The 60,948-nt window shown below is 49.0% G+C and overlaps 2 protein-coding genes across 5 annotated transcripts; one reads left to right on the top strand and one right to left on the bottom strand.

Annotated features, from left to right (window-relative positions):
• The first annotated feature begins 2,650 nt into the window (after window positions 1–2,650).
• On the top strand, window positions 2,651–6,644 carry LITAFD (LITAF domain containing). Of its 2 annotated transcripts, none has more exons than XM_038540430.1 (4): window positions 2,651–2,827; window positions 4,928–5,014; window positions 6,170–6,311; window positions 6,547–6,644. In XM_038540430.1, exons 1-4 carry the CDS (start codon window positions 2,713–2,715, stop codon window positions 6,611–6,613), a joined length of 411 nt encoding a protein of 136 aa, XP_038396358.1. In that variant the 5' UTR covers window positions 2,651–2,712; the 3' UTR covers window positions 6,614–6,644. The 2 variants fall into 2 exon arrangements, with proteins under 2 accessions (XP_038396358.1, XP_038396357.1); XM_038540429.1 differs by having other exon boundaries at window positions 2,661–2,827; window positions 6,505–6,644.
• Window positions 6,645–10,442: 3,798 nt separating this feature from the next.
• Window positions 10,443–48,502, bottom strand: USP7 (ubiquitin specific peptidase 7). 3 transcript variants are annotated; one of them, XR_005360920.1, is made up of 31 exons: window positions 48,355–48,502; window positions 42,661–42,765; window positions 37,014–37,212; window positions 35,094–35,232; window positions 34,440–34,528; window positions 32,236–32,344; window positions 31,186–31,316; window positions 30,672–30,726; window positions 29,579–29,659; window positions 29,355–29,445; window positions 26,532–26,614; window positions 23,441–23,550; window positions 21,771–21,927; window positions 20,598–20,742; window positions 20,198–20,328; window positions 19,429–19,563; window positions 19,070–19,171; window positions 18,792–18,897; window positions 17,929–18,021; window positions 17,773–17,840; window positions 17,347–17,447; window positions 16,409–16,562; window positions 15,580–15,647; window positions 14,995–15,103; window positions 14,827–14,904; window positions 14,066–14,166; window positions 13,094–13,311; window positions 12,415–12,534; window positions 12,162–12,233; window positions 11,923–12,013; window positions 10,443–11,766 (listed from the first exon to the last, which is right to left on the bottom strand). XR_005360920.1 is itself a non-coding variant. In XM_038540407.1 (31 exons), the coding sequence occupies exons 1-31, from the start codon at window positions 48,383–48,385 to the stop codon at window positions 11,660–11,662; spliced, it is 3,261 nt and encodes a 1,086-aa protein (XP_038396335.1). In that variant the 5' UTR covers window positions 48,386–48,501; the 3' UTR covers window positions 10,443–11,659. The 3 variants fall into 3 exon arrangements, 2 of the variants coding, with proteins under 2 accessions (XP_038396335.1, XP_038396336.1); XM_038540407.1 differs by having other exon boundaries at window positions 13,212–13,311; window positions 48,355–48,501; XM_038540408.1 differs by lacking the exon at window positions 48,355–48,502 and adding an exon at window positions 41,763–41,938 and having other exon boundaries at window positions 13,212–13,311; window positions 42,661–42,742.
• Between the last annotated feature and the right edge of the window lie 12,446 nt (window positions 48,503–60,948).

The raw sequence follows: 60,948 nt of genomic DNA, 5'->3' as shown, positions 1-60,948 counted from the left end.
TGATCTCTCTCTCTCTCTCTCTTTACTCAAATAAATCAACATCTTTAGAAATAAAATTAAAAAAATAAGAATTTTACCAGTATGGCAGCCCTGGTGGCGCAGCGGTTTGACGCTGTCTGCAGCCTGGGGTGTGATCTTGGCCAACTGGGATCGGGTCCCACGTCGGGCTCCCTGCATGGAGCCTACTTCTCCCTCTGCCTGTGTCTCTGCCTCTCAATCTCTCTCTGTGTCTCTCATGAATAAATAAAATCTTTAAAAAAAAAAAAAAAGAATGTAACCAGTAGCACCTATGGTTTTTACATTTCCTAGGTGGCCTGTGATGCTGAACACCCTCTTGTGTGTGTGTGTGTGTGTGTGTGTGTGTGTGTGTGTGTGTGTATGTGCGTATCAGCCACAGCCACGTTCTCTTTTGTGAAGTGTCTGTTTGGGTCTTTTGTCCACTTGTAATATTGCATTTTTTAAATTGTTCAGTTGGGAGTTCTTTTATATTCTGGACGCCTGCGCCACAAGTATCGTCTTCCTGCGTGTGGCTAAGCTCTTTGTCTTCCCCCACCTCGTCTTTGGGAGAGCAGGTGCTTTGATGATCCCGTTTTTCAAGTTTTTCTTTTTATGGCCTGTGCTTTGTGTCCCGTGGAAAAAAATCTTGATATTCAGCCACGTTTGTTTGTTTTCCGTTACTTTCCGTTGTTCGGCGTTGCTTTTTTCTTCTGTGCGTGCTTCCTTTTAAATTAGTAAAAGCCGTGATATGGTTCCAAAGTCAAACCTATAAAGCGAGGCGTAGAGAGAACCTGCTTTCCGCCTCATCTCCCCCAACGTCAGCCTTTAGCTCTTAAAAAAAATCATTCCTTGATTTCGTCTTGATTATATATATCCCTCCCCATCTCCTTACACGCATATGCGCACACTTACACACTAACTATACATATATATGCGTGTGTGGTTATACAGGTATAGTTATACACAACTTCTTGGGTTTTTAGCAATATATTCTAGAGAAACTGCACCATAGTAATTCGTGAAATTTGTCCTCTTTTCAATCTTTTTCTCTTCTTTCCTTCTTTCCTTCCCTCCCTTCCTTTTTTTTTCTTTCTCTCTCTTTTTTTTTTTTTTTTTTAAGATTTTATTTATTCACAAGAGACACAAAGAGGCAGAGACACAGGCAGGGGGAGAAGCAGGCTCCCTGCGGAGAGGAGCCCGATGCGAGACTCGATCCCGGGACCCAGGGATCACGCCCTGAGCCAAAGGGAGACGCTCAACCGCTGAGCCCCCCAGGGGCCCCCTTCCTTTATTTTGGATAGCTGCAGAGGAGCCATACACGGACACTCGGGTTCCTTCGAGACTTTTCTGTTGCATCAAACAGCCTCGTGTCAACGTCCTTTGGTACTTTTGCTGGTCTGTCGTTGGGATGGGTCCCTGGAGCAGTATCGCTAGATCCAAGGTTCCCACATCTCTAAGCGAGCTGCACATCCCCGGATCCCCCTTCTGGGTCCTATGAGGAGGCCCATCTCCCCCTCCAGACTCGCCGGTAAGTTTCGGTCTGGGCCAATCTGAGAGCCGAGCAGGGTTGTTTGGGACACTCCCCCCAATATATATATATATTATATATATAGTATATATAATATATATATTTTTTCCCTATAGAATTCCAAGTAATTTAAGTATATATATATATATTTTAAGTATATACATATAATTTAAGTATATATATATTTAAGTATATATATATATATATATTTTAAGATTTTATTTATGCATGAGAGACAGAGAAAGAGAGAGGCAGAGACACAGGCAGAGGGAGAAGCAGGGTCCATGCAGGGAGCCCGACGCGGGACTCGATCCTGGGTCTCCAGAATCAGGACCTGGGCCGAAGGCAGGCGCCAAACTGCTGAGCCACCCAGGGATCCCCTCCCCCCAATATTTTATGGCAACACGAGAAGTCGCAGAGTTTACTGTCTGAGCACACAGCCTTCACTTTGTGCCCTTGTTGGCACCAATCCTGGCCTTGTCCTTACTGGCCGTGACCCTCGCCAAAGCCCCGGGCACAGAGGCCGCCCCCTACCAGGGACAGTGTCTCTTGGGGCTACACCAGCCAATCACCGCCTCGCAGGCACCACGGTAGCATCGACCATTCGCTGTACCTGGCTCGTGTCTCACAATCTCCCAACAATCCTCTAGCGCAGCAGCCGGGACCCCCACTTGACAGCTGAGGAGGCCGGGGGGTGCAGGGCTGGAGAGTTAGCACCTTGCCCAAACTCAGCTCAGCGGGCAAGAGGGGCCGTCAGACATGCGGAGAGACGTGCGTGAACCGGTGCACCTGCGTGTGCCGCACGGGCACATGCATACGGAGCGCGGGTCCCTTTCTCAGCCACAGGACGCGACCGGCCACACGGCTGGGTGTCCGCCTATGTCCCTGGAATCAGAAGCCCCGGCTATGGTCAGATTCCCTTATCCTGCAGGCCCCGAGTGGCACCCCGGCCCACCCCTGCCGTCGGGAACCGAGGGCTGGTTTCGGGGGGTCCGGGGAGGGCGGTGGGGCGGGGAGCAGAGCCACCTCCACAGGGTCTTCCGGCTCGACCTGCAGGGAGAGGAGACACAGAGCCCACCCCTCGCCCGGTGACGCCCCACATCACAATGGCTGTTTCACCCCAGCCAGGCCTGGGAAGAGGCGCCAGGGGGGCCCCCACTCTGGTGCGAGGGCAACCAGGCGGCGCCATGGGGTCCCCTCGGGACAAGCGCTCGGCTGCTCTGGGCTCGGAACCCGACGCCACCCGGATACCACTGCTGGAACAAAGGTCGCCCGGAGCACCCCGGTGGAACTATCCCCAGGGTGAGATGTCTCCCCATCCTGGGCACAAGGTGACCTGGGGGCCCCCGGGAAGCAGGAGAGGATGGGTCCCCTTGCCCGGTGGGGGCTGAATCCAGTCCTCCTGCTGTCACTTCGCATGGTCCTCTGCCAGCCTGGGGACCCTGTGACTCGAAGGAGACAAAATAGGGTTTCCAGCAGCCGGTGCCCTCTCTTAGGGTGTTAACAAGGAGTCAAAGAAGAAGACTAATGACTCCCTTGTTTTGGGTACAGGCTGCCCCTCGGGTCGCCTGCCCACCCCAGGGCCAGACACAACCTAGACTGGCTGGGGTGGGGGGGTGCGGGGGGCCTGGCCCTCCCGAGGAGATCTTGGCCAAGTCGCCCATTGGATCCAGCCATCTCTTTGGATCCAATTTCTTTTTTTATAAGATTCTATTTATTTATTCATGAGAGACACAGAGAAAGGCAGACACAGAGGCAGAGGGACAAGCAGGCTCCCTGCGGGGACCCCGATGTAGGACTTGATCCCAGGACCCCAGGATCACACCCTGGGCTGAAGGCAGATGCTCAACCGCTGAGCCCCCCAGGTGCAGCTGGATCCATTTTCTGTCTGGAGAATGGTTTGAGAGGATTAGGAACTGGTTGGTGCAGGGCTGGCTGCTAACTCAGCCACAAGGCCAGGTGACAGGTTACTTCCTCCCTGGCCTTCACTTTGCTCACCTGTGAAATGGGTACAAAAGTCAGCCTCAGACGGGACTGCTGGGGACACAGGCCTGCTATGACATCTCCTGTCCCCAGGAGTCTAGGCCGTGTGGGAGAAAGTGGGGAGGGGCTTCCTGTCCCCCGGCTGCCCCCAGTGTGGGAAGAGGCACTGGGTGGTGGGGGTCTGCAGCAGCCCCTTCAAGCCACGAGGCCCCTCCCCCGGGAGAGGCAGGTCCCCATGCAGAGGGTCCGCGTGGTTCCCCGTAGAGACCCCGTGAGCCCCACCCATGGACCAGAGGGTCATGTCGATGACGGGGTTCCCACCCTTCCTGCCCCAGACTGCACCCTGGGTGTCCGGATCCCGGAATCCCCTGTCCAGACAGCTTTGCACCTGAGGGCTCAGCCCCGGGAGCTGCAGCCGGCGGGCTGTCGACACGGTTGCGAGAGGCCCCTGTGGGGGCAGGAGGGACCCACGGCCGGGAGGGATGTGGGCAGGCCTGGGCCCGGACGGCCCCTCCCGGGAGGCGCGTGGACCCCGCCGTCTTGGAGCCGTCCTGACCAGGGGCAGAGGCCTCACACGCAGGGCCGCCCCGCATGTCCTCAACTTCCATACCTGCTGGCTGACCTCGGCTGGCCTCGGGCAGGGGCTTAACCTCGCTGAGCCGGGTCTGCACCTGTGCACCACTGGAACCCTGCCGCCGCCTTCCTCACGGGGCTTTTGGCGAGTCCGTGCGGCGAGGTCGTGTCAAATGTGCAGCAGAGTTTGGCACGGAACAAGTGCTCCGTATTCTCTTTTTAAATTTTTATTTATTCATGAGACACACACACACACAGAGGCAGAGACACAGGCAGAGGGAGAAGCAGGCTCCCTGAGGGGAGCCCGACTCGGGACTCGATCCCAGGACCCCGGGATCACGCCCTGGGCCAAAGGCAGGTGCTAAACCACTGAGCCCCCCCAAGGATCCCTACATCTGGTTTTGTTTGTTTGTTTGTTTTTGTTTTTATGATAGTCACAGAGAGAGAGAGAGAGAAGCAGAGACACAAGGCAGAGGGAGAAGCAGGCTCCATGCACCGGGAGCCCAATGTGGGATTCGATCCTGGGTCTCCAGGATCGCGCCCTGGGCCATAGGCAGGAGCCAAACCGCTGCGCCCCCCAGGGATCCCCCCGTATTTTTTTTTAAGAGAGATGATGGGCCCCGTGCGCTGGTTACATCCTCAACTTCTGGCAGCGCCTCCAGGGTCTTATATCCGAGTCCGTGAGGGCACATCTGGAGCCAGAAACGCCGGGTTCACACCTCAGCTCGGCGGCCACCGGCCCTCATTCCTCCAGGCCTCGCCTTGCTGTAAAGTTGGGGTCACCGCGAGGCCGCCGCCTTGCCAGCGCCCCCGGGTCTGAGTGAGTCTCCTTCTTCTCTCCCCAAGGGCCTCCTCCTCCTCCTGGTCCTCGGCCTCCAGGTGCTCCGAGTCCTCCCCCGTTGTACATCCAAAGCCCCCAGGCCTTTCACCCCGGTGAGTGCCCCACCCCCTGGCTGACTCTGCCCCCGCAGCACCTCCCCTGAGAGCCCTTCTCTGCTGACCCCCCCAAGCTGCATGACCCCCACCGCCGGCCGTGCCTCCTCCTCCCCGACGTGAAATTGGCGGCACAGGGGCCTGGTCCCGGGTGGGCACTCAGGCAAGGCTTCTGGGGCAAAGTCCTGGTGAAACCCCCTTCCCTACCCTGCCAGGTGCTCCCGCAGCCCCCGCCCAGGGTGGGCGAGCCAGGGAGCCCGGAGCGGGCGCAGGTGCCCGGGCAGGGCCACCCATGCTAGGTGCACAGGTGCCCAGAGGCCCGTCGGGGTTCCAAACCCCGGCCCCCCTCACCGCTGACCCCTGGGAAGGCTGGCTAGCTTCCTTCCTTGCTTTTCTTTTTTTTTTTAAGATTTTATGTATTTATTGGTGAGAGACCCAGAGAGAGAGGCAGAGACACAGGCAGAGGGAGAAGCAGGCTCCATGCAGGGAGCCCGATGCGGGACTCGATCCTGGGACTCGAGATCACACCCTGAGCCAAAGGCAGACACTTAACCTACTGAGCCACCCACTTTTTTTTTTTTAAGGTTTTATTTATGTACTTACTTACCTACCTGAGCGGGACGGCTTTCTTAACCAGCTCAGCCCCCACCAGAGCCCCCCTTCTTTGCACACCCCACAACTGCAGAAACGGCCGCAATGTTTAAATAGCTAAATGCCCATTTTTTTTGGCCTCTCTGTATGACTGGGAGAGGGGGACACAAGGATGCCGACAGGTAGGATCTAGGTTTTGTTGCTTCCCCCACCACGCTTCACCGAGGTTGTTCGGAGCTTTCCACCAGGGGCGGGGACTCGAGAACACGCTGGCTGACGTCACGGACACCCCGGCAAGGGGGTGGATTGAGCACGCTACCCCTGGGGGGGCTCACTGAATCATAGGAGCCCCCGGGGGAACCCAGAGAGGCCCCCACATCCCCCAGGTGACCCCTGGCCAGGGAGACGAGGTGGAGGGAGGTCCGAGGGCCGGTGGCTGCAGGGGGCGGGGGGGGGGGGGGCGGCGACAGGGCAGCGTGAAGGGAGGTGGAGCCGAGTGGGCAGGAGGGCCCACCGAGCAGGGCGGGCAGGGGGCTGGGGTCTGAGCTGCCCCCCCACCCCCAGGGCTCAGCAGCTTGCCTAGGATGGGGTCTGCTACCCCCATACAGTCCGTATGTCCCTACTGCGGGAACTACATCATCACAGTGACCAACCCGGTCCCGGGGACCCTCACCTGGCTGCTGTGTACAGGCTTCTTTGTGTTTGGGTGAGTGCACCCCCCCCCCCCCGCCCACCTTTATCCCCGAAGGGGCCCTGAGCATCCCCGGGGACAGATGGCCTGCTGGGTTGGGGGAGGGCTGCCTGTGGGGCGGACGGGCAGGGCAGGCGCAAGGGCAGGCGGGGGGCCCAGGTGAGGACGTCGAGGCTGCACCCCCACCCCACTGCTCCTGAGGCTGCAGGTGCTTCCTGGGCTGCTGCCTCCTCCCCTTCTGTGTGGACAGCCTGATGGACGTGAAGCACACATGCCCCGTGTGCCAGCACGAGCTCTTCCGCTACCGTCGCCTGTGAATGTCCGTGAAATAAATGTCCATTAAATGCCGCTTGTCTGCCCACGTCTATCCTGCTGGGTGCCTGCTGGTGCAGGGAGGGCCGGGCGAGGGCTGGCCAGGCGCCTGGCACACAGCGGGTGCTCAGGTAGCCACAGTGAACGAATTTTGGGGAGCCTGGTGTCCGGTGCCCCTTCTCGGGCTCCGTGGTGTCCCGACCCCGGGGAATCCACAGCGCAGTCAAGCCGTCCCTTCCCAGCAGCCACGGCCTCACGTGTCCAGGGGCTTTGGCAAGTGCTTGGGACAGTGAAGGCCCTGAGCTGGCAAACAGGATCCCCTGGGGTCATGCAGGGTCTGCAGGGCAGCAGGTGGGGGCAGGCACAGCCTATACGGAAACCTGGCACACAAGCAACGGAGGGAGGGCTGTGGGTCTTTTTTTTTGTTTTTTTATAATTTTATTTTTAACTAATCTCTACACCCAATGCAGGGGCTCGAGCTCACAAACCTTGAGATCAAGGTTGGCTCTTCCCACGGAGCCAGCCAGGCTCCCCCCCCAACAAAGGAATTTTATTTTGCAAAATAAGATGGTTATCCACCCACGTTTTCAATGGAAATGCATTTCCTAGAGAAGGGGGAAAGGAAGTGGGTTTATCAGGGGGCAGGAAAGACAGGGAACGGGGGGAGTGCCCTTCTTGGGATTTAAAATTTTTTTAAATTAAAAAAAAAAAAGGAACTTCACCTGCTGTGATGCTCATCACCCCCGGGGAGGGCAGGGTGCCCCGGTCCTACAGATGCAAAGGCCCAGGCAGAAGAGCCCTCGGCTCCAGTGACCCGCGGCTGCAGGTCCAGGGCCTGTCCCCCTGCAGCAGAGATGGGAGGGTGTGTGTGTGTGTGTGCGTGTGTGCGTGTGGAAGAAGTTCCCGGAAGCCTCACGAGGTCACACAGCCTGTGGGGACAGCCCTGGCCTGGTGTCACACTACCCAGGGGGCTGCACGAGCTCTGGGGCCGGATCTCTGCCTCTGGATGTCAGCCAGGCCTCCGGCCGAACCCCAGGGGCCCTGGAGGACAGGGGGAGCACTGGTTCCCGAGCCAGCTCCTCTTTCCCAGCAAGGTGTCCAGGACGAGGTGAAGCATCTGACCCATGGGGGGCACTCCGTAAGGAGGGACCAGCCCCTGTCTGTGATACAGCGGGCCGGCCAGGTGCACCCGGGGAGACAGAAGGGCCCCAGGCAGACAACACAGGTGGCCGCCCACCTAGGCTCAGCGCCTGAAGGAGACGGCGCGTCCCACACATGGCAGGACGCCGTTACTGGGGGAGGCGGGCGGCGGGGAGCGAGGCCAGGGCAGGCCCGCCAGCCCCCAGCACCCAGGGGAGTCTTCCTGGGACTGGGCCCGTCTCTGGTTTGGAGGAGCTGCATGCCTGTGCAGAGGCGGCCAGGCCACGTGGGGACAGTCACAGGCGTGCCTGGCTCCGCTGACGAGGCCAAGACTGTCTGGAACTGGAGCCGGAGCTGGATGCATCTGCAGAACTTGCCTCGAGGCTCTTGGACGGACTCCAGGCTCACTAAGCAACTCGCTGGTTCTGACTGGGATTCCCAGAGAGGTCCACGGGCGGTGGCAGCCGGTCCTAGGACAGGTGCCTCTCGACGTACATGCGGCACTGCTTGTGGGGCCTCAGGGTGCTGAGTTTGGGGGGCCTCCTTCACTGGCTTGGCTCGGCCATAGCCGTGCTCCTCTTCGGGGGCAAGTGGGTCCCTGGGATGCCCTCGACGTCCGGGGTGCGGGGGCTGAGGCGGCCAGGTCTGCACGGAGCAAGCGGGGAGCCCGGCCAGGTGGCACATGCTGGTCACCCTGGGCTGCCCGGAGGCTGCACGGCGTGCTCCACGGTGACGACTGTTACAGGGTGGCTGACGGAGCTTTCTCAGCTACTCTCTCCCCCGCGCTTGGCCAAAGCCCAGGGACGGGACTGGGGCCCACCCCGCGCGGCCTGCAGGTGCAGGCGAGCCCCCAGCCTGGAGCGCTCAGGAAGCTGAGCGGCGGTGGGGCGCGGGGGGGCACTCAAGCCAGGCTTGGAGGCGACCAGCCCCCACGCAGCAGCCAGATGCAGCCCTGGACCAGCTCCCCACGGCGAGGACGGGGCCCCTGAGGTACCCTCCCTGCCAGCACCTACCACATCTCTGAGCCTAAGGCAACTCCGGCCAGACGGCGTGTGCAGCCTGGATCCAGCTCAGGGCCCTTCGGGGCACCCCTGGTAGGGGCCCTCCCCGCCAGCCTTGCTCTAATGGCTCTCCACACCCCGGGGGCCTGGCCTCACGGCCTCCTCAAGGACCTCAAGGACGGCGGGGAGGGCGGCAAGGCAAAGGGCGCCGGGAAGGTCTCGATTGCACTTTGCTCCCACCGGAAAAGGAGCGCCGCAGGCTTCGCGGGGACGGCAGGTCAGGCTGAGCAACGCCGACACGGGCAAGAGCGGTCAGCGCGGCTTTCCTGACGCGGCACATGCCCGCCGCTTGTGGCACCTGGAGTTACACGGCGGGCGGATGCTCGAGGTGCCGGAGATGTTCCCTGTGTCGTCCGTGAGGGGGCTGTCCCGGGCACCGGCTCCCCACCGGCCCAGCTGCCACGCAGGCCTCCTTCCCTGCCACGTCGGGGCCGCGAGCTCGGACGGCCTCTGCCTGTCGGTACCAGGTGCCGCGGGACCCCGGGCTTGGCCGTGTGCTGCCTGCAGTGCGTGGCTGCTTCCAGGCTCCCGTGGCGTGGAGCCCCCCGCCCCGGGGCACCCATGGCCAGCGCCCCCCAGGTCTCCGTCCCCAGAGCCACGCAGCCCTCAACCACGTGCCTCAGAGCGGAGATGGCGGCAGGAAAGGCCTGAGGCCTGCTCGGAAGACACGGTCCCGAACCCACCGTCCGTAGGTTCCATCCCAGACGTGGGCTCCGTCTCGCACCAGAGCCGCACCTCCCAGGGGCAGGCCCGCGGACCCCGCTGTTGGGCGCTGGAGCAACACGCGCCCCCTCTCGCTGGAAGGGCTGGTCCCTGGGACCGCGGCCTGGGCGCTCCTAGAGAAAGGCCAGCGCCCCCGCCACCTCCGTCGCCTCGGGAAGGCGCTTCCTGCCTACGGGGACTGTTCTGGAAGGAGATGGCAAGGCTGGTATGCTGCTCACGGGTGGACTGAGGCCGCCTTTCTCTGCCCACTTGCACCCAGGTTGCAGGTCACAGGTCACATCACGCTTCCCAAGGGGCTCCTCCTCGTCAACTGACGGGAACGTCCTCGGGGTGTAGAGTGAGCGGAAGCTGTTCCCCCCTGTGCCCCCCACAAACACTGTGAGCTCAGACGCCCAACCCCAGAGCTGGGAGGGAACGGAGCAGTAAACGCACGTGGCCACACCGTCAAGTCTTTCGTAAAAAGTCCCTTGATAACCCGAGCACGCGCTGTGCCAGCTACCTGGCCAGGACCAGAACTGAAGTCCAGCTGAACGGAACGTCAACCCTTCACGCTCAACGTCAAACATGCAGAGAAAGATCCTCGCCGGCCTGGGCACACCTACCCTCCCTACGGCCCGAGGCCTACACCTGGACCTGGAAACAGACCAGCCCAGAGTCCAGAAACCCGCGCCGGGTGGGCCGCGCGGCCGGCTCCCCAGGGCTATGCCTCCCACGGTGCCGGCAGTATTTCCGAGTCGCCTCACTTGTGCCCAGGTTCCCCCTGGAAAACCTCCTCTTGCTTGAGCTCAGACCTAACTAGGAAGAGGCAGGATCAAACACCCGCAGGAAACCAGGGCTGTCGAGTGAGCAACATGACCGGCGGTGGGGGGGACATGGGCCTCCCTCAACCTCCACGTCACTCACCGAATTGTCGTTTTTATAGAAAATTTTATTCAACATACAACATTTTCCAGCAAAAAGGCAATATACAGGAAGAGTTGGTGTACATTGCTGCTACAGAAACAAACAAAAATCCTGGAAAAGGATGAAAAATAAGTGTGATCTGCTGATTCTATTTTACTGCACTCAAAACTAGACACGCAGCCGGCATTAGCTCCAAAATAAAAGGAAACAAGGCTGGGACTGAAATAAAACTACACACAATGAATATCGACATCGGTGAGTCACTTAGATGCACCCAACAAAGTCACCTCCTCCCAGTGGCGAATTGTACATGTTCATTCATTAAATATACAATTTCATTTCTCTTTTTTTTTTTTCCTTTTAACTTTTTTACAAAGTCAACAGCTTACTGACTAGTGAGCATGCCCTCTTTGCTAAAAGGCTCTCCTTCCTTTTCTCGTTCCGTCTGTTCCGTCTCGAGGAACCTCTACGGGCAACTGCTTCCCCCACACGAGTCAACTGTGGAGAAGGGGCAGCAGAGGACACCGTGATCGTACTCGGTGGGGCTCTCAATGTCAGAAAAGCCCCCGGACTGCCTGTCGGGACTGTACTGGTGTGTACTGGTGCTCGGGGCCTCCACGTGGCGAACGGGCTGCAGCACGGCGGCGGCTGGCGGAGTGAGGACACGGGGACGGAGACCAGGCAGCGGGCGGGGGACCGAGGAAGGGGAACAGTACACGCAGTGAAGGAAAGAGCACTATTTATTAGGTTGTGAGTTTCTCTGTTTTGCCTTTACAGATGCACAAAAGGTCATGGCAAGTAGAACTGAGGGAAATACGTCAGACGAGCCTATACGTACGAGCGGCCGCAGGGGCCGGTGACTGCGGCCCCAGGAAGGCAGCCAGGCAGCCTCGCTGGCTGCGAACACACCAGAGGCTCACAGCTGCGCGGCCCTCGCCTCTGCTCCCCCGCTACGCTGGCAGTCGCCTTGCACTGTGGTTACCAGAAAATAACTCTCATTGGCATCCAAGCTTTATAAAAACACCTTCATTTTGCTCAAAAAGGGCAGTCAATAGATACAGAGAAGCCAAACTGAACAGCCTCAACAAAATAAAATTAACATCAGCAGCAAATCCTCTTGCTGAAGACTTCGGATAGAGTGCACGTGTACCAAAGTTCTAGGCTGGTAAAAGGGGGCACACACCCACGCACGGCCCCTCGCCCTGCACACACTGAGTAAGGAAGTCAGTTATGGATTTTAATGGCCTTTTCCAGGTAAGTGTAGCGACTCCTCTTTGGGGCTTTGTTGAAGTGGTCGAGCCCTAGCCAAGGCCGAGGATGAGACATGTTACCTGGTGGAGAGAGAGACATGGCTGAGACCGGACGGACGGCCACCCCAGAGCCCAGGGCACCTCCACCCCGCCTGTGTCCTAGAGGAACCCCAGTCACACGCCGTTCCTCCCTGCCTCAGACGGAACTGGACCCCAGGGCCGCGGGAGGGCTCTTACCAGGTTGGGGCTCAAAGTCTTTCAAGTTCACTTCATACTCATCCTCATTTATGTACTGGTGTCGGCCCATCATCACAATGGCAAATTTAAACTGAAAGACAGAAGGGGCCCTCCTCCGTGAACTCTGGGCACGAGCAAACACACACCTCTGGCCAGTTGGTGTACATTGGCTGCCTCATGAGCCAAGATTTTGGGGTGCTGCCCCTACTTCCCTCGCAAGTGCCCAGGACGTGTGTTACCTTCTCAAACTCCTTTTCCTGGATGTCTAGCAGACTCTGAATCCGTTTCATGACTTCTCTGAAATGTTCGCCCTACAAACGGTAAAGGACACGTGTGCGCACACTCGCCTGTGCCCCTTTGTGGATGCCACCAAAGCCCATCATCAGCCCACGGGGCAGGAGGCCACATTCAGCAGCATGAATCTCAAGGCACCACGAGACGTCACGTTTTGGCGAGCAGATAGATACTCGACCAATTACCAAACACCCTCACCTGGTGTATCCTGAGCAAAAATGGAATCCCGAATGTCCCGAACACCTCTTTGTGGAAGTGAGCCACGGTGACCAGCATCTCATTCTCCTTGTCTATGTCCACCTGGTCCAAAGGGATTTCCTGGGGACATGGAAGGAGACACATGGAGCTGAGCGACTCCGTCTATGCAGGACAAACGCCGCATCTGCTTTTGACTCACTGCTCCAACAAGGCAGTCAGGTCCTATCTCTGCCCCAAGAATGACGAGAACTCAAGAGCTGGACGCTCTCTGCATTTTTAAAGGAAGCTCTGGATTTTCAGGGACCGGATAATGGACTATTCCAGTAACTATGGAAATTTCAGCTGCTCTAAAATCAATAGGGAGGCCCAGCTTCTGACCACATTTACTTGGGGCCCATATTTAAAATTTACACCCGAGCACAAATACAAATCCTCTGCGATCCTTCCTTATATGGGGACCCCGAGGAGTCAGACCCAGAGACGGGACAATGCTGGTGCCAGGGCAGGCAGGCAGCTGTGAGATGGACAGCAGGGGGCCGCTCAACACGGTCAGCGGGCTTCACGCCGCCGAACTGTACACCCTTTAAGTGCTTACAATGGAAAATTTTGCGTCTATTGTATCACAATAAAACATTAATTTCTCAAAATCTGGAAGAATAAAATTAACTGCAGGGATCACCTCTACTGGTACCATAAACACTTGGGCCACGTCTGCAAGTCGGTGATACGTGAGGAGGCGGGCAGGTGGCCGTCCCACCCGGCCAGGACGCCGACGAGGGCGAGGACGGGCCGGTTACCTCTATTCGAAACGTTCTACTCGTCGCCGGAGATAAGCATTCCAGCAGCTCATCTTCCTGGTGCACACCAATGATCTTGTAGCTTACGATTTCTAGCAGCCTGCACACAAGAGGGGGGGAACCATATCAATTCGTGCGAGAGGAAGGAAGGTTAAGTAGCTTCCTGAAACAATTCTTTAGTAAAAAGCTACTGACATTTGCTTATTTTCTCCCTTTTAGAGCTGAAATGTCCAAAACGCAGGCGTCCCTGGGGAGCACACAGAACCCTGCGTGGCGGCCCCATCTGGGCACAGGGATGGAGCTGAAAGCAAGTCTCCAGGAACCGCTCACATCGTTCCCACAACGGTTCCAACAGGGCGGGACTGGGGGTGTTTTTCTCCCGCACCCGTTAGAGAATAAGGATCTCATTCTTTTATTAATATCACGGGGCAAACATTCCCGGAACCAAATAGCCTCATGGCCTGTTGTGTCCTATGAGCAGACGGCAGGGCACCGGGAGAATGCCTGCCTCTGAAACAAGCCCAGCCCATCAAGCCTGGGCCTCTGTCTTTAGCCGGAGCATTAGCGACGTGGATCAGAAGCGCCCTGATTTCTCAAATGCAACCAAGAGCAGCTCTGTCCACTTCCAGCTGATATTCCATCTGGATCCTCTTCACCGCGTGTGGCTTTTCTACCTGCATCTCATGTGTACAACAGCTTAATAATAATCAAGAGACGGGAAGGAGGATATGGCTCAACTGTGAAATATTTATAAACTGCCACGAAAGCCAGGCCAAGAGCTGGTCTGACGCTCTGCGCCACGGGCCAGGCGCCCCCCTCCACCCCCGGCCACATTCGGCTTCAGAAATACTTGCCTAAGCTTCCCTGACGCCTTCTCCCCGAGCTCAACAGCCTTTTTACATTCTTCCAGCAGGTCCCGGACACACCCATGCTTATCGGGATATAGTGTTATTTCCTAGGAAACGACAAGATTTGAAAGAAAACCTGAGGGGTGTGCTTGAACCCATCCACTTTGCTGGAGAAGAAACTGTAGAGACGTTCAGTGGTCTCTGGCTACCCACCACTGTCGCCCTGTCGCCCCCACCCCCAGGGCTTCACCCTAGGCCCGGAGGAGAGTTTAAGAAATGCCACTTGGATGCAAAAAGGTTGCCATTTATAGGACAGCTTCTCAGGACGCTGCCCACGGAGGGCCATCTCCTAGCCTGCTTGTCCCAGCAAAGTGACAACGGGACACAGTGTCAGCCTAGGTGGTGACCACAGGTGGACCTGAGGATTTCAGGCTGTCGGTTCAGCCCCAAAGAGCATGTTTATGGCACAGGGTTGGCAGAGCTACAACAACGAAACACTTGAGTGCAAACAGGGACAGACTTTCTAAAACCACCACCTCAAGTGGGCGGGCATGCCCTCAGTTAACAGTGGGCGCCAGCACCCACCCGCCCTCAGGCTGGCTGCTCACGGCCAGGGGGCCAGCAGAGGCAGAAATGGTTCGAGAAGCGGCGGTGGTGGCAGGAGGGGGACAGAGGGCCTCTAACACCTTCCTGTTTTAGTTTTCAAGGGCTAGACAGACAGAAACACACGCCCATGAAAAAAAATCCTATCATTGGAAAGCACATACCTCTTCCCTAAACTGGCTGTTTAACCAAATACACTTAAAACTTCGTCTGTTTTCAAAGTCTGTGATTTTCATCTTAAGCTAGTAAGAAAAGAGAGACTGTTAGATACATTTCCACAAAACCCAAGCCTTCTCCTTATGACCCATGGTTACATGAAATGGGACTCTTACCTGCTGATAGTAAAGCTTCTTAGGTTGTCTAGGCTTGAAGAACTGTAGGAGATCTCTTAAAGTCCCTTCGTAATTATGTCTAAGAGGGTTACCTGGGCCGTCCCTATAGCTGCACAAGAAAACAGCATATACAACAAACGACTTGTTTATTTGCCTACAACAAATATCCACGAGTGAGCATAAAAGCAAACTCTGGCCTTATGCCTACATTCAAAATTTGGGCCTGGCTTCCCTCAAGACTCCTGTTTCCCAAGCCTCAAATCCCTCTGGCGGCCCACCTGCGTGCCCTCAGCAATGGTGACACAGTGCGGGGCCACCACGGCTGGGACGGGCCCCATCTCGATGCATGGGACACGTGTGGGTGCTGTCGCTACCGGAAGCCCGGCTTTAGAGGAGGCTGCCAATTACTAGGACATCTGCGAGCAGTGTGGTCAGGACGTGCGTGGTGACGGCTATCGGAAACTAAGCAATGGCATGCCAGCTGCCATGGCCAGCTACTTATTAGAAGTAGTTAAACCATAGGCGGGTCAACTGTGGACGGTTTGCAGTACAGACCAACAGCGAGTGACCGCGGGCGTGCCTTACCCTTGAGACTTGAAAAACTGGAGCAACATGGGGTCAGTGTTGAGTCTCTGTGCTACTGTCTTTGCGACCTGGGAGGAGGGAAGGGACACAAAGTCAGAAAAGAAGGCTCATCTTGGGGAATCAACGGAGATCTGCTTACAAACTTTATCATTAACCATTTACCCAATGTTCTTAAAAAAATGTGAAATGTACAGCCTGAATTTACATGGCCTCAACATCCACCATCTACCAGGGATAAACTCCCCAGTGTATCCCCATGGGGAGGGGAAATTAGCTGCTAAAGGATTTTTGTGCCACTGCCCCCCTTTTAAGTAGCCTGAACCCAGAACTCTGAGATTAAGACCTGAGCTGAGATCAAGAGGCAGACCCCTAACCGACTGAGCCACCCAGGTGCCACCTTTTCTTTTGAAGGTTACTTAAGTAAACTCTATAAACGTGGGGCTCCAGCTCATGACTCCGAGCTCCTCCAACTGAGCCAGCCGGGTGCCCCAAGGGTTTCTCACATTTAATGGTGAGGACTACAGGTTTAATTTCCAATGGCATGTTCTAACTGAGGCCAAGTGGCTGTAACAACAATCATCTCTGAAACCGAATTATGCCGAGGTAGATGGGGTGGGGGCCGGGAGGGTGACGAGCAGCTGCTAGCCTCGTGGCAGCGACAGCACTACCCACCCACCCCCCCCGGCCCCCGAACCATCTCAGACTATGGGGCTGTTACCCTTCTTCCAGAACCAAACCCATCAGCCTCTTCAGCAACCCTTTCTTTTTAAAAATAACAAGCTCTCAGGTATGGAATCTGAAGGGGAAAGGGCTTTTATTTATCAAATACCTGAAAATAATTCATTCGGTTTGATAATGTAACCACAAATCCAGGATCATTAGGGATTGTTTTATCACAGAAAATGACATCAACACGGTGGTAGAGGTCTCGGAAATATTCTTTTGCAGTGGGTAATTCACTGTTATCATTCTCAGGGTCATCCCTGGGGGGAGAAAGAAACAGTTTCCGGACTGAACCGAAGTCCAGGCCAGGGGTATTGGTAAAAAGCAAACTGGCATCACCTCTCAAACCACAGGACAGGTGTGCACAGAAGTTCTGACTAACATTCGAGGATGCTGGGAGTCTGTCCCAGGCGAGGGTGCTGTGTGTGTGCTCTGAGCCTCGCGCAGCGCCAGTGCAGACGGCCTGCTCCCTGACTCGATACAAACACGTTTCACGCACAGGGAAGGACTCTGGACCATGCTCCTTAACCAGGGGCTGGCAGGCGACCACTGTCACACTAGGGCAGCCAGGCTGAGTCGTCGCTAAGCCTAAAATATTCACTACCTGGCCAAGCCCCGCTCTCAGCCACTGCACTCGGGGGCCCCCCACAACCAGTGCTGCAGGATGCCGCAGCCAGATGGCTCCTTCAAGAGCACGGGAAAGGCTGCTTTCAGACAAGGCGTCTAAGACCGCAGGGCTGCTGCTTTGACACGCACACGGATTTAACGCGTGCAAGTGCACACCGGGGAACCTCACGTGAAAGGCCAGGGAAACCATCCTCCTAAGAGCTGCCATGCTCATCACTGATTCTTAGGACCTGAGACCATTCGTCAAATGAGGGAAAGGTTCACTGCCTGTGACCCCCACAAACCAAGAGAAGGCCGACTTCTGTCAACATTCTCAGCTACTTCAAACAAAATGTAACTCAGGGTTTCAATCCAGTTCTGTTTCTTGGTTCTGGGGCTCCTAGTACAAAGCGATAGAGTCCTTCAAACACTACTCACTTCTGGAAGACGATAATGTCACCGTCCATTAGTTCATCAAGGGCTTTATCGAGAGACACGTCGTAGTCCTGAATTCTCTCTGTTAAATTCGGTTTAACTTCCTACAGTAAACGAGATGAGTGGTTGCAGGTGAGCGTCTGTCTAATGTCCTCCCCGAGCATCCTCTTCTCTCTGCCCTACGTTTCTAGTGAGTGAAGACGCTAATGGGAACGTTACAATCCACAAAGACATAACGATCAGTGAGCCTTACTGAGGAAAAATCTGAGACTTTCAGATGTGACCCTCAGCTCGACCCCGCCCGAGGCCCCCACCACTTTGTGGCAGACTTCCCATGACAACCAAGTCAGGGCTAGCAGAACAAACAAGAGCCCTCCCCAAACCACCCAGGATAGATACACTGATTATGGAAAAATGAGCCATCCAAACCTCATAGAGGATAAGGCTAGTATCCTGGATAAATCCTGCTCTGTCACACATAACCGGAAGCAGGTCACCTGGGTTCAAGGAAAACAGAGTTCAAAGCTGTAATGGACCAAGACTTCAGCATGACCAGCTCCAGGGGTGAGCGCAGTGAGGACTTACGTATTTTACAGGATATTGGTGTGTAGATGTGCCCACAGTAATTTAAGCTCCGTGTTTTGGGGTCATACATCTTCAAAAATAGCATGACATCATCTATAAGGTTAATAAACAGGTTTTGTTAGAATCTTAACACTTGGGATGACGTTTTAAAAATATTAATGTTAAGCTTAGTGGCAATCAAAATGACAGCCTACGGCACCCGAAACCTACAGTGTCAGGCGAGGTTAATCAAAAAGGCTGAGCTGAGGACTACGGCACCACTCCGACCATCGAGCCCCTGGGAAACACTAATCCGAGGCAGTGAACTAATGAGGCGTCTTATTTTCCAGGCCAGGTACCAACTAGCTAGCTGAGCGTCGCCATGAGAAAATGGCAGCATGTGTGTCTGTCAGCACAAACAACTGAGCACTTTACGGTGAGCGTCAGCAGACCCATCTGCCGTGGGTCAGACAGCGCTGTGCCAGAACAGAGCCAACCCGCTCGCCGACGCATTCTCTGCGGCCGCCTTTGGACAGTGGTCCACAGTGGCTCCCAGGCGTGAATATTCACTCCCTGGCCCTCGGCAGGAAGAGGCTGCCAGCCCTGCTCTGTCGCAGCCCCCGTGAGGCACGCGGCAAGGGCGGACACGAGGACCCAGCCCTCGGATGGCACCTCCACCTCGGACGGCACCAGGCGAGGTGCCACCACTTTCCCGCCACCAGTAGTCTGGGAGGCCCACCGGGCTTCGCCAGGAAGCCTGAGCATGAGGAGGGGTTGGGGGACATTTCTGGAACCAGACTTCTTGGCAAGGGAGGAATGCCTAACCCCGTGTGTGTCTAGACGCTGGTATGGGAAGCCAGCTCTGCTGCGTGGAGAGCACTTACGATCTTTGTCAAATTTGGGTAACGTGGCTCCACTGGCAGCCAGCTCTGGATCAACGGTTTCCAGGAATATCGTCCACGGGTTTTCATTATCACTCAGCTCAATCATCTATTTCCAGAAGAGATGCCGGTTTTAGAATATTTCAGTAGCTAAGTGAGAGCGAAGACCACACCTGCCTGCACGTAGGTGGGCCAGAGGCGGACCAATAGGCTGCAGCAGCGCACAGTCCCCAGCACCTCCCGGGACTCCAACCAAGACACACAGCGCCCGTGACCCTCACCGTCTTGTTGCCGTCTGCCTCGTTATCCAACATCGCCGGCCGTTTGGTTCCGTTGCTCCTTGCCTGCATGGGCCATAATCGAATTTGATCTTGGGGAAATCCCTGAAAAAAAAAGTTAAAACTAAATTAATTAAAAACAAAATAAGCTCATATTTTAATTCCGTAGGAATGTAATGGTTCTAGGATTAGAAGGGAAAAGACCGTTACAGCTCTCCCTGCTGACGTGGACAACGGAGACCTGGCCTTCAGGGTTCCCAGTGCCAGGGCTTCGATGCCCGGTGCCACGCCGTCCACTTAGGAAGGAGGGCAGGCGGCCCCCGGAGGCCAAAACAACCCTCCCCAGCATGACCGGCACTCACCATGGTCTGCGAGAGGTTCTGCACAAATTCAGCCAGGGAAGAATTTTTCAATACTTTGAACACAGTGTATTTCACTTTTTCTTCATCGTACATATCATTTCCCTGGTGGCCACAAAACTGGTCCTCTGCGACTATCTGAAAATACACAAGAAAACACACAACAGAGTTCCCAACGGACGCACAAATGCCAGGAGACCACCCCAAGGAGAACAAAGTTTCCACAGTAAAATGCAAGGAAGAGCTGGTTTTTTGCTTCCATGAACCTTCCTCGAGAGGCCCGAGGAGAAAAGCATCAGGATGACGAAGGACAGAATCCGGTGTTCAGTTACAAAGTGCCAAGAGCTCCACGTCCACACGGCCACTCCTCCCTCCCCTGAGCACTAGCCGGAGGCCCGCTGTGTGCCAGCGTCTGGAGACCACGCGGTCAGAACGCGTGCACGAGCACCTCTTCCCCGGCAACCAACCTGCTGAAAGCAACAGCTGCTTCCCAATATTGCAACCGAACCAGGAAGCCAAACCGTCTGGAAACTCACCTCCCCGTCTAGCTCTCCTTCCCTGCCCATCACCGGTCACGCCTCTCCTTGGCCCACCGGGAGCTCGCCCTCCCGTGCACCCCTCCTGAGGTGCTCCCCTCTCTGCCCCCCTGCGCTCCTCATCCACACCCTGACACAGCGCTGCTGGCCGGGGGCCCTGAGCGGCCCCTCAGGTGCAGATGCTCAGGTGGCAGCCCCGCCCCGATGAGGCAAGAGTGCGTGGAAGCCTGGCTGACCTGAACCTGCATGTAGAGGTGGGCTTCCTGCCGCTCCTTCCGCTTTTGGGCCTCGATCCTCTTCTCTTCTTGGAGTCGCTCTACCAACTGCTGGGGGATGTCGTGGTCGGTGACAGCTTGTAAAACCTCACCTGCACGACAAATGTGGCCCTGCTCACCTGTGTACAGGCTCTCCTCTCTGTCTCCCACCTCCTCCCCCCACCACCCTTATGAGGCTCCAGGGTCCTGTCGTGGTTAACACACAATCTTATCCGAGTGAGGTTACTAGGGACCTCGAGGCCACATCAGAACCCGCATGCGCCATCCAGTTGGCCCGGAGACGCCGTGACCGAGGCCACACGAGGACAAGCAGCAGAGGTCAGGGCCACGGGGACGCAGGGCACGCCCCAGCTCTACTCACTCAGCTTTGATTCCCTGATGTACACCAGCATGTATGCGTTCGTGCAGTGCCGCACAGACAGGTCGTCATCGTGCCCCCCGTAGTTGTGCTCGATGGCCTCCTCCTTCGTACACCTGGACACCACGTCGTCGTCAAATTTACACCACTGGCGAGGGAAGCAACGAGACGCGGCAGAGATAAAGCGCTCTGAGAAGCACACGGAGCAAAAGGCAGTGTATTCCTCCAACCTGTGAGGTGATGGTGTGCAGGCCCAGGCACGGCTGCAGGCAACTGGCCCCGTCACGAAGCTCACCGGCACCTCGGCCGGAACCGTGAAGGTGCCTCTGATGGCGACCCTGTCATATACTCCAACGGCCCATTTCAATTTAGATTCAATCTACTGCCAGTACAACTCTTTACAGATTTGAGAAAATCATTCAGGGCACACCCAACTCTGCTAGTAAAATGGAAATTTTACGGTATAGCTATAAAATTAAATGAGACATTTGATCCTATCTCATGACATACCACAGCCAAGTGAGGGCCAGACTTAAAAAAAAAAAAATCAGCAGAGTTCTATGTAATACTTATTTTCAATCTCTTCACTGTGGGCTGAGTCATTTTACATGCTGCTACATCCTGCAGTGAAAGGTTCATCGTGGTCTGGTGCTGTGTGGGTCCCTCTACCAAATCTCAGCTGGAGTGAGGCAGGCTCGGCCTCTGTTCTGTTCTTCACTGGCCCTATGGTCCTGGACACAGACCCCAAGGAGACCCTCATCCTCTCAGGAAGACTCTGAGAGCAGATCCATGCAAACCAGGGGAAGATGAAGCATCACAACTGCGGACAACCAGGCACGTAAATCATCACTGCCTCGCCTGCCCGGCCCCAGGCCGTGGGTGATTATTCTGCTGGTATTCATAAGTGCAAAATTTGTGCCTCACTTTACATGAGGGGATAAAGGTCCAACATTGGATACTAATAAGGAGAGGCATACACAAAGCACAAACACTAATTCACTATCCACCTTTAAGTATCAGCAACTAATGCAGGAGAGCACACAGATAAATCAGAGCCCAGGGTGAAATCTTTTGCTACCCAGGCAATCGGGCAGGAAGAGGAAAAGGCGAAGCTGAGCGTCAGGGTGAATGCCTACATGCCATCACATCCAACTCTGCCCCCTGCCCAGCACTTACTTTGCCATCCCCTTTGGGGTTTAGATAAACCACATAATGTCCACCATGATTATCTCCACTGTGAACCAGGACTGCATGAAGAATATAATTTGCAGGGTCCTTAGGATCTGTTTTTTGCAAAAATTCATCGAGTGGTAACTGTTCTGGGAATTCAAACCTATTGAAAAACATTTTAAAAGAAATCCAGGTTTATTAACATGTGAAATAGTTTACCTTTTAGGCTTTACTTATTGCTAGGCGTTCTAATTTACTGACTCATCTTTATTTGGACAAGGAAGTATCAATGTGACTCAGGAGGCCCCTGAACAATTTCTAAGGTAGCTTCTATTCATCTGAACAAGTTAATTCTCCATACAGCAGTACAAAATTTGAAGTTAGGTAGATGGAAATGCTTCTACATGCACTGAGATGCCTAACAGAATTTTAAGCTGAGGGTATTACACAACAGCCAGCCTTGGGATGGATACACACCATGACTTTTCTAGGATGTGCGTAATTCCAAATGTTATTAACGGATAATTCCAGCTGTCCAGGAATCAGACCACAGAGGATATACTGTAGGTTTGGGAAACATGGGAAATTGAATCTGAACGGGGAAGATATGTAAGAAAGGATCCCCTATAACCTTCTGATTTCTAAACACATCCTGAACTCGATTCATTTTTAGATTACTGGGTCCATAAATATTTTAACACAGTCAAAATTGGTCACGAGGAGTGCCTTGAGAGGGGGCCGGCAAGGACTCAGAGGAGAGCGTGTGCACAGAGTCCGAAGGGGCAACTGCCCCGGCACTAGCCCAATGCTGCACTCAGCAAATCTGGCTGGGCTGCCAAATGTTCAAAATTCCTAAAGGATGCCAGGAATCTGGGCTTTTACGTGAAATCTCATGATTTTTTTTTAAACGCTGGCAACTAATGCCAATAAAAACAGAAACAAAAGCAAGGTAAGGACCCAATGAAACACCTGAGCAGGGTGGACTTAGTCTACAAGACGCCAGTATGTGAGGTCTGGTGGAGACAGTTCCTTATAAATTCCACAGTGATGGGCAAGAATGAAAGAGCAAAGACCTGGCTGGTGGCAAATAATTTGGATCCCGTCCTCCTTCAAGTTTGATTGGTGAATAACCAACCTCTATCCTGTGCCCAAACTAACCAGGACAAAACTTCTATATTCTAAACCAGGGAAGGTAGTATGTACTATCACTTTTTTTAACCTGGCATTTTAGGAATCTGGAAAACACCTGGAATAAAGCACACACGTACATCTACATCATCTTCCTGAAAATTCCAGCATATTCTAGAAGTCAATGCCAACTGAGAGGTTACAAAGTATTGGAGAATCCTATTTAAACAAATATAGCAACATCAAATTCCACTCCTGAGGTAACAGTGATATTCTGGTGAATGCACCCTTCCCTCAGGGACCTCCTCCTGCCACAGTGTGGAGGAGGCTGGTGTTCCCTAAGAGGGAGCTATGGAAGGAGCAGCCTCTGAAATCTCATAAGGGAAATTATCCTTTAAAACCATAGTTCTTGGGATACTGAGGCAGGAGAGAGACCGAAATACATCAGAGTTGAACTGAAAACATAAACAGACGAAATAAAGCACTGGGACTGACCCCCAAGGGCAGGCGATGTTCAATCTTAACTTTCACATCCCACTATAGATTACCTATCATTGATCTTGATATTTTGGTCCGTCTGAGGGTCATACATAAATCTCATCAGCTGTAGATGTAACACTGGTGGCAAAGTTAGGAATTTCACACCTTTCTCTGCTTCCTGAACATTGAAAAAGAAATGCAAGTTTAGTTCAGCCCTACTTAGTCCTTGAAGCAAGGACAGCAATAGTGGTCGGTGAAATCTGGTGGGAGAGGAAGGGGTTTATTAGGTATCCAGCAGGGGTGCTTTTAAATTGTTTAAGAAAAGCCTGGATGGCTCAGTTGGTTAAGCGTCTAACTCTTGATTTGGGTTCCAATCGAGATCTTAAGGTCGGGAGATCCAAACCTGTGTTGGCCGCCATGCTCAGTGGGGAGTCTGCTTGAGATTCTATTTCCCCCTCCCTCTCCCCAGTTCACACATGCGCACACTCTCCCCCCCAGATAAATAAGTAAGATGTTAAAGAAAACCAAAACCCCAAAGACAAAAAGAGAACCAGGCTTATCAACAGTGAACAAACTGGTGGTTGTCAGAGGGCAGGGGTGGGGGAGGGGTGAAACAAGTGAGGGAGGATCAAGAGATACAAAATTCCAGTTAAAAAATAGGTCACAGATACAAAGTACATTATAGGGACAGTCTGGCAACACTGTGCTGTGGTGAGCACTTCCTAATGTATGTAAAACATCAAATCACTATGTGGCACACCTGACACTAATATTAATACTGCACATCGATGAGACTGCAATTAAAAAATAAAGGGATGGCCTGGGTGGCTCAGTGGTTGAGTGTCTGCCTTCGGCTCAGGTCATGATCCCGGGTCCTGGGATCGAGGTCCACAGAATAAATAAATAAGATCTTTATTTTTTTTTATTTTTATTTTTATTTTTTATTTATTTACTTATGATAGTCACAGAGAGAGAGAGAGGCAGAGACACAGGCAGAGGGAGAAGCAGGCTCCACGCACCGGGAGCCCGATATGGGATTCGATCCCGGGTCTCCAGGATCGCGCCCTGGGCCAAAGGCAGGCGCCAAACCGCTGCGCCACCCAGGGATCCCAGATAAGATCTTTAAAATAAAAAACATACAATGTTCTGCTTAGATCATTCTCTCAGGTTTGCTACAGTAGCTTGCATGGGAGAGATTTACTTTGCATTATATTCTGATGCCCAACAGGGGAACGGCTAAGCAAATTGGGGCTTAATCACTTGGGGCTGTTTTACACAATCATTAAACACTATGGGAAAGAAATATGAAAAGAACACCAAAAATCATTAATGGGAAAAGCAGAAGCTCAGGACTACAATGATGTGATCACCTGTGCTTACAGACACCTGGCTGGGGCAGCCCCGGTGGCCCAGCGGTTTAGCGCCACCTTCGGCCCAGGGTGTGATCCTGTAGACCCAGGTTCGAGTCCCACATTGGGCTCCCTGCATGGAGCCTGCTTCTCTCTCCCTCCCTTCCTCTCTCTCTCTCTCTCTCTCTGTCATGGATAAATAAATAAAATCTTTAAAACAAAACAAAAAACCAGACACCTGGCTGGAATAAGCACAGGTGCTCAGAGGTAGGGGTCAGGAGGACGCTACTAACCGGCTTCCTGCCCCTGGGCTCTCAGCACCTTCAATTCAGAGCACATGTTGCAGAGTGCGCACTGGATGCTTACAGTCCAACCCACTTCCGAAGACTGTCCTCACTCAAGAGCAGCAAGACCCTCACACTAGCAACGTGGCCTCTGTGGAGTGGGATGTGCCCTGCTTCTGAACAAGGCCTCCCCTGGAGGGGACCAACCGACTCCGTAGCTCCCACAGCCCTGCCCTCACCTCAGCCAACTCTGGTTTCCTCCTGTAAATAACCCTCTGATAACCCAACCACTACCAGACCACGGGGGCTCTCATCATAGCTCAGCTTCCAATTCAGGCCTTCCCTCTGGGGCTGGCTAGGTCCAGTCGGAAGAACCATCACAGACAAGGTTCTTTGACATCACATTAGTGTAATTAAGAGGACAAATTATCTTTGGAAAAATGAAAACCCAGGAGCTTCCTGCCACACAAAGGAGTGGCATGGTTTTGATAAACTTTAAAGGACAATAAAAGAATTGTTTCTCTACCATGGTCCCTTGAGGCTACGATTCCAAAATATGTATTGCTCACTCAGACCCCAAACTATCCAGTGTGGACCAAGGCAATTCTTGTGAGTTGACCAGAGTGTTCCCTAAGCGAATCTAGTTGCAGGTTTGCAAAGTGACTTTCTGATCCACAACACAGCATCCTGAGCGGCCTAAGCAGAAGAGCAGATCTGTGGCCAACTGCAAAATAGGCACATCAGCGCCACAAACTGTAAATTAGCAAGCTTGGTATGGTAAACACAGGATGGTCTGGGAAATTATAAACTGGCTGAGCCCACGTGTCCAGGTTATGCACCTGCAACACAGACTCTGGATGGCTGCATCTTGGAGGATGCTGCTGATCCACTCATTCGCCTGACTGGCAGGCAGGAACATATAGTCCATGTCTCTCCACCCAACTGTGGACTGACCAGTCACCTGTCCATAATGCTCACTGCACTGCCAGAAGCTTAGAGTCCCTGCAAGGCCTTGTGGAAGACAAGCAGGGACACCCTGTGTTCACAGAACAAGCAAGAGAAAACACGCTGCTCATTCTACAAGTAAGGATCCTTTAGAAAACTCTCTCATGAATAAATAAATCTTTAAAAGTAAACAAGAAAACTAACTACATCACACATATATGTGCCAAAGTACACCACAAGCAAAAGCAGAGCCCAAGCAAATAAGAAAGTCTACAACAACAGGAAGCTGAGGGAAAGTTCCCAGGGACACCAGTGAGGTGAGGAGCGGGGTCTTGGATGCAACAGAGACAACACCACAGAGCACCAGGACAGGGCCTCTCGTGCGCCAGGCCCGCCTGAGCAGCTGCACAATCGGAGGCCCCAAATACAGTGTGTGCACTAAGAAATAAAATCCTTTGAGCTCTAAAGTTGAGCAGCACATGAAAAGGTACAAGTAACTGTTTCATCCACAAGTGACACAGAGGATGTGGAAACACAGTGAGTGCCGTGGCAGGTAAGGTGGCACACAGTTCCCACGTTACCTGCAAGCCGTGTTCCCCGGCGTCGTATTTATTGTCACCATCTAGTTGCTCTACGGCCACGTAATCCACGAATGATTCAAATACTTGAAAGAGAGAAAGAGAAGAAAGTCAGCTAATGATTTCACTAAAGTCTTGATGGTGACACCACCGTCCCGATTACTTGGGCCTGCTGGAGGAAAGCAGAGAACCGCAGCTCCTGGCCTCTGCCCGAGACCCACCAACACCCACTGTGACCCTGCCACTGCTCCACAGGAGTCCCGAACCTCTAAGAACACAGACACGGTTTCTTCAGGGTGTTGCAAGTGATAATGTGGAGTCAAATGTTTTACTAACTTTAACATGACCAAGTAACATTAAAGTGCACAGTTTGACCCAAACACTTACCAAAGCTATAATCAAGACAGTACAGGTAGAGAAGGGGAAGGTGGGGACGAGAGGGACAGGCTGGGACAGTAAGTAATAAGATGAATTGGGGCTAAGGACCACATGGGGAGCACGGGGACTAGAGCCGCTAGCCTCCTATTGAGTAAATGAAATTCGCTACGAGATCAGAACTCAAATGCTCTGACACGCACACAAAGAGGACGATGTACAGGCATAGATGTGCTCACTAGGATGGAGTGCTCCTTTCATAGTACGTCCAGAAAAATCACAACGCATGCTGTGAACATCTTACAATTTGGTCAACTAAACCACAGTAATGCCGGAGGGTGTGGGGGAGGGTGTAGAATTCGTGCAAGGATGACCCATGTCCCAGAAGAAAGAGTCTAAAAACAAATCCACACAGATATGAACACCTGACTGCTGACAAAGTTGCAGAGCAAGGGGAGAAGGTGATGGGTTCACCAGAGACCCACATGCGGAGGATCAGTCTTGACATCCTACCACATGCATACAACCCATTCTGGGGGCAGCCCGGGTGGCTCAGCGGTTTAGTGCCACCTTCAGCCCAGGGCCTGATCCTGGAGACCCGGATCGAGTCCCACGTCGGGCTCCCTGCATGGAGCCTGCTTCTCCCTCTGCCTCTCTCTCTCATAAATAAATAAAATCTTAAAAAAAAAAAAAAAAAAAAAAAAAAAAAAAAAAAAAAAAAAAACCATTCTGGGTGGATTATGTATACATAGAAAAGATAAAACAACAACAACTAAGGGAATATCTTATGACTTCAGGGCAGGTGTTCTTAACATAAAAAGCAAAGAACGAAAGGCTTGATTTCACTAAAATTCTGAAATGCCCTTAAAGGAGCAGCACCCCTCAAAGAGTGAACAGAGGTGAGCCCCACATAGGGGAGCGGCTCTACCTGCAGCCAGGCCAGCATCCAGAGTGGGGTGTGGAACCCCCCTCCTCCCTGTTCCTGCCCCGCCTGGCACCCGCTCAACTCTCTCTCCTGCGCTGAACAAGTTCACACCCTGGACCATGGGCGGTACAGGACTGTGAGCCTCAGAAAGCCCTTCAACTGTCCAGCTCACTGTGTGGAAAGAAACCCAAATGGGGCCCTATCTCCTGAGAGCCTGAGGGCCCAAGGCAGCTGGACTCTGTAGTGCACAGAGTGCACAGGAAGACGGCGGCAGCAGTTTGTAGAAGGCTCTCCTGGAGCCTTGTGGGGTGGTCATCAGCAAGCAGAAGGATGACATGATTTGAGGCCAGGGGAGGAACCGCCCAGGACAGGATGACAGTCCCCAGAGCTTACACCTGCCTGACAATGGGGGCTCTGCTCCCTCCACCCACAGTGAAAAGCCTCCTTGTACGTGAAGCTCCAGGCAGAAGGCCCAGAATGGCGCTGCCCAGCCGTAGGCACCAGTAGCCCTAACTAAACACTGTGGAGCTCCCATCTGACGGCATGAAAACCAGCCTCCAAAGAACTACACCATGTCCAAGTCATCTCAACGTGCTCCAGAACAAAGGTCAAGAACATCCAATACCCAATGAGAGAAGAATTACCATAGCAGGCATCCAAGAAGATGCCCAGACATGCTAGGAAGCCGGAAAACAGCCCCCAATAGAGAGAAAAGTAAATCCACAGAAACAGATCCATAAATCACAGGTGACAGAACTGGTCAACTAGGACATTAAGTTACTAGGAACTATTCCTGACATTCAAGAAGATATCCCAAAGACCAGCAACCACTTGGAGAGGTGACAAGGTGACTGCCCTTCAGGGGAACATATATTAAAGCGGAGACAGCCCCATACGCCCACTATGATGTTCAGTGTGATGAACATGTTCTGAATGGACACCCCCCCTTAGAGCCAACAATTACGCTCACCGTGAACGCACAAACACATATGGGAGCCGGGCCCAAGAGCAGTGGGGGAGCCTCAAGCCCAACAGCCACACCCTGAAAACCCAAATGTATATCAAGGAAGGTGTGGTCTGGAAACACCCATGAATACTCCTCATGTGGAATACTGGAAAGCAGCAAAAACATCACACTATTGCTTCTCTCGTCCATAGGATGTGGAGCACAGGAAATGTAAAACAGAGGCTATATCCAACACGATCTGATCTTTATATTTTAAACATGCAAAAATAACCTGGGGGGGGTGTTTTTTTTTTGGGGGGGGGGTGTTAAAAGCCCAAACAGTGGTTTCCTTTGAGAAGAGGTGGTCATGGCCAGGAAGGGCCAACATCTGTGCTGCAAATGCTGAGGTGCTTGACCTGTGTGCGGGCACGAGCCTGTGTGCACGTGGGTAGCTGCACGCCTATCACCTGGGCAATGTTCTCTAGCTGTGCCATATTTCAACAAAAACCACTTGGGGAAATGAAGTATTAAACCAAAACAGAAATTAGCAAAAGGTTGTGCCATGACGTTCAAAACTTACTATTTTTCTTTCCTTTTATACTTAGCTGGATATCGTAATAATCTTCTCTTCTATCAGATCGATAGTCTACTTCTTTGCACTGGATATAGGACTACAAATAAGGAAAATAAGATGGCTTAAGTACTGATTGTCAAAATAGTAGCATTCTTAAATCGTTTAAAATCATTGGTGAAAAAAAAAATAAAATAAAATAAAATCATTGGTGAAAACTGGTAACCACATACCACCATTTTGCCTCTGAATAATTTAGGTATGGTGCCCTCCACACACGTGCCTTTCATCTTATTCTCCACATTATCAAGCAACTGGAAGAGAAAGTTTTGACTTTAAGAAAATGTTATGCTCAATTAACATACCATAATTTGAAACTTGACTAAGAAATTTCAATGGTCAAAGAAGATCTAGACTATAAATATTATGACCTTTAGCATGCAATTATGAAAACATACAAAGTCTTCTTTCTTGGTTGGATATTTACAAAAATATCTACATGCAACAGTTGAGATTAACCTCTATACAGCCTTTGGAATGAATTAGTAATCTGTAGTGCCTTTAGAAGCATTTTTTATATTCATTTTACCTCTGTGGAAAAGCATGTAAATTGAGCACTAAACTTAACTCGTATTGGTCCACACCAAGAGATTAATGAGGTTGAGCCTGTCAACAGGATTGACTGGTTTGTCCATGGATATTTAATGAACTGGATTCAATCCAGCTAGTGCTGCAAAAAAGAAAACACACCTTGCCCAGCCAATCACCTTGAATAACCATTTCATGTTGTGTATGTGTGTCTGTGTGTGTGTCTGTGTGTCTCTGGTTACAACTGGAAGGACGGGATTTTGCTAGTGCCTAAAGATGGCTCTGGGGAGAATCACCTGTACAGATGGCTGCTCAGTTAGAACTTCTGTGCCCAGGAGTCTGGACGCTACAGAGTAACAATGGAAGCACTATTCTACAGCGAAGCAGAGAGCTCAAGAGCTCGGGACAGCTACCTAAGCTGATCTGTGGTTCCTCCGATTAGTAACTCAGGCAGATGTACCAACTCAACAAATTCAAACGATGCTACTACCTATTGCTACTGAAATCCAAGTTTCCCCTCATACTGCCCTCTCCAACAATTTTCTTTTCAAGCTTTCTGGCTTGAAAATGAGACAGATGCTGCCTCTTCTTCCTGGCCTGGTTGTGTCCCGAGAAAGGATGGGCACATCTGAGTTGCACTGGCGTGAAGCAGGCCTGAGCTTTGACTCGGTTACCACTTCTGAAAGTGCTTCACAACAGCCAATGTTAAGGAGTGCAGGATTACAGCGCAGAACTTACCACTCGACACAGCTCTTGAACGTCGTGCTGCATGAAGCTATCTAAAGTTTCCCACCTTGGAAAGAGAAAAGGAACGTTTATATTTAAATTTCCAAATTTCAAGCAAGAACAAATTAGGCAACTCAGACTTAAAAAGGTAAACTGGGGGGGGGGGGTAAACTGCATACTCGGCCATTATTCTTCAATTCATTTTTTGAGATTATTTATTTTGGGGGGCCCAGATTAAAAGATATATTGGATTTTATCAGGCCACCAACACCTTCACAGCTTTGTCCTGTTCTGAACACCTTGCTGTGTGTGAGAGGATGCTGTCAGGTGGAGAATCAGGTCTCAAGCAAAACTCTGAAAAGAGCCTTTATGTCCCAAGAGGACAAAGCAAAAATATGGTGATAAAAACACTCAGATGGACTTAAAACTTAAATGCATACACTACACTCTGGATTCTCCTACTATGCGCTCTTTATTCTTCCTTGCAGAAGGAAGCAGAACAGAAAGGCAGATATCCGATACATACCCGAAGGACTTCGTTAGCTTTTTTGTTCCTACAGGCTTATCGCTGTGCTGTAATTCGTAGAACACTCTTTGTAATGCTAAGGGGACGCTTTTGGATGAATCATCACCCTCTGTTGGCATCATGTACACAGCCTAAAATAATTGATTAAGAAATAAAAGTGGAATTTTATGTGAAAGTAACATTTCTAGTATCACAATGGCTACGGTAGTTGGTTGGGCTTCTAACTATCCCCCAAAATAGGGCAGAAAGTTTTTTTTTTTTTTTTTTAAATCATGAAAGTCTTGAGAGGCAATATAAAAAAAAATACAAGAAAGTAAAAAGGAATTTAAAAATTACCCACGGCTCACCATCCAAAGAGAACCACTTTGAGTTCATACCTCTTGGAGCAACACTTTTTAGCTTAACATTACTCGTGAACAGATGTGATAAGACCTAAGTGCCACTGTAATGATCCACATCCAGCTGTCCCCACACCATCCTGTCGGGGCAGCTACGGTGCTGTGCCGACGGAACAGGAGAAGCCAGCAGACCAGCCAGCGGCCCCCCCATGACCAGGAGTACATGTTGTCTGTACTGCTCCATGCTGTTCACACGGCATTCCTAAAGGACAGACGACTAGCTAGGACAGACGACTAGCTACACTGGATGCAAGGGACATCTGTGGTTTCTACTAGAATTCTCATGAACGTTAAGTTTTACCTGTAAGTGAAAACTACACTTCATAGCCAGGGGCTTTTCAATTCAGATTGGATATAAAACTTCCCAAATGTCCCTACCAATGGCTTTCATATTTAAAAAAAAAAAAAAGAACAACTTTATCATGGGGCTACAGAGCCCGCCAAAGCTAGGTCTGTTAGCTGGCAAACGTCTGATCACCCAAGTTAGCTTTACGAGCTTCCACACGCTGGAAGTGGGGCCCCTCTCTGGAGACAGCACTGTGGTACTGGGAGAGACACGGCAAAGCTGGGGGGCAGGACTCTCTGCCTGACCCTCAGTACTTGAGCAAAAGGGTGGGTGGAAAGTTGAGGGAGAGAAATACCATCCATTTACCTTTCGTAGTTGATTTGTGAAAAATAAAGTCTGCAGCAGGCTGTTCATGTAACAAGTCGCTCCCTGATTCTTTAAACCGACATAGCCCGTGTGCTTCTTTGAATCCCACCTACAAGATCAGTTCGAGGTTGAGGGAAAACCGCACAGGACACCTCCTCGCTTCTGCAGTGTGTGTGGAGTGTTCTGGCGAGACGCCGGCGTGTGGCCGACACCGCACTGCTGTGCACCATCACCTCTCTCCCACCATCCTGACACAGGAACGACGGCCACGCACCCCGCCATGGCAGAAACTCACCGCCAGGCCCCCAGGGCGCCAGGGGCACCAGGGCCAGGAGTTCTTAGCACGGTCATGGGCCCTGTCCACCCAAGTGCATGAACCCGGTGCTGGAGGAAGCGGCTTAATGCTGCCTTTTCCCAAGATCACCGCTCACAGGAGTCATTGAATCCTATCAGACTGGCTCCCAGTGTGGTCCCACTGCGTGTGTACTGGCTCCCAGTGTGGAGTCAGCATGAAATGCCAACAGACGAAACCCGTCTTTTCTGCAGTCATACACATAAAGCTGAGACAGGCACGTACACTGGGCCAAGTGTTAGTTTGGGCTTCTCAACTCCTAGTGCTTTTTCCCTAGTCTACGGTGGGGGTTGCTGAGGAGAAGAGGTACATATTCTCAGAGTTAGCAGCCCTCACTGCTTGCTGCCCCCATCGTAACAATAAGCCAGAGAGAATGCCAGTTGAAACCACCCCCTTCCCCATCTCCCTCTGTACATAATACAAAGACACAAACACATTTGCCATCAAGTGTGAGCAACATTAGAGATGTTTATTGTTGGTTGCGGTCAGGGTCAATAGTACTTCCAGGGGTTACTCCATGACCTTGCTGACACGCTCACACGTGCCAAAGTGCCCTGGTTAAAGTGTGTGGGTGGGTGTGTGCACCTATCCGTGGATAATTTTAAGAATTGGCAGGAAAATCTAAGAATCCTACATTATAGAGGTTATTTTAAAAACCATAATCAAAAAAAAAAAAAAAACATAATCAAAGATTTAGGTGATAATGGTTGAATAGGTTTTGGTAAGACTAAAGTAAAAATCTGTTTTGATTGGGAAGGCTGAAAAACCCAATCCACTTTTTTAGTCAAGAGAAGTATATCATAAACAGAGGAAAGGTTTTCAAAATGGGGGTGGGGAGCGCCCTCACAAAAAATTTAGTTTCTTGCTTTTGCCCCCACTCCTGACATCTGAATACAGTTTGAACTCTGAAAAGGCTAGTCAAGAAAAGCTCGATTCCTCCCGAACACACTCCGGGACCACACCAGCCAGGACCCGGACCAAGTAACAGTTGCTTCTCGGCAGCCCCACGGCTCTCTGTCCCAGTCTATCCAGGTCATCCCACACACACACTCGTGCCAGAGCCACGTGAAGACAAAGTGACGTGGGCAAGAAACTGGCACCTGCCGCTCAACTTCTTCCCAGATTGCACTTGACGGCCTCACTCCTGGGCCTTGAAGTCAGTAGGGCCCCACAGCCCGATTCCAGCTTTCGGCTCAGCCTCCACACCTTCTGGATGTGCTGCCCAACCCCACACTTTCCTGCCGGTGTCTCTGCTCCTGTTGCTCTCTCTGGTCCCAATCCCTTACCCTCCCCGTGACAAGTAACCCAAGCCCACGCTTCCTGTAGGGCCGGACACTGCTCGGGCACATAGACCGGCCACCACAGAGGCATAATCGCTTCTCTTGCAGGTCCTCCGACCTCGGCTCCACCTCGCTCACCACCTCCAACCCATCATTCCTCCTCTGCTTCCTCATCATACCCGCCACTCCCAGACCTTCACATCCCTGCCTTCCTCAAAATAAAACCAGGGTGTTTCCTCTGTAGTTATTTATGAACTGGCATGAACTTCCTCCGTCCCACCAGTCTGAACATTCTTTGAGGACAGAAACCTGTGGCTGTCTTGCCAACCACAATCACCTTCCTAGTGCACAGCAATGTCTGGCAGACAGAACCCACTCCATAAACTATGCCAGGCGAAGGGGCGAAGGTGAAGTTGGCAGACACAGCTGGGTATCCCCCATATGTGTGCCAAGGGGCAAGCGCAGAGAGGGTGCGTATCTGTTAAGTATATGCATCTGTTAACATGCTAGTGCGTCTTTCACCACAGCAGAGAAGGCATTTCTTAATAGCACCCAATTAAAGAAAAACTTACGCAACTCCATGGGGAGCATCCGCCTGTACAAAGACTTCAAAAGTAACTTTGTCATCATCTATAAATCCTTTCTCAGGATCAGTCACTTCCTATAAAAAATAAGAATATCCAACTTGCATGAGAACACACGAATGCCCACTTCATTCCAGAGAAAATAACCCTGGTGCCCTCTACTTAGAGGAAAACATTACTTTTTCTAACCCTCAAATTGTGCTAATTTTGCAGTGTTTGGTTTGTGTTAACTAGCGTCCTCTGAACAAAATCAGTAAGAGCCTGGTTCCCGTAGGAGGCATGCGGGAGGCAATGGGGGCTCATCGCCAGGGCACGGCCTTGAGGCATGGCTCCCGAGGCATCAGTCCCACTTTCCAGAGCAAGGGCTTGCAGAGGTTCTGAAGAACCCACGCTGGAGAACCAAGAACTGAGGAGGTTCCCCGAAACTATGCCTCACTTGGGGGCCCCACCAATGCTGCCTTGTTGGCTGCTTAAAAATAAAAATCTCAGCTAGCAAACTGGAGAAAACACGTTTTCGGACACCTGTCCCACTTAGGAAGCACACGTTTTGATTCTAGAATGAAGAGAAGGCTCTGAAGAGTGAAGGACTTGGGAAGACGGAGTAATGCTCAGATCATTCTGCATAAATACTTGGTTACTTACGCTCCAGGCCATGAAATTGGAAAACCCCCAATCATTCTCCTTGTGGAAGAACAAGTGGCTAATGCGTCGGCTGAACGACTTCTCATCGTCTCTGTAATTTATTATCTTCAGCACAGCTTGCGCATGGCAAGACCACGACCTGTTCAAAGAAAATCTAAGCCTCAGTTGACCTATTTAACTAATGTTTGTACTTTTAAAATCACAGCACACAAAAATGCCCACGTTTTTCTTTTATCTCTTTTTTTTTTTTTTTGGGAGGGGCACATTTACCTTTAATGGAGAAAGCATCTAAAAGGGTTTGGGGTGCCCCTATGCCATCTGTAGTGTCGTGACCTATGGTCTTATTTCCTTAAAAAGTTTTAAATCAGGTGCTATTTTTTTAAATTGGTCTCAATAAAAAAGAAATTTTTGCATTTTAGATACTGGTCTTTAGATTCTGTGAGTGACTAGTTTCCTGATCACATGGTAGTTTTAGGATCTGATCAGGGTGTTAGGTGAAAAGAAGAGAATGAAAAGATGAAGGCCATGCCGTCCAAGAGCCCCCTCTCACACACAGGTTCTGGGGCAGGGCTGTGCTGGGCACCAAATCCCAGCCACAGAAGTGTCCCCACTACTGTCAAGTTGGGCACAGATCACTAAAGGGCCTCTAGAGCAGTATTTGAAAACCAAAAAGATCCGGCCCTCTAAAGGTCCGCTAAGGACCTGGTGCTAAAGGAGAACTGCCCAGAAGCAACATGGCAAGACAGTTCCGAATCCATGTCAGCGCAGACGCGCGCGGCTCAGCGGAAAGAGCCGATGTTGGCATTTTTGCTGCTGCGGGCGCAGGCCGCCTGTACTGCACACAGACAGCTCACTGTTCTCCCAAACTACTGTCAGGCTAAAGTTGTCTGTCAGACTACAGTGTAGCCCAAATACTCACCAGAAATCAGATCATAATGTGAACATGGGAAGAAAAAATTTAACCTACATACAGGCCCTGGCAGCAGCACATAATCACGTGTGCATTTCTTATATAGTCACGTAAAAAAAACCAAGGAAATGCACTATGTTCCCTGGAACCTGGACAGAGCAGCGAGGGCCAGAGCCCTTGGGCAATAGCCTTCATGAGTGCTCTAAAGGGCCTCAGTCTGGGGGTGACTGGACAGACGTGGGCCAAGAAAGCAGCCTTCTCATGGGCTCCTCGACATGGAACGAGAAGGACAATGGGGGACAAGTGACCCTCTCAAACCATATCAACTAAGCTTCTGATAGATGCTGAACAGTGACAGTTTTTAATTAAGGGAAGAATCAAACTTTTGAGAATGAATCAATAGGTAGAAAATGTGAAGCCTCTTATCTTTGGTTTCATCTGAATAAAGGGACCATGGAGACTTTTCTCAATTTGAAGACATTTTATTGCACACTTCTTTTTTAAAAATTATAGGAACAAAACAATTTTCTTAAAATAAGCTGGAGAGGCTCCTGTTATAAAGCCCTCAAAGGTTTTGATTCCAACTTTCTGATTTAACACAGAGGAACTGGTTGACACACCGAAGGGGAAGCTGCAGGACCTGAGGGATCTTCCTTAACTACAGTTGTCCTCTCAGGCAGTTTCTGGGAGGACGGGAAAGCCCGCAGTCCAGCGGTGAGCCAGGCCACATGGGCCCCAATTCCATGTTCCATGGGCTGGTAGATTCTAACATGTGAACTTTTGTGTTTTTAGTTGCAACACACACCTTTTCTAGTTTGGATAGAATACCTACCAGTGAATTTTAAAGAGGGAAATGTATGTCACCGAATGTAATGTCAAAAGGGCTATGCAGAGGCAGCAAGGAAATTCAAAACTGTTAAGTTCAGAGAGGCCGATCAGATCGGGCCTCTGATCGATCACGTAGCGTAACTATTTGTGGGTTTGTAATCGCATCATTTAAACTGTCTTACGTGGAATCAGATTCAGCATTGCACTGGAGAAAGAATCCTACGCTTTTTTGGTGTGGTCTGTCTGGATAAAAGCGTGGCATCACCATAATCTTCCATGGCAGATTTCGCACAAAACACGGAGGGCTAAGGACCGACTCACTCAGTCTGCTGAAGCGCTCCACAGTGAACTGAAACGTGGCCTCGGAGCGCCAACTCGTGTCTGCAAGAAAAGGCCACATCAGTCACAGGGCTTGGACATTGGGAGACAGCACCGACGGCCATGGGACACCGCGTGGGACCACCACCAACTGCGGGCGACCCGAATGCGAGAGCCTGACTCTGAGGGAAGTGCCGATGAGCTAGAACAGTGAGGTGACACACAGCTTCTGGGTGAGTGAAATCCCAAACCCAGAGGGCTAACACACACCTGCCGGCTCTCCTCAATCCCACAGTTGGGTAAGAACTCATCTACTCTACTCTGGCAATTCCCGAGTCCTCCTTGGTGAGCAGACGGGCTTGGCAGAGAAGGCCTGGAGCAGCTCGGGTGACATCTGCTCCCCTGTGCCGGGCTGGGGTGGGCCGGAGTGGGCCTGGGTGTTAGGCCACCGGGTGGGCCCCGAGAGGAGCAGTGAAGGGGCCATGCACTCGTGGGTGCAGAGGGAGCAGTGCCCCGGCCACTCCTGCTGCAGGGGAGCACTGTTTGAGACATAAGTCTGGCTAAGAAGTGAGCCCCCAAATAAATGTTAACTTCATCAGTCCACAATTTTTGTGAAATACCAGCCTGGACTCCCTAAGGAGGATTAACTTAAAGAGAAAGAAATTGGTATTCTTATCCACATGAATCGTCAAAATTGTTAAATTTACTCAACAAGACGTGAAGGCCAATTTAAGGAATTAAGGTTTCCTCCAGTAGAAAGTGATGTATTGATATGGTGCCTCTCTTAGCAGACTTTCAATTAAAAGTCACACTTTCGTATTTCACCTCTGACTGACGGTGACTATTCATTTACAAGTGACACTGGCTGCTGATTAGCCCTGACAACCTCAGCAGTGTCCAGATGGATGCTTCTCAAAGTCATGTGAAGGAGCAGCCCTCCCCAGGTCACCGCGCCAATCTTACCGGCTGGCACTTTTATAAAACATCAGGAAGCTGCTACAACGAGGTCAAACTTCTATACAAGTCTCTAAATGCTTGCTCTCCGTTTCAGTACCTATCTGATTGCAGAAGGGCTACAGTTCACAGGGTGGCAGGTCAGGAGCCATATCTCAGAGAGACACAGTAGGTCTCCAGAATACTCTAAGGTACATGGAAGGCATTTTGTGGCTTGGCATCTCTCATCCCCAGGCTACTGAAGCACCTAGGGGGACTCTCAGGCTTGAGGTAAGAGCACGTTAAGCAAAACATACTGCCCTCCTTCATTCTTCGGTCTCCAAATTTCCCCAAGACAACCAGGTGCTCAGGATAAGGACTTCTCGGGGGTATGGAAATTGCTTATGTTTGTGACTATCTGAATTTGCTTTTAAGAAAAACATGTCCATCAATCCTCATGAGAGGGTAGTATTCTTTACCAAAGAAATAAGAACCAAAAGTAAGCTTGAGAGTTTGGCACTGACCCCTTCTTTCAACATTCTTTATCCCCAATTTTTCTGCTACATGTAGCCCTGCTCATGTAGAGCTACAGCCCTTCAGAAACAAGGGCTGCTCAGGAGGTGTGAGTCCTACCTAAGAGATGCAGCATGTACTCAAGCATCATTAAGTGGTAGGTATGACCTCAACCCCTTTGAGGGGCAAAAAGATAGAAAAGGCAAGAGATAGGTTCAAGGTCATGTCTTAGACTGGCTTAGCCACTATTTCACAGACTCAAATCACATGTGAGCAGCATTTCAATTCTGCAAGGTAGGCAAGTGCAGATGTACTCCCACTTTACAGATGAGGAAACTGAGGCTTGCTGAAGCTAAGTGGTTTATCTTATCTGAGGTGTTTCACAAAATGAGCACAGCAGGTTTCGGGACCTGAGATCTGTGGCACCTTAACAGTGACCTTGCCTCTGGTAAGTAAAATGTCATATCCCAGAGTTTAATATCCCCCAAAAGCAGATCTCAATAAAACTGGTCCTCTTTTTTGGGGACCAAAGAACTGCAATTAACCAAATAAAAATCACCTCAGGGCATGTACTCATGAGATCCTAAAGTGTTCAGTGTTCCCAAGTTCTGCCTCTCTTCTAACTCACCCATTTGTTTTCAGATACAATTCCACTCTCTGTACGATTACATTTTTACAGACAAAAGTCAAAGCCCATCAGAAATGCTTTTTGTTTTACCCCACTTCAGTCAAATTCCAAAATTAATCTTAAATATCAAATAGGCCCAAACAAAACTCAGCATGGTACCGAATCCACAAGATGGCAGGCCCTTCCTTCAGAGGCAGAGAGAGGTTCAGGAGCCCATGCCTGGCACCATCCTGCCTCACAGAGCTCAGCTCACACAAATGGATGTGAGCTAGATGTGAGATTCCACCTCACATTCAAGGCACACCCTTAGGACAGACTTACTTCTGAAAAATGCCAACCAGGACATTTAACATGAGATTTCATGCGAATAAAAATGTCACCTTATGGCTCTCAACTCTTTTTAAACTAATTACATAAATGAAAAATAACATTATATACCAAAAGGTCAAGACAGGAGGGCCTACAAAAAAGCAGAGCAGACTTGAAACCTATCTTTGGCAGAAAGACCTGGCCTGATCACACTCCCATGAGGAATTACGGGAGCCATAAACATCTTTGCCCAAGAAAAGAGATAAAAGGTACTCCAAGATCCTATTTTTGCAACTTCCCTGTGTCTATATATAATTACTTCAAAATTAAAAAAAAACTTAAAGCAGTACACTTGAGATTCTGAAGGATGCCCCACATCCTGCAGAATTAGTGTTTCATCCAAACAGAGACTCTATACCCTGCCTGAATGCTGAATTTAGTGCATTACTCCATGCCTCTTTTTATTGACAAGGACAGGATGAGGAGTTTCTGCTACCTGCGGTCACCATACATTCTCAACATAAAAACTTGGTTACCCTCCACCTCCACTCTTGCCCTTACAGAGCAGCGTCCACCATGCCCTTTGTACTCCAACCTTATCTTCCCAGGGCAAAGGCCAATGTAACAGACTAGGATCCAGTTGCATGAAAAAGGTAGAGGAAGATACAATCTTTTGTTTTAAATCAGAAGATTAGCCTAAAGAGTCCCCAAATGGCGCTCTTGCAGTTAATTTTATCAAACCTCAATTTTTTATTCTTTGCAAGTCCTAGTTGGCCCTCAGAAATTACTTTTGTTTCATGGGTACTGATAATCTACATTTGCAGAGGCTGCATTTACTCTAAAACTTCTCATCATTATCTAAGGAAAAACTGAGTAAGAAACCAAAATCAAAGTAGCATAGTAAGTGCAACCAGAAAACGACTCTGACTCTTGCTCATAATTCCATTAATAGGACTTTTATATTTTTTTTTAATAGGACTTTTAAATACGGCTCTATCTCAACCAAATTCCTGCCTGTGCTGTCAGCTACTTAACTTTTGTAGAGAAACTGCCCTCCCAAAAAAGGCCCTTCTGCCCAGTAGATATAAGCCTAATCCAATATTTCCCAGATTGCATGCCCTATTTTACAATGTCAAAAGCAGATTCAGCAAAGGGGGTTCTAAAGTTCAGTGTTGGGGAATCACTAACAAAACGAGTCTTTTGGAAAAAGATTTTAAGGTGTGGACAGTCCAGAGAAGCTCCATGATATGGACATTTGCTTGACCCAACACCGCTCCAACTTCCTAGACCACTGAATATTTCTCATCACATGCTAACATCCCACAGAAGAGAGTTTCAAAATACCTATTGGGATTGGGAAAATGCTGCCCTAAACTAAGGCTTCTACTCCTAGAAGCAGAACAATCTCCTTTCCATCCCCTTATCATCATAGAGAGACAATCTTTTCACTCTCCTAGCCTGGGCCTTTCAAAAGACAGCTAAAATCCCAAATCAGGAAGGAATACAGTGCCACTGAAGACCACTCTGCTTTGTCCTATAATGCCTTTTACCTGTCTGGTAACTCACTATGGGAGTATTTTCACTTTTAGGTTCTATGGTTTGGCACTATTACTTATTACTACTGATTTAGTAAAAATTGCCTCAAAAGGAAAGAGGTTTTATGTATACTATAATCTCCTAACAGTGGTTCTCAAGTGAGGCAATCTGGACCCCCAGAGACACCTGGCTGTGTCTAGAGACATTTCTGGTTGTCGGGACTGCAGGGAGTGGGCATGACTGCAGGGATGACACTGACATCTGATCACACTAGAACAGACCCCTAAAACCAAGAATGATGCGCCCAAAAAGGCAACAGTGCCAAGGTAGAGAAACCCTGCCCTTTATCTACATCTGTGCCTCATCCCAAGCCTTCCCCCCCCCCAAAAAAAACACGTGCAGAAATATTCGTTTAGAATTGCTCTGTGGAACTAGACAGGGAGCTCTCTGCCTGGGGTAAGCCAGTTACTGCTCAAGTGACTGGAAGCCCTCTCTGATTCACACCGGGCCCACCGGGCCTGGCTGCACCTTCCCAACTGCACGCTCTGAATCACTTTTGGCATCTCCGGTGTCTGAAATGAAACCAAGAGCCCAGCAACCAAAGAGACCACACCCACACCGTTGCCCTTGATCTACGGTGGGAAGCGCACTCCACAGGTAACAAAGCAGCGGGGTTTAGACCACGCCTCTTTACCTTCCTCAGATATTGCCTCAGCCAGCTGCCAGGGGGTAAACCGCACTGTGAGAGAACTCTCAACTACGGCTGCAGTTTCTCATGGAGGCTGAACTTTTGGCAGGAGGTCTGAACAGCAGTCCTTCTGGTGGCGCAGCCCGGGACTGATGGTTCCTTTCAATTGCCCCGTTACTCCCCTGGGAAGGACACAACCCTCATGAGGATTGATGGACAGGCTTTTGACAGAACATGGTTTTATATTACACTGCAAGATTCCAGGGACTGCATAAAGTGATTACTGGCTGCTATCGACTCACGATTTTGACCTTGCAAATAAATGTACAGGTCACCTATCTGATAAATTATATAGAAGAAATGGCCTCAAAAGAAAGTGATTTCCTGGGCACAAAATGTCCATGCATATACCTCTGCATACACGTTTGGCACAGAAGATATAGACCAAAAGTTAGTGTGGGAGAATGAAACCCAAAGCTCGATTCTAATTTCACACCTAATGGGAGCGGGGAGGAATTACCAGCTACAGACAACTACAGTAAGAATGCAATGGAAACCCAAGTTCCAATGTCTAGAAGTATCTTGCTGCAGATAAAAAGGAAAGGAGAGTAAGATACACTTGTTCTGAACACTAACAGTGGCTGGGAAATTGCAAGCCTGAGTAAATCCCCATCTGCTACAAACTTCTGTATTTAAACCTTCTTGCCTAGGCTGGGGAGAACCACCTTACCCTGAAATAAGCAGGTAATCTTGAAATTCAAATCCAAAACGGGCTCCTAAATTTTCTTCGGATATAGACCTCCTGAAAACTAGCTATGCCTAAGAAACTCAGAAGTACTCAAGGAAGAAATGTGTTTCTGATTGTTTTCTGCCCAATGCAAGTAAACAAACCACAAGTACTCACCATCCTCCATATCTTCCTCTGTGTTGTTGTGCCCATCACTCATGGCTACATTCCCGTTGATAACAGGGTTTTGAGTAATTCTTGGTGGGTCATCTGTGTCTCCAGCTTTAAAAAAAAAAAAAAAAGAAAAAGAAAAAGAAATTCCATGGTTTTTACCTTTAGGTCTTGAATTAAATAAATAAAAACATATTTGTACTTCTGACGATTTCTAGTCACTAATATGATCCAAATGTGCCATAATAAACATGCCCTATCCCAAAAGGTATTTACTAATATGTTTACTACGAATTTTCATTGCTTTCAAAATGCTAAATGGGACACGAACAACCAGTATACCACATTTGCTCCATTTGCAATGATATTTTGAAATAGGCTTCCTACTCATTAAAACTCAACCCCAAGAGGCACCTGGGTTAGTCAGTGAAGTGTCTGCCTTCAGCTCAGGTCAAGCTCCCTGCTCAGCTGGGATCCCACTTCTCCCCTTCCCACTGTTCCTCTCCCCGCTCATGCGTGCTCTCTCTCTCTCTCTCAAATAAATAAAATACTTTTAAAAATAAAAATAAAACTCAATCCTAGAAAAAACATGGTTAACTAAATACATACATAGCAACGTGCAATGGAACTTTCTACCACATGTTAATGCTTTAAAACAGCAAAAAACTGTGAGTCCTAAAGTGCCATTGGACAATTATTGTAGTAACTGAAGTATAAATCCATGCAAAAACCAGAATGGGGGAGGTGGGGCAGAAGGTATGTGAAAGGGGGTCCCTAGGAGGATTGAGAAGCACATAAAAAGATGTGCTACAGATTTCTAAATGCTTGCTGAAATATGGCTTGACAAACATTTATATATAATCAAAGGCATGGATTCAAAACTCTGAAGCAATGAATGGCAAATATCATTCTCATCTCTATTTAAAAGCAATCTTCTTACACTGATGTAGGTCGTTGGCTTAAAAGGAAAAAAACAAAACAAAATGCTAGGTCAAGTGTTGGGATTTAAATAGCCTTCGGTGGCAAACAGGGTCCATCTTTCATATGTAAACCCTCTCCTTCTTCCACATGTCAGAACAGCTCACTGCAACTAATGTGGCCCCCTTATGTTTCCTGTATGCATTCTGACTGAAATCAACAGTCTCAGCTACAAATAGGAGATGCGGTTTTTAAAACAGCTACCTAAGTGTGTCCTAGGCCTTCAACTTTTCAAAACATTTCCCCCATCAGATCGTCAGCGGGTCTGATTCAGCACCACGGACAGCACCCTCCCCGTTCCCCTCTAGACACTCTCCCAAACCCCCAATTATCAGATTACATCTCTCAAGTAATTCCTGAATATAAACCATGTCTTTCCCCCTTAAGCATCTCAAAACACAACTCAGAAATCCTTGGAGGCCAAGAAACCAGTATTACCAAATTTGTGTCACTTCTAATCCTGATACTCTTGTTTTATTAACTATTATCAATATATACAATTAACACTTGTATTAAAGTTATTTTTAAAAACAGACGTCTGGGTGGCTCAGTGGTTGAATAGTCTACCTTTGGCTCAGGGCATGATCCTGGCATCTGGGATCAAGTCCCACATCCGGCTCCCTGCGAGGAGCCTGCTTCTCACTTTGCCTATGTCTCTGCCTCTCTCTCTCTGCGTCTCTCATGAATAAATTAAAAAAAAAAAAAAAAAACCTTAAAAAAATAAAAATAGAAACAAACATATACATTTTTTTTTTAAATATTTTATTTATTTATTCATGAGAGACACACAGGGAGAGAGAGGGGCAGAGACACAGGCAGAGGGAGAAGCAGGCTCCATGCAGGGAGCCTGATGCGGGACTCGATCCTGGGACTCCAGGATCATGCTCTGGGCTGAAGGCAGGCACTAAACCGCTGAGCCACCCAGGGATCCCCAAACATATACATTTTTGAAATGGTTCCTCCACCATCATACCCTCACGCAAACACACAAAAAAAAACCTGGGGTGGGGGGTGAGGAAGAGAAATCCTTTTTGAAGTTGCTTAATTAGCTAAAACTCTAAACTCTTAAAACATATGTGTTTAAAAAGCAACATGAAAGATACGGTACTTTGAAATGTCTTTTATACACATTTATCATCCTAAATTAACATCAAACCATCATTAAAAATATTTTAGGGCAGCTCCCGTAGCCCAGTGGTTTAGCACTGCCTTCAGCCCAAGGTGTGATCCTGGACACCCGGGATTGAGTCCCACGTCAGGCTCCCTGCATGGAGCCTGCTTCTCCCTCTGCCTGTGTCTCTGCCTCTCTCTGTGTGTGTCTGTCATGAATAAATAAATAAAATCTTTTAAAAAATATTTTATGAGGAAAAACCCCTATGAAGCCCTATGAAATAGATTATGGCACATTCCACCAATAGAAATATTATGCAGCAGTGTTTTATAAAAGTTCTCAATGTACCCATATGCAAAGTTCTCTAAGCTATGCTAAGTTACAAAAAAGAAAAAGATACTAAGCAACCTTTGGTTATAAAAGACAGTTTGTTGGAATAAGAACAAATTCTCATTTCCCTTTACATGATAAACATTGGAAGGGCACATAAAGTATTAAAAGGCTCTCCAGAAGCACTGGTAGTAGGAGTCTGCACTATACACAGACTCACATCACATGAATATACCATAAATCTTAAAATACTTTGCTTGATGTATGCCTGGTATTTTAATTTAGTTCCTCGGTTGAAATCTCTCCTACTACAATTGCCTTAAAATACAGTTTTTAGTGCATGACTGCAAAAACAAAAATCTCTATACAAAATAGAGCATCACACCTGTAACAAGGATGCTATGTAAATGTAAGCAGTCTATAAACCACAGCAGGTCATAGAATTCTCCAAATGACCTGTAATCCTGAAGATTCTGAGATCCAAGTGAATTCAGATTATAACTGAAACAAGGTATCTTCTTTAAAAGATACTTGAAATAAGAGTCCTTTTTTTTTTTTTAAACCAGGAGTTATGGTAATTAAAAAAAAAAAAGAAAAATCAAGATCAGACTGGAGCATCTGGGTGGCTCAGTTGGTTAAGTGCCTGACTCTTGATTTTGGCCAGGTTGTGATCTCAGGGTGGTGAGATGAAGCCCTGCATGGGGCTCCACGCTCAATGTGGAGTATGCTTTGCCCTCTCCCTCTCCCTGCACTCTCATGTGCTCTTTCTCTCAAATAAATAGATCTTTTTTTTTAGATTTCATTTATTTATTCATGAAAGACACAGAGAGAGAGAGAGAGAGAGAGAGTGCGAGAGGCAGAGACACAGGCAAAGGGAGAAGCAGGCTCCATGCAGGGAGCCTGACGTGGGACTCGATCCCGGGTCTCCAGGATCACACCCTGGGCTGAAGGTGGCGCTAAACCACTGAGCAACCTGGGCTGCCCTCAAATAAATAAATCTTAAAAAAAAAAAAAAAAAAATCAAATCAAGACCAAGTCAAAAGATCTATGGATCACAGCACTTGACTGTGTAGGGTAGGAAAAAAAGTGAGCCACAGTTTTTTGGAAGTAGGATTAACTACAGTGCACTGACAAAAATCTAATATTTTACAAATGAGGGATCCTATTCTAGTGTTAATTAAGACAGGATCATGGGGATCCCTGGGTGGCGCAGCGGTTTGGCGCCTGCCTTTGGCCCAGGGCGCGATCCTGGAGACCCGGGATCGAATCCCACATCAGGCTCCCGGTGCATGGAGCCTGCTTCTCCCTCTGCCTGTGTCTCTGCCTCTCTCTCTCTGTGACTATCATAAATAAATAAAAATTTAAAAAAAAAATTATAAGACAGGATCAGTTGGCCCCTAAAGGCAAAGTAAGAGAGTTCTACATTTGAACTGAGGTTCTCCTGAGCAATATCCCACCTTTTTACACATCTGTACTGGTCTGTTCAATTTGCTCTTTTCTACCCTCCTTAAGCATGAAGATGGTGGTCCAAGCCAGTAGCTGTGAAATGACAAAAAGTCCCTGGTAGGTCCACCACGTACATGAGAATCTGGCCAATAACAGGCCCCACTGATGCTCCCAACCAACTGCCACAAGGCCTTGGTAGAAAAAGTTGGCAACTCAAGTCTAGCTCCTAAGGGACTGAATATCCAGTTAAAAAAAGCTCCTCATAAATGAGTTAATTCAGCAGGAGGATTAAATTTTTAATTAAGACACAGTAAATCCCTGGACCTGAATTCAATGATGAAAGCACCCAAAGCCCACAAAAACTCTGTATTAGACTTCCAGAAATATCTCAAATGGCTTCCTTCATTATCATCAAAGAAGTGCAAGATTGGCGTGTATATGCATTTATTGCTATACATACGGTGATCCTATTCCTGAATTTTAAGTCTCATCTAGTTGGAATTTCCCCAAATGTGTTAACTCTCATTTGGTCAAATCTGAACCACAGCACTACTTTTTTGACACACAATGGTCTCAAATAAGATTGGGAAAATGCTTGGTGAGCACTTCCAAGAACAATATGGCATGCTTCAAATAAAAAGACAAAAGGTCCCAAATGTGCCAAATATCTGAGGGGGAGAAGCAGTGATTATTTCAAAATATATTTATGACACTCAAATACAATCAAAGATCATTTCCATTACTTGAGACTGGTAAAGCTTAAGTACCAGAGGCACAATTTTAATATATATACAATAGGACACAAAATGCCTTTTCTGAAGACTAGAAATACACAGGAGGCTAGGGTGGTTGGTTACAGACCCAATACACTTCCTCCTCTTTCTACTGAGGAGCCCATGCTTATATTCAGCTTCCCTTCCCACTAACTTCCATTTGTGAGGTCATAACACAGTACCTACTCAACAAAGAACACTTGCCAATTGCTATGGAAATGAGGTGGTGCTAATTCAGCGTCTGAATCTCACTCCTGGATGAAATAAGAGCGAGCAGAATTTCAATTTGCTGGCTTTAACATTTTCTGTCACTTTACAAAAATTACTGAAACCTCTCCCCAAACAGCCCGAGATGAGGGGACAAACCAACACAGTTAAGACCTCGCAGCAGCCTTCCAAGTAAGAAATTCGTGTACCGCCACCAGGTGGTGCCTAGACCACAAAGATCCAGCCACACCTCAGATTCAGTCTCTGCTCAGGCCCCAGATTCCTCCTCAAACTTTCCAACTAGTGTGATACAAGCCAGTGAACAAAACACTAGCTCAGTTAAAAGGCTAGACTATATGGGTGCCAACACAGAGTACACAGTCTAACTCCAGTTCATCTGGAATTCCAAGTCAAAAGCCCTCTGACTTCTGTGAGTCCTCCTTACCTGGTCTCCTCTCCTGGCACCGAACTCAGTTTAAGGAACCTTACAGGGGATCGATCCCTGGGTGGCTCAGCGGTTTAGCGCCTGCCTTTGGCCCAGGGCACGATCCTGGAGACCTGGGATCAAGTCCCGCGTCGGGCTCCCTGCATGGAGCCTCCTTCTCCCTCTACCTGTGTCTCTGCCTCTCTATGTCTATCATGAATAAATAAATAAAATCTTAAAAAAAAAAAAAGAACCTTACATAAAGTAGAGGTTATCATGGTAAATGAGAACACTGGTATCTCCCTGCATATTGATCTCTTAATTAACAATCCCAAATATGTTTAGTAGGGGCAGTTCAGAAATAACAGTACTGGTTCTGGAAATCCATTAGCACCTAATAAGAAGCCCCATCTGAGCCTCCCCCCAGTCACCTTCTTGTCCAAGCTTGTGATTCCCCGCCATGTCTGCATGGCTTGATAGTAGTGTCTGCAGGGGCTAGGGAGGGGAGGGTTCTCTCATCTCCACATCAGAGTGACTGCATAGAATCTCTAGGAGCTCCACCTCAGCATTCTTTTTGTTAAAGCCCCCTCCCCCCCCACACACACTCAATTCTTGGGTTCAGGACAAGGAATATATTCAAGCAATCTCATCAATTTAGATAATCACTTCCAAAAGGCAAAGTGGTCCAGAAACAGAAAGAGGATGTTAATGGGGAAAAAAGTCGACAGTGGGGTTACTATTACTAGGTTCCTCAGCTGCTGCTGTGGGTCCCTAACAGCGTGGGAACCTGGCTGAGGGGAACACAGACCTAGAGCTCATGTAGTACCTTTCTCCTGTAAACCCAGAATTCATCCAAAAGTGAAAGTTTACTTGAAAGAAGACAAAACAGAAAACCCTTAAGCATAAGAAGCAAGGAATGTAACTGATATTAAATTTTTATGTGGAAAATCTAGACATGAAGCATCCACCTCAGCAGCCTGCAATTCTCACACAATTCAAGGGAGAAAAGAGCCGCCTGAGAGCGAGCGTGGTCTGTGCTGGAGCAGGGCAGCAGAGGAAACAGGATGTCAAGTCTGCTGGAGTGTTTCATGAATCTGTAAAACTCCATTTACTTACTGAGCCCCCACTGAGTGCCAGGCCCAGTGCAGACATTCTCAGGTAACAACCACAAGCTCCCTTTACCAGTGGACTCACTGGCTTCAGGCTACAGCTGGACATGAGGGGCACTGTCCCCAGGGGAGCCCCGTCCACATTCTTGGCTCTTCCTCCAGAAGACCAGCTCTGCCCACGTGGTCTGTCCTCCAGAAGGAGTGCTCACTTCTTAGATACAGTACATGTTAGATGGAGCCCCCAAATGAACCCAGAGGCACCAGGCAGGAAGAAATAAAGTAAAAAGTCCTGAGGAAAGAGGCATGGTGCTGTTTTCTTTTTGCCGTTGTTGTTTATTTAAAAGAAAGGGGGGGGGGGGGATCCCTCGGTGACTCAGCGGTTTAGCGCCTGCCTTTGGCCCAGGGCCTGATCCTGGAGACCTGGGATCAAGTCCCACGTTGGGCTCCCCGCATGGAGCCTGCTTCTCCCTCAGCCTGTGTCTCTGCCTCTCTCTCTGTGTCTCTCATGAATAAATAAATAAAAAATCTTAAAATAAAATAAAAGAGAGAGAGAGAGAGAGAGCTGGGGAGGGGGGGCCAGCGGGAGAGAGAGAGAGAGAGATCAAGCCAACTCCCTGCTAAGTGCAGAGCCCAGTGCAGGACTCCATCTCATGACCCTGAGATCATAACCTGAGCTGAAACCAAGAGGCAGATGCTGACCTGACTGAACCACCCAGGCACCAGGGCCTGATGCTGTTTTGAAGGCTGAATTTCTTGATATGCTTTTTTAAGTGTCTACTCCCAACATAACCTATACTCCTACAAATTTCTACTAGATCACCCTGACTTAATTCTGTATTAAACATACTGTTGAGGGATTCCTGGGTGGCTCTGCCTTCAGCTTACGGCGCGATCCTGGGGTCCTGGGATTGAGTCCTACATTAGGCTCCCCGCATGGAGCCTGCTTCTTCGGCTACCTATGTCTCTGCCCGTCTCTCTCGTGAATAAATGTTTAGAAAAAAAAAAAAAAAACCAACATACTGTTGAGATAACTGTGGATAACTGTTGAGATAACTATTTTTTTAAGATCTTATTTTTTTTTAAAGATTTTATTTATTTATTCATAGAGACACAGCTAGAGAGAGAGGCAGAGACACAGGCAGAGGGAGAAGCAGGCTCCATGCAGGGAGCCCGATGTGGGACTCGATCCCGGGTCTCCAGGATCACGCCCCCGGCTGCAGGCGGCGCTAAACCGCTGCGCCACCGGGGCTGCCCAAGATCTTATTTATTTGAGAGTGAGCAAGCAAGAGAACATGGGAGGGCAGAGGGAGGAGACTCCCTGCTGAGCAGGGAGCCCCCATATAGGGCTCCATCCCAGAACCCTGGCATCACGACCCAAGCCAAAGGCAGCCATTTAACCAAAGGAGCCACCCAGTGTCCCATAGATTCACAATTATAGAAATAATAGAGATCCACTTCCCTTCACCCAGTTCCCCTGGCACCATTTTGGGAAATCATAGTTCAATTCACAATCAGGACACCGACACTGATGCAACACACTAACCCTGTTACTGTTCACTTGAACTTGTAAGACATGCATAGGTGTGGCTGTCCAGTCAAGACATGAACAGTTCCAACATAAGGACCCTTGGGTTGCCCTTTTTTTTTTTTTTTAGATTTATTTATTTATTGAGAGAGAGAGAGAGAGAGAGAGAGAGAGAGAGAGAGGCAGAGACACAGGCAGAGGGAGAAGCAGGCTCCTTGCAGGGAGCCCGACGTGGGACTCGATCCTGGGTCTCCAAGATCACACCCTGGGCTGCAGGCGGCGCTAAACCGCTGCGCCACCCGGGCTGCCCTGGATTGCCCTTTTATAGCCACCCACACACCATCCCCTTTGTGCACACTCTTCTCCCATAACCCCTGGAAATGATGAACCTTCTCTGTCCCCATAATTTTGTCATTTCAAGAATGTTATATAAATGGATACAGTATATAACCTTTTGGAATGCCCTCCTCACTCAGCACAATTCCCTTGAGACTCAGGTCAACAACTGGTTTCTTTTTTTTTTTTTTTTTAATTTTTATTTATTTATGATAGTCACACACACACAGAGAGAGAGAGAGGCAGAGACACAGGCAGAGGGAGAAGCAGGCTCCATGCACCGGGAGCCCAACGTGGGATGCGATCACGGGTCTCCAGGATCGTGCCCTGGGCCAAAGGCAGGCGCTAAACCGCTGCTCCACCCAAGGATCCCAACAACTGGTTTCTTTATATACCGCTGAGTAGGATTCCATGGCAGGGACACACCATCTGAACCTGAGAACATCTGGGCTGTTTCCAATTTGAGGCTATTACAAACAAAGCTGCTATAAACATTTTTGTGCAGGTCCTGGTTCTATATTTATTTTTACTTTTGGATTTGAAAGAATGAAATGCTCACAGTAGCAAGGCAGGAAGAACAGAGATGAATTAAGGGAAATGATTTGTCCACTCCAATCCTGATGTGAAGGAAGAAGTCACTGTCTTACGCATCCTCTTTCAGGCATCCTTACTATTCCTATATATGTGTATGCAGCAACATACATGCGTTTTCTGATGAACAAAAAATGGTATTAACATTACACGAATAAACTAGAGCTACCCCAAGTCGGTACACATAAATATGCATAGGAACTTAATTCTGAATAGCACCCACAACATGCCATGATTTACTCAACCATCCTCGGACCAAGACTACCTCCAGTTATCTATTTTAGATTTTTTGCCACTTGAATGATGCCACCATCTGTACTATGATTTCGGTCCTGCTACATTTTATCACCAGGTTGTCGTTCCCAAACACGTTGGACTCCCCGCCACCGCCCACAACCAGTAGATAGCCAGACTCCTCCCGATGGCAACGAGTGGCAGAGCATCCAAGACTACAAGGCTGCCAAGTGACACAGAGCAATGTATCAGATGACCCACGTCCTGCGCAACGTTCATGCACTTTTCAGGAGAGCTCTTCCAACTCTTAGCCCCAGCTCCCTCATTCCTGCTTTGGAGAATTCAAATACAACTCATCTGTTGATGCTCTGGCCCACAGCATAAATCCTAATGTACAGGACCTAGAACTAAGCTCACTGAGAGGAGCAAAGTGATAGCTGATAACCCAACAACAGTGAGAGGCAGAGCGCAGGGCTGGCTACAGACAGAGGCAGACCAGGAGACAGAGCAGGCGACTGATGCGTGGGACCCCACAAGTGGCACAGGGAAGGCAGTCCTGAGCAGGCCCCTGTGCAGGGAAGGGAGAGGCGGGACACTCCCCAAGTAACCAGAGACCCCTGAGAGCTGGGAAATGCTCCTGGCAAACACAGTATCTGGGAAGCCTCAGAAGCTATGGAGTCAACTCCAGGCCCTCTGGGGGATTCTTCTAGGGCAACACTGGGCCTCAGGCAGAACATGGAGGTCACAAAGGGGTGACAGTCACCCAAGGAGACAATAAGGTGAGGATGGTGGGCCCCAAGGCCTCTGCAACTGGCCTCTCTCTTCCAGGAAAAGAGTGGTCCCTAAGAGTGACCACTCCTCCCAGCCACCGGGTGCAAAGCAGCAGGTGCTGACCAGGAATGCTGCCTGTTTGCCACCCTCGCCTCCCCAGTCACAAAGACCACACACCTGGGGACCGGGAGGAAACACAGATGCCTCCCTGCCAGCTCTCCGTGCCTGGCGAGGAAAGGGGAGCCTCTCAGACGCAGTTTCTGAATGAGGTCCTAGATGGCAAGCTTCAACTGTGCTTCAAAAAGTTCCTCCCTAGTCCATCATCATTACATTACCAGGGATTCAATACATCTCCCTAAAACACGGGCATGCCCTGGGCGCCTGCAATTACAGTAACTACTAACTAAAACAACACCTTCATTACTTCCTTGCTGCGTGCCGTCCTTTCCAGGTGGGGGAGGATGTTGAACAGCAGGCACCTGAGGCCGGGCAAGGCAGAGCCGGCACCTTTCTCAGTAGTCAGTCAACCTACTTATCGAGTGTCTCCTCTGTGCCCAGAGCTGGGCTGGGCCTTGGGGTTCAGGAGGGAACAGAGAGATAAGCCCCCTGGTCTCCTGCTGCTCGCTTTCTTGTGGGAGGAGACAAGAAGGGACAACTGCCAAGACGGGAGGAGAGAGCACAGTCACAGAGCCGCAGAACACTACCTCGTGGGAACAGGTGACATCTGCGTGGAGACCCCAGAGTGCAAAGGAGCCAGGCTGGCAGAGACCCCAGAGAAGCACACCCTGGACAGAGCCAACAGGGACAAGGGCACTGGGCGAGGGGAAAAGAGGAAGAGGAGGTCCAGATAGAAGGCAGGCAGGGCCAAGGCCACGGAGGGCCCTGATGGCTACAATAAGGGCTCGCTAGCAGGGCAGGCCTCCCGTGCCCTTCAGGGCATTGCGACCTGAGATGGTCCCAGTTCCCAGACCAGGGCCACCACCCCCAAGCATCCACCTGGTCGAGCCTGTCCCAACCATCACAGGCAGGTGGGTTCCATCAGAAGCTCCTCTGCGTCCACAGAGGATGTGGATGAGGTGGTTTGGTTTTGTTACTGTTTTTTTTACTATCTTGCCCCCGGGGCTAGCCTGCCAGTACTGTTAACAATGAAACCATGGCTTAATCAATACCACAACTCTAAAGTGTCTGGTTTTACTCCTTTTATGATTTTATATACAATTTGGCTATATGCGTCCCCCATGAGGCTGGCTGGGAGCCCACTTTCAAGTGCAGTCCTGTCCTACTAACCAGGGAGGTCTCTGGTCCTCTGCCGTTGGTGGGCCACTGCAGGGCCCAGGGGCAGTGCACACACAGCTTCATGGAGCCTGAAGGTTCAAAGCAGACCCACTGTGTTGAGACCTGACAACTCTATACCCTGAAACAATCCTGATTTAAATTAGGTATATGAAAATAAAACCCCCAAAGACAGCCATATATAAATTTGTGTACCTTAAATAAAAATATTTGTTTGGGGCCTCCAGTCTGGCTTGATTATGTAAAAAAATCATCTATTCCCAAGAGGATCGCCCTAACTGCCAGTCATATCACACACTCTGGCGACTGGCGTGAATGCTGGCAGGCACGGAGAGGGCTACACTGCGTGGCTGAAGAGCTTGTAATTATGTCTGTGTTGCTTGCTCACACACACTGTCCTGTTCCACAGAAAAAGAGAAATGCCACTTATCTGCTTGTACAGCACAGACCACTTGTGGAAAAGAAAAGGAAGTCCCAGCATGCCCAGCAGAGACCGAGTTTCAGGGAAGCCACAGGACAAAGGTGGGAAGTATTTGTATCACACAATGGCCAAAGGATTAATATCCAGAATACACACAGTTCCTAAAACTCCAGAAGAAACAACCCAACAATGAATGAATGAATGAATGAATGAATGAATGAATGAAACAACCCAACTACCACAAGGGAGAAATTCATAAAAAATACAAATGACTCTGGTGCCTGGGTGGCTCAGTTGGTTAAGCATCTGCCTTTGGCTCAGGTCATGATCTCAGGGTCCTGGGATCGAGCCCTGCACTGGGATCCCTACTCACCGGGGAGTCTAGTCTGCTTCTCTCTCTCCCTCTGTCCCTCTCCCCCACCTGTGCATGTGCTCTCTCTCTCTTCTCAAATAATAAAATCCTAAAGAAAAAAATATACATACAACTAATACATATGCTCAACTTCTCTAAGGCGAAACCACTGTTTATGTACCAGATTAACAGTGAAAAATACTGGAAATGCACACTGATGGAGAGTGTCACAAAATGAGTGGTGTCAAATGGCTGTCAACTATTCAACCCAAAAGCTGTATTTATTAAAACCAAAAAGCTGAATATCCTTTTATTCAAATGTCATTCCTAGGAATCTATTCCAAAGAAAACTAACATCCATGTCCAAAGATCTAGACAAGCATTTCTTACAATGAAACACCATTTTTTTTACAGAGAACAGTTAATGCCTAATACGAAGGGTTACATATAGTATGAAGTGTCCAGAACAGGCAAATGTATAGGATGCTGATCAGAGGTTGCATGGAGCTGGAGGATGGGAAGGCAGGAGGGGTCATGGCGAGGGAGTGCAGGAGTTTCTTTTTGGCAAAAAAAATCTTCCAAGATTGACTACGGTGACAGCTGCACAACTCTGTAGGTATGCTAACTGCCACTGCATTGTCCACTTGGGATGAGAGAACTGCAAATTGTATCTCAATAAAGCTGTATCTAAAACGAGAAGAGCACTTAATAGAAATAAGCTACTTTGCATGGGGACAGAGTTCTGAGGGCTCCCGCAACAGCAAATGATGTACTAAACAACTGAGTCACGTCAGCTGAAACACACTTGTTCTACTTTCTGCAGTATTGGTCTAAAAAGAGTAAACATTTTGGTATTTTAAAATTTTAATTATCTACAAAATTTACTTATGTGTAGAAGTTCACTTTACACTCATGTAGTTTTAAAGAAAGTAAAACTGTAGTTAAGGGGGTATCCCACCAAGACAGGCATCCCTGAGTTACCAGGACGTCCCTACAGAATGAGTGAGGCAAGTGTATGTATCCACGACATAACGACGTAGACCCACTAGACCCACCAGACATTAAGCGCACAATGCTTACTTCTGGGGAATGGCATCTTTCTTCCTTGCCATCTTGCTTCCATGTTGTTAGTTTAGAAGGTTCAGAGAATACTTACTATCTTTTAACAATGTAAAAACACACACAGAGCAAAACAGAGAACAAAGGGTACAAACCAAATACGTCCTAACACCAGCCCAAGAGTCCTTAGAAGGTACACCAGAGAAGGAAAAAGAGGGTGTACTGGCGGCACATGCAGAGTCAGGAAGGAGTGGGAGTTCTGGGACAGTCACGGAGCAGAGATTGCCTCAACTATTTGTGGTCTGGAAGCTGTCTACACCTTGGCAGATGGCAGCATCTTTTTAATGTCTGGATTTCCCTTAAGAACTTAAAAAAAAAAAAAAAAAAAAAGGATTCTAGGGGCTGGGGGTGAGGTCAGACACAGAGGAGAGATTTTAAGCAAACTCCTGATTGTGCTAATTAAAACTTTTAAAAAGTAGGGACACCTAAGTGGCTCAGTGGTTGAGCGTCTGCCTTTGGTTCGGGTCGTGATCCTGGGATCCGGGATCAAGTCCCGGATCAGGCTCTCTGCATGGAGCCTGCTTCTCCCTCTGCCTGTGTCTCTGCCTCTCTCTCTCTCATGAATAAATAAAATATTTAAAAAAAAATTTTTTTAGGTAGTCAAATAGAGCCATTTCAAATGGGTTCTCTATTTGAATAACACCACAAAGAGCAACCTAGAGGGGCCCCTGGCTGGCTCAGTTGACAGAGCATGTAGCTCTTGCTCTCTGTCAGGTCATGAGTTCAAGCCCCATCTAGGGGGTAGAAAGAACTTTTCAAAATAAACATAAATAAGCAAACAGCAACCTAAGATAGAACCCTAGGTTGTTTCTGGATTCCTTAACACACTGGAGCAGGCTGATCACCACTCACCACACCTCCTTCTTGCCCTCCTGTTGAACAGACCCACCAGAGCTATCAAGAAACAGCCACATTCAAGACTTTGTAAAACACCAGTGGCCACAGAAATTGTTTAAACTGTTCCTAGGAGGAAGACTAGTTTCCCAGAGAACAGCAAAGGAAATGTGGTTTAAAAAAAAAAAAAAAAAAACCATGGGGACAAGACACTTCAGTCCACAAACCAGTGGAGACCTTGACCTGCTGTGCACAAGCAACGTCCCTTTGAGAACTGGACATTCAAAAGGCAGGGTCATTAGAAGAGGAGACAACATGCTCGTGGACTGAAGACTCCTAGTCAACATATCAGCTCTCTACAAACTCGTCCTTCTGTTTGAACACAATTCCGGTCAAAATCCCAAGATTTTTTTTATACTTACAGATAAGCTGATTCTAAGTTTTTGTGGAAAAATGAAGGAGATACATACAGTAAATTAAACAATTTTGGAAAGAACACAGTTTGAGGAATTATACCACCCGATTAAACTCACTCAAAAGCTTCAGTAATCAACATGGCAACCAAAGTAATCACAGAAGAGTATTGTCTGGGATCCCTGGGTGGCGCAGCGGTTTGGCGCCTGCCTTTGGCCCAGGGCGCGATCCTGGAGACCCGGGATCGAATCCCACGTCGGGCTCCCTGCATGGAGCCTGCTTCTCCCTCTGCCTATGTCTCTGCCTCTCTCTCTCTCTGTGTGACTGTCATGAATAAATAAATAAAATCTTAAAAAAAAAAAAAAAAAAAAAAAGAAGAGTATTGTCTTAGCCAAGGAATGAGCACAGAGATGACAGGACAGTAGAGTCCAGTAACAGACCCACACAAATGTTACTATTTTTGACAAAGGGGTAAGCAACTCAATGGAAAAGGAATAGTCTTTATAACAAATAGTAAAGGAACAGCTGGACATCCATAAGCCACAAAAAGGAATCTCCACCACACACGTTACACAGACACTAACTCATAATGGAGCTTAGATATAAATATAAAACCTAACACCATAAGACTTTAAGAAGAAAACACGTGGGATGGGGCAAAGAATCCATACAAGAACATTTTGACAAGCTAGACTTTGCTAAAACTAAAAGGTTTTGCTCCGACCATATGAGAAAGGACAAGCTACAGATTAGGACAAAATGGGTGTATATCACTTCCCTGACCGAGGGCTTGCATCTCAAATACTTAAAGGGCTCTCAACACTTGACAGCAATCAAACCACCCAATACTTGAAAGGACACTTCAAACAGGATATAGGGATGGCAAATAAGCACATGGAAAGTTGTCTGACTGTTAGGTGTGTGCAAATGAGAACCACAGTAAGGTATTACTACCCACACACTTGGGTGCCTAAAACTTAAAATACTGACAATATCAAGTGCTGACAAGGATGTGGACCAACCGGCTCTCTCATACAATAATGTGGGACGCAGATGGCACAGCAGTCAGAGTTTAGCAGTTTGGTGTAAGGTTCACATACTGTGCCAGACGACCCAACCATTCTGCATCTTACTCTAAAGAAAGGAAAACTCCGTCCACACAAAACCTGCCACAGATATTTAGAGTGGCTTCATTCATAACTGACCAAATACTGGAGGCAAGCCAGATGTCTTTCCATGGGAACAGGGATAAACCCTGGTGCACGTGTACATGGGAATACTACTGAGCCACAGAAGGGAATGAAGGACTGACACACCCAGCGTGGATACTACCCTGAAGAAAGCAGCCAATCTAAAAGTTTACATGGTATGACTCCTTTTACATGACATTTGCAAAATGACAAAACAGTAAGGGACAGAGGACGTATCAGTGGTTGCCAGGGGTTTGCACTAGATGGAAGATGTGACTACACAGGAAAAGCCTGAGGAGCATTTTGCAGGGAGGGAACCGCTATGTATCCTGATTGAGGTGATGGTTACACAAATCTGTACAGGTGTTAAAGTCACAGAAACCCGCCTGCAAGTCAATTTCACTTTATAGTAATTTAAAAAACAAAAGGGAAAAAAATTCATCTGTAGGGCAGAGATAAGAAATAACCTACTAACTCTTTAAAACAACACTCCCTGGATATATGGTTTCAGATCCTTTTAACTATCTGGGAAAAAGAGAACTAAAAGATTTTATACAAAAGATGGACGGTCTGAATCTTCTTTGCCCCAAGACCTTCAGATGGTCTTGTACAAAGCAGTGCACAAATGTCTGCATCAAATTTTTTTTGGGGGGGGGGGAGAAGGAGCTGCAAATGTGAAGGAGCCAGGGAAGTGAGAGCTCAGAACTGAAAGCCAGTATGTTTAATAACAGGCGCATACTATGTGTCAATAAACTGAGGAACATCAAGAAGTGTGCTGTTTTACAAATCATGTTTAAATCCAGAATGATGGACGCCTGGGTGGCTCAGCGGTTGAGCGCCTGCCTTTGGCTCAGGGTGTGATCTCGGAGTCCCGGGTTCGAGTCTCACATCTGGCTCCCTGCATGGAGCCTGCTTCTCCCTCTGCCTCTCTCTCATGAATATATAAATAAAATCTTTTTAAAAATAAAGTGAATCCAGAATGATTTCCCAATGAGTTCCAACTGTTCCATACAAGCTCCTGGAAAATAGAGAAAGTGGCGAGGGGGAGGGAGCATGGAGGAGAGAAACAAAACAGATATTAACAAGTGGAATGGTAGCCCTTATAAAGGGTTAGAAAGGAAAATAATAAAAATTACAAGTTATTTTTGGTTTAAGTGCTCCCTCCTTGAATTCTCATGCAATCTGTTACTCATCTTAACAGGATCATCTTATAAACACCTGCAAGTGATGGGGAGAAGATGGACAAATCTGGTGCCCACACCCCTGTCCATGGCACTTCCCCATCACAGGGGGCCAAACAACAACACCTGCTCCCACCCGATGGCAGCGGCCCATGCACATAAAGTGGCCACCCTGCTGGTGGGGACAGTCAGGCTACCCTAAATACCACCCAACCATCTTCACCCATGCTTCTGGGAAGTATTAAGACTTTTCATACCTAACAGAAGTCACAGCTCTCTTTTTTTTTTTTTAATTTATTTTTTATTGGTGTTCAATTTACCAACATACAGAATAACCCCCAGTGCCCGTCACCCATTCACCCCCACCCCCCGCCCTCCTCCCCTTCTACCACCCCTAGTTCGTTTCCCAGAGTTAGCAGTCTTTACGTTCTGTCTCCCTTTCTGATATTTCCCACACATTTCTTCTCCCTTCCCTTATATTCCCTTTCACTATTATTTATATTCCCCAAATGAATGAGAACATATAAGGTTTGTCCTTCTCCGACTGACTTACTTCACTCAGCGAAGTCACAGCTCTCTTTGTCCCAAAGAGCTTTCTCGAATTGTAACTACAACCCTGTTCCCAATTAAGTAACAGCACAAGGTTGCTGGGACACATAAATGTGACTTAGGGGACTTACACTCATTTTTTTTTTAAATGTTAACTGTACGGTGCAATGTGTCAATATTTACAAGATCTGGGTAACTCAGTGAATCAAACTTTTCCAAACGACCAATGAATCATATAGAAAAGGTCCATTCCAAGTATAAGACAGGGGTACCTGGGTGGCTGAGCTGGTTAAGCCACTCTTCATTTCAGCTTAGGCCATGATCTGAGGGTCCTGGGCTCTGCATTCAGCACAAATCTGCTTGTCCCTCTCTCCACCCCTCCACCCCCCTCCACTCATGCTCTTATTCTCTCTCAAATAAATACATACTTACATACATACATACATACATACCAATGAATCTTAGTATAATAATTAATTTGGGGACACCTAGGTGGTTCAGCAGCTAAGCATCTGCCTTTGGCTCAGGGTGTAATCCCAGGGTCCTGGGGTCAAGTCCCGCATTGGGGTCCCCACAGGGGAGCCTCCCTCTGCCTATGTCTCTACCTCTCTCTCTGTATTTCTTATGAATAAATAAAATCTAAAAAAAAAAAAAAAAAAGTTACTTTGTAGGGTTTCAAACTGGCACACTGCAATTAACCTTAAGAAGCTACCAAATTTGGTGTAGTATCAAAGAACTGTCACAATTATCTTAAAAGGCTATTAAACTACTGCTCCCTTTATGAACCAGACACCTCTGTAAGACTGGGTTTTCTATTTCCACTAAAATACAGTGCAAGTGATAGAAAGCAGAGGCAGAGAGAAAGCAGAATCCAGCTGTCTTCTATTAAGCCAGACAATAAAGAAATTTGTAAAAATATAAAAATAATGCCATTCCTCATTAAATTTTTTTTGTTTGGGAAATATTTATTTCCTATAAAATGCACATTATTTGTGTTGCCATGTATTGGTTTATTATTCCTAAATGAGTAAGACTGGTCATAGTTATAGCTTTTTAAGACAGCAAATAGTGACAGATATAACCCACTACCTGAAAGCTCTTTGGGG

This window comes from Canis lupus, chromosome 6 (genome assembly GCF_011100685.1).
Source record: "Canis lupus familiaris isolate Mischka breed German Shepherd chromosome 6, alternate assembly UU_Cfam_GSD_1.0, whole genome shotgun sequence".
Classification (NCBI taxonomy): domain Eukaryota; kingdom Metazoa; phylum Chordata; class Mammalia; order Carnivora; family Canidae; genus Canis; species Canis lupus.
Note: the sequence above shows the minus strand (reverse complement) of the source record. Positions and strands in the feature narration are given on the sequence as shown.

Coding starts and splice junctions, on each gene's coding strand:
- LITAFD (XM_038540429.1), top strand. CDS start 2,713: ATGGGGTCCCCTCGGGACAAGCGCTCGGCTGCTCTGGGCTCGGAACCC. Junction 5,015..6,169: donor CCCCCAGGCCTTTCACCCCG/GTGAGTGCCCCA, acceptor CCCCACCCCCAG/GGCTCAGCAGCTTGCCTAGG. Junction 6,312..6,504: donor ACAGGCTTCTTTGTGTTTGG/GTGAGTGCACCC, acceptor CTGAGGCTGCAG/GTGCTTCCTGGGCTGCTGCC.
- USP7 (XM_038540407.1), bottom strand. CDS start 48,385: ATGGCGGGGAATCACAAGCTTGGACAAGAAG. Junction 18,022..18,791: donor ACCCAAATTTGACAAAGATC/GTAAGTGCTCTC, acceptor TTAACCTTATAG/ATGATGTCATGCTATTTTTG. Junction 14,167..14,826: donor ACAGCCAGTTTAGGGAAGAG/GTATGTGCTTTC, acceptor GTCGTTTCCTAG/GAAATAACACTATATCCCGA.